Source organism: Chlamydotis macqueenii, chromosome 14, assembly GCF_036417535.1.
Source record: "Chlamydotis macqueenii isolate bChlMac1 chromosome 14, bChlMac1.mat, whole genome shotgun sequence".
Lineage (NCBI taxonomy): Eukaryota > Metazoa > Chordata > Aves > Otidiformes > Otididae > Chlamydotis > Chlamydotis macqueenii.
Genome location: NC_141569.1, coordinates 7736174 through 7808262, shown reverse-complemented (window position 1 = coordinate 7808262; position 72089 = coordinate 7736174). Strand labels below are relative to the sequence as shown.

The window sequence follows — 72089 nt, the reverse complement described above, 5'->3', positions numbered from 1 at the left end:
AAGAGAGCAACTGAATAGAGACTAAATTGGCCTTTTCTCCACTCTTTCATTACCACAAAGGGCTTAGTCCTTTGTAAAGGGGAAAATGCTATTCCTGTTTAGCGGCATCGTCAGACTCTTCAGGGAAAAATGGGGAAAAGACAGAACTCCCATCTAGCATTGCCTGTTAATATCTTTGTGAGGTTTGAATCAGTTTTGCATTCATTGTACAGATAGATAAATCAAGCCATGACTAAGTTAAATCAACTGTGTTAGAATTGCACAGTAGAACTAGGAATAAAACAATCCTGAACTCACACGTTTCCAACACTCAATGCAAGTCTGTAATAATGAAACAGATTGTACTGATCATCTTTCCCAGGTCACTTCTTGAAGGTGTTGAATTTCCATTATCTACTACTATGCATTTACGCAAAATCATCTTATATAACCCATCTTGTTCTGCCAAGAGTAGCAGTTGGGGAGCTAACCTAATGCTATCACTGCCATTTAAAGGTAGGTATTAGATATGGGCTGAGTTCCGATCACATTTCAGTCTGGTTTAAGCAATGTTTCAGTGTTTGAGCTTCTCAGTAAGTCAGAGCTACAGTTGGATACTCAGTCAAGACACTTCTTTCTGCTTCCAAAAAATCCCTGGAAGCCAATACAAGTGCATAAAGATTAATTGCTCTACAGAGATTTTGTGTTCAGTCTGGAACAAGAAAACAGGTCACTAATAGTTTGAGATCATACCCATAAGCATGTTTCTAGAGCTACAAACCTAAACAACCTTCCCTTAAGCCAGGAAAAGGATGATTTAAAGAAAGCTTTCAGCTCTCTGAGAAGCTTTGTATGACAAACAGAAGTTAATTTATCCTTTTGCTCATTTTATTTAAATGGACGGGGGAGGGGGTGGGCAGGAAATAGTCAGCAGTGACCAAGAGATAACTCCTGAACTTGTTTAACACATGAGCAGATGTAAGAGCTGCAGGTCTGTGCTTAAATTTTGCATATTGCTACAGCACTTAGGAGCTTAGGGAAAACCTTTAGTTTTCACCTGGACTCAATGGCAAGTCTAAGTCACAAACAAAGGAAAGACTAATGACTGAGGTGAAGAAATTCTAGGGAAAAAATGCTAACCTTGTCAAAGCTAACTATAGGGTGAAGAGTCACAAGTCTATAGATATCTTCAAAAACTGAAGAGAAGCTGGACTATTTGGAAAATTTCCCCATAAATTAGAGTTCTGTACTTCTGCTGGGTGTGTTGATATTGCAGAACAACTGTGGAGTTTGAGCTCAATCTCTACACGTCCTTCTGTAATCAGTGATTACTTTTGCAAATGTCATACTGATTAGTCAGATTCTCATTGCCAGAGTTGTGCATTTCTGTTTTGTGTAAACAATCAATGAACAAGAAGTCTTCTTCCAAGGGCATGACAGACAAATACATTATGTAATACCTTACATTGAAGAAGTGGAAAGAATAACATTTGGGACCCTCTAGATGCTCCAGCTAAAAATAAAGTATCATAAAAAATGACATTTGTTGTTGTGAAGAGGATAATCTAGATTTTAATTAAGTTAAGTAGCATACAATGGAAAGAAATTCATGATTTAGACACTCCTGTCCTCAACTGCTATAGGTCACTATGGCTCAGCAAATATACTGCACAGTAACCTAACCTTCAGTGTCAACCATGGAAGGTGGGCATTTTGAAAGACAAGACAATGAGCACCATACAAGCCTTTTGTATAGGTAACTTGGGGAGCAGGGAGGGAGGTAACATGTATTGCAGTAGTTTCTTTGTGAACCGTTAGCAATTAATTTACTCACTGAACTAAGAGGAGACAAAATGCTAATAAAATCTTCCCTTAGGCCACAACTTTTTTTTTTTTTTTAAGAAATTCTAATTCTATTTGCGTCATTTCTGAGCATTATGAAAATCTTCACCTTACTTTATTCACAAGAACCTATAGCAGAAGAGCTGCAATATGGCACTTGGGGTGAACATTCTTAGTTGACTTGTCTGCTCTTTTCTGCAAGGTTCATCTAACTTTGTGTTAAACTCGCCATAACCAGATCCATCTCAACAAGGACTTCAGACTCCTTTTAAAGACATTGTGGAGAAGTAAGTTTGTTCAAGAAGAAGGTTTGTTCTAGGTACAACTAAGCCCATTCTAGGGCAGTTGTCTGAAACAAGAGACAAAAATCACATCCTAGAAATAAAGTTTGTGAGGGAGTCTAGCTGACCAGCTCAGGTGTAGGCAACTGTTTGGTAGGGGGTTAAATTCAGATGAGGAAAAAATCCTAACCATTCAGTCTGCAGTTTTAGTCTTCTGCATGTCTGAAACAACAGCCTATGCAGGAAGTTATTGGACAGATCCAGAATGACGATTTTAATAACTCTTTTTGAATATTGAGGATTACCACCTTCCTTCATTCTTTGCCCTACTTATTCCTAATATCAGTGAAGAAGGCTTCCTTCTGCCTCAATAATTGTCTCTACTGTTGTAGCTTTAGCCATTAATACATATCTTATCATTTGTTTCTCCCAGGAATAAGCACATTTCTCCAAAGTATTTTTGTGTCTTTTAGGTATGACATGCTTCAGACTTGGTCACAAAATGGGGCCTTTCATTAATGGGTCCATCAGATGGATCACCAAGCAAAAGAGGAAGGGGAGAAATATCCTCTTGTATTAAGTGTTTTAACCTAATAGTCCCCTTCCACCTTAAGAATTAATCATGTTCTCCGAGTGAAGAGTAAAGAAAATTACCCCCTGTTCCTTTCAGAAGAATACCTTTTCCTTGTCTGGGCAACACTGTGCTTACCTAGGGCAGGCAGAAAAAACTAATTGAGTTTGGCCAATAAATTTAAGGAATTGACCTCAGATCTTTTACACTGTGTATTGTAAGCTACGGATACTCAATTTTATCTTCAGTATCATTCCTAGAAACACAATATAAAAATCATTAAAATCCTATAATTCTATGCATAAATTTATAAGATGATCCCTTGCAAGAGTAAAGAAAGAGAATCCTATCTTCACAGATAAGGTTCAGCACGATAGGCTATATTGATGTAAGTATTTGTTAATTTTTCAATTCTTGTAGCAAATAAAATGAACTATTATAATGAGTTAGATAAAAGATTGTATTATGATGACATGGCAAATTCCATTTTGTTTTTATGGTTTTCCTGTTAGACTATAGTTTACTAAGATTCATCAAGAGATTTGAAAGCTAAAGTTGATTCTCCACTATGATAGATCCTTATTTCTTCCTCCTCCCAACTCATTCCTTAGGTATGTCTTGCATTATTTTTTTTTCCTACATTGCCTCAGCAATCCCAGACAAGAAAACTAATTGCTTTGCTGTTTTTGAAATTGCTGTCAGCATTCCACTGTAGAGAAGCTGCTTTTATAAAGCAAACATATATGAGTTTCTGAGATAGAAAGGCTTCGATTGACATCAGAGGGCTTTAGAATTGCTTCTTACTGTTTACATACTTTTTAACAAGGCCAAATTCTCTTTGTAGAAATCATTAGTGCAAAATCCTTTCCCAGACTACATTCACTTCAGTCATTTCTGTTGCTGTTTATTCTGAAATGATTTAACATTCAAAGCGAATGAAGGTCTGCTGCAGTAAAAAGACAACTTCTTGCTGTGCCACCGCATGTAATAAATACAGAGCAGACAACATAACAGAATTATAGCAAGAGTGATTTGAACTGGAGTCATTTTTCTAATATGTTTAACACTGACCGCTACTGCTTGTTATGCTGATATAAGTAACAGACAGAGTTGTGGTATTTTTAATGTCTCGTTTCCTAGCTTTTTTTTTTGCAGAAGTCAGATCAATTTATCTGACCTTAGTCTCATAGTACAATAAAAAGCCAAAATGCTATGTCTAGTTAAGGAGGTAAATACATTTCCTAGTTAAAAACTATTCTTCTCTATGCATCTGTCTCTAGTGAGAATCTTTTCCTTATGATTTCCAGATCCATAAGGTAGGTTTGGGGCAGTGTAGTGTCAGACCTTACTCCAGCTTCCACAGTGGATTTGAGGCAACCCTGACTGACATGGTCTTGATAGCTGTTACAAACCAACAACTAAATCTTTCACCAAATCTCTTCACAGTGATCCTTTCTGGCAATGACAGGGCCAGCCAGTTAACCCTGAATATCATTGTGGAATAAGCCAACAATCCTAACACCCGTGCAGAACTTCACAAACTCAAGGCACAGGGTAATGGAGAAAGATTGCTTCCAAAAGCAATCTCATACCTTTTCCCTTTGTACAAGTACGCCTCCTTGGCAGCCATCAGCTACTGAATTAACAACAGACAAACTCTTCCCTCTCATACCAGGAGTAAATCTTATTATATGTGAAAAAACTAAAAATAAATAGAAACAAAAACATGTTGATCTTCTGCCATATGGGCTCTCTTGGGTTACTACTGAAGAATTCTCAAAACTAATCAAGCACCAGCCTGCAGATCAGTGCACTTAATTTTCAGTATTTGACAACCCTAGTGCTTAAGTTGTGAGCCAGCCTTAGAGCACAAACCATAGAAGTTGGATATACAAAGGTAAGCGGTAGCTGAGCGAGGCCATTTTCATCAGCATTCCTCTAGCACTAGCTTTAGTTACCTGGAGACAGCTTGCGTGGTCATACATAGCCCATTGTGGTGCTTATTGTAGCCATTAAAAAAAAAAAAAACAAACCAAAAAAACCCAAAAAAACCCCCCAAAACAACAGTGCTGTCATTTTTTTTTGGCTGGAAGGAAGGGTATTGCTTGCTGGGCAGGAAAATGTTATCAAATAGAAAAATAAGAGACCCTCAAACAACTTGGAATGGAGTATAAAAAAAATTCTTCCCTTTATTTATATTCACTTTCTTTAAATGAAACTAGGAAAACTGAAAAAAGGAATCTGACTCTGCCTGGAAATTTCAGTCTTCAATAAATGCTCATGTGAAAGACTGAGGAACAAAATTCCTCTGAACTGTTTTGAACATATTGAAATGCATCAGTTATTATTACTTCTCTGCTCTTTAAACCACTTTGTCAAAAGCAGCTGTCCTACACTTGATAAATTCCCCTTTAATCAGCAGGTGTCTCTCTCTATTTATGACTGAGAATAAAAAAAAAAATTTGGTTAATCAGTCAAAAGTGTATATAATCAAATAAAGAAAAACTCAAACTCCAAGAGACAGTGTCTGGAGGTGATTAATAATTAACATTCCCATTTTCAAAAGGAAGTTTTATTCTTAGAGGTGACTAATTTTCCAATTCAAGATTCCATCTTCTTTATCTGCTTTAATATCCTTTTAGAGCAATCAGAAATGCTTTTCCCAAAAATTCATAACTCTCAAATAAAACTCAAATGCATTTTAATAACAGCACTTGCTTTCCAGAGGTTAATGGGGAGATTGCTTGTTGTTTCCCTTGCTTTATGTACTTCAAGGGATATCAAGCTGTTACTGTACAGGATGAATACTGTACAGAAATGGATGAAATTAATTTTAAACACCTCAGAAACATATATTCTTGCTTGTCATAATGGCTTCCATCTTACAACAATACCCATAACAAAACATTTGCCATAATGCCATTCATAGTTTCCTCTGTTCCCTCTCATTCCAAGCAGAAACATTTGAGTATTGAGATTGGAGATTAAAGGTTTCAGTCCTGTTCTAATAAAGTAAGAAAAAGAATAGGTGAGGTAGGAAATACTTCATATGTAGTAAAGAAATCAACGAGCTGCAGTATTTTTTCCCCCACTGCAGAACAGAGTAACAGGACTGCTGTAAACTTTTCCCATCTAAAAAGAAGAATCCAGTTCTCATTTTCTAGTGGATCATGGTCAGTAGAAATTACCTGCAGTATTACTATCCAGAACTCTTTAACACTTGAAACTCTATGACTTAGTGGAAAACACAGCATAACCTTCAGCAGTAAACCTCTTTCAAAAAGAACTCATGTGCTTAGACTGCTAAGTGAATTTAAATACCTTCCTAACAGTGAGAGACGCAGAAATTTCGTGTACTGGTGTGAGCAGGCTTTAGCTACACGAGAATCCTCCAGCCCAGCTCTTCCAGACACCGCACACAAATACTGTCTCTGGCAGAGGGCTCTCTCAGGGGCTCTTACAAGCCCTTTGTTAAAATACTACCACCAAATTGAAGGTAGGATTGATTTCCCTGTCTCTGAAGGAGTGCACCCCTTTCTGGATACTGCTTAAATCATCCCTGCTTCAATTTTTCCCTGGGGCTTATGGAAAAGACTTCTAAAGAGAAAGTCTCTTGCTTTCAGAATTTATCAGGCTGCCCAAAGTGGCAGGTATTTTCAAAGCGATGTTCCCAAAAGAGGATAAGCTCCCTACAAGGTCTTTACTCTTTCGCTTTACCCAGCTCCACCAACTGAGCCCTGCACTGGAATATTAGCATGCACAGCATCCCTTTATGAAAAAGCATAAACATTTCCAGCAAGGGCACTCCATGCAAGTTTGTCTGCTAAGTGGCTTTGCCTTCTCCTTAAGATATGCTTAAAATAAAGCAGTTCTCAGCAAAATAGAGTCCATGTTATTCCTTTCCCTGTGGAGTGTATTCAAAGCCAGGACATTTTTAGACCCTCTCCATTAACTCCTATGAGTTCACACCCAGCCCCTCCACCTTTCCTTGGCGGGAAGATCTTACAGCAGGGCACGGTGACTGCCCTGTGCCTGCGCTTTAGCGGTGCGCTAACAGTGCATCACTGCAGAACCAGCTCCCTCCACTCCAAACGGGCTCTGTTCTCTGTAGGCAAAGGTAAATCCTGGGGAACAAATGCATGCTATTATTTCAAAATCAGTACAGAAGGTATCAGGGATCTAATGGTTGCACAGGACATTATAGATTAGGCTTCAATATTCCTGTTGGATGTTACATTTTACTGGAAAAAAATAGTGAGAGAAAATCTATTGGCTCCGCTGTTTAGTTTTTACCTGATAATTAGCAGTGTTAAAGTTCCAAAATAATTCTCAAAATCCTTTCAGATCTCTCTGGAAGGGTACAAAACCGCAGCTCACTCTGCTAACATATGAAGGGTTATTACAGTGGGTCCCCCCTTTCCTGCACTGAGAACAGGCTTTCTGACAATTGGTCCTAACAGCTCTGCAGCCAAGGCTCTGCTTGTGGTTAGAGAGAAATAAACCACTCCGACTTGTAGCTATGAATATTAAATAATCTAAGTACTATTTTTATTACTCAGTCTTCCTAGCTACAAATCAGATAGTCATATTAGTTTGCTTTGAATTAACCAAAGATATGAGAGCAACATATATGCACATATATTGCTAAATATACACACACCTGTGTAAGCACATCCTGCAAATCCATATCTACTTCAGAGAACAGGTACTAACAAACACTATTCTGAATATAATTTATTTTATGGACAACAGTTCATTTACAATTTCATTTAATGACACAATTGCATTTGAACTACTGAAATTTAATCCCAGCAGAAAGAACCATTTCTTACTTGGTCATACAGTATGGATTATATACTGTTAGATCTTAACTACAGTTTCAAATATTTAAAATCCTTTACACAATTCGTATGAATTTTATATTTGTCATTTATCTTTCACATCACATAGAGGATCTAACTCATTAAAAATATGTATTACATAAACAGGAGTTAATCAAAGAGAGAATATCCAGATTGATGCAATCCCAGGCACAAATACAGGCTGGGCAGAGAACGGATGGAGAGCAGCCCTGAGGAGAAGGACTTGGGAGTGCTGGTGGATGAGAAGCTCAACATGAGCAGGCAATGCGCCCTTGCGGCCCAGAAGGCCAACCGCATCCTGGGCTGCATCAAGAGGAGCATGGCCAGCAGGTCGAGGGAGGTGATTCTGCCCCTCTACTCTGCCCTGGTGAGACCCCACCTGGAGTACTGCGTCCAGTTCTGGAGCCCCCAACACAAGAAGGACATGGACCAGTTGGAGAAGGTCCAGAGGAGGGCCACAAAGATGATAAAAGGGCTGGAGCATCTCTCTTATGAGGCCAGGCTGAGAGAGTTGGGGCTGTTCAGCCTGGAGAAGAGGACGCTCCGGGGAGACCTGATAGCGGTCTTCCAGTACCTCAAAGGGGCCTACAAGAAAGATGGGGAAAGGCTGTTTAGTAGGGCCTGTTGCAATAGGACAAGGGGTAATGGTTTTAAAATAGAGGGGGGTAGATTTAGATTAGAAATTAGGAAAAATTTTTTTACGATGCGAGTTATAGAACACTGGAACAGGTTGCCCAGAAAGGTAGTGGAGGCCCTGTCTCTGGAAATGTTCAAGGCCAGGCTGGATGAGGCTCTGAGCAACCTGATCTAGTCAGGGATGTCCCTGCTCCTTGCAGGGGGGTTGGACTAGATGACCTTTGAAGGTCCCTTCCAACCCTAACCATTCTATGATTCTAAAATACTAAGTATCAGCTCCTCTGAGTTCACTGGAACTATTTATACACTTTAAATGAGTCACATGCTTCAGGCTGAAGGCCCCAGAAGAATATGGCTGTATTGATAGTTAATATGGAAGACTTCACTTTCATGCCCACTTCTGGCCCCAGCTCAGTCCTGGGGTAGGTGAGCGAGGTTCGTCAACCCTAAAGGATGGGTATCACCAAGCTGACTGCACAGACGTGAACGCAACTCAGCCACCAAGAAACACAGGAGCAGACCAGGGTTTTGTCCCCCACCTGCAGCGCATGGGGGGGGACAGCTGTCCAGCCAGCACAGCTAGAGTTACAGGAACAGCAGATGGAAAACATTAGAGATGCTGTAGGTATCTCCTACTTCACTCCTCATAGATGCTTAAACTTGATTACACTGAGCACAGAACAGGAATGAGACTAGCAGAGAAAAGAATAGAAGCTTAATGAAGTCTACCTTTTAAAACATCAACTGATATCTTTTTTTAAAGTGTTATAAATATAGACAATACAACCTCTGGCAAAGCCCCCAAATCTTCAAATCTATAGTTAGCTCAGCAAGTGAACAGGAGTAGAAGCTAAACTGAAAGTGATTGTATATATTTTAAGAGAACTAATAAATCATTCATTAGTGTACTCTATAATCACAGAATCAAGCAATAAGTATTTCACATCCAAATTGAACACTTCTACCTGGCCATTGACTAAAATTGGGAACCACTTAAAGACTTCTGTTTTGTTTTAATTACAGAAAGCCCAATTTCAATCTATTTATCGTATCATTTGCATCTCATCCTGAAAAATACATATGCATTTTGGCATTTTTTAATAGTGTGATTACATCAACAACACTAGTATCTGCAAGACTGTTTCTTATTTTGAATAATATTATTCTGGTACAAGAACAGATCCATTCTGGAAAGACTTACTCACATTTTACTGTATTTTAAGAACTTACTTCGATACTCACATTTAAGTAAAAATACAAGAAAAGAAGAAAGTATTTCCTCCCTTGACTATTCCTCATTGTGATTAACACACTTTTAAAATGCTTTATTTTTACTACAACCATGAACTCTTGCTTGGGACTCCAGCAAATCTATTATGTCACCATCCCTGGAATAAATGGCCTGCTAACAAACCTGCATGTCCTTACAAGCGATGGAGAGAGCTAGAAATCACTTTGGTGTCAAAATCCTCACTTATTTTTAACACTAGGAATATTATATGAAGAGTTGGGTAGTTAATATATAATTTAATTACATTTTACTAATTCTTAAGAAAGTTTAATTAAGGTAATCCAGAGAAAGAGAATTGTTTTAAACCAAATGACAACTTTTTGTTAAAACTTCTCAAAACCAAACTCTAACTTGATCAATATTTCCTACAAAGAGAATACATTAGCAGATGTGTGGGTTTGACTGTCTTAAAGGGTATTTTTACACCTAATATTGTTATACTGTTGTACTGTAAAGAAATCTTTATGTTAAAGAACATTCAATTGTAAGTTGAAAAAAAGACCAGTGCTTATACTCTATAAGGATAACGTATAGATGCAGGGTTGTCTTTTTATTATGTTAATGTACCTTTTACAATAACAGAGAATCTCAGAGACATTTAAAGGTTTACTCAACCAAAAATATGCATGAAAATTTTATTTGAGTTTATCATGTCTAACATAACATATAGTCTAAATAAAGAAACCATCTTGATACTCTGTTTAGAGCATGACCATAAGGAACTTTTGGTATTCGGTTGACACAGTCGCACCCAGACCAGCTACAATTTTTCAGTGTATTTAGGCGGTGTATACAAGTACTGCTCATTAGAAGGTCTAACAAGACTCAAAAATCAAAGTCCATTTTTAAGTAGATGTCCCTCTGAGTAGGGGATTCTTTTTCCAACATCTTTGTTGTCAATACCTGCTCCCCAAAATAGATTCAATTACGTTACAGTGCCCTCACACATGATCTTGGCCAACTTCATATTTGAAGCAGGTTAAAAATAAATCAACAAAATCTGTATGTCTTGAATATTAGTGAACATTTTTTCTCTTGCTTCCAGTTGTGTTGGTGACATAATTGGTTGGAAAATTTTCAAGACCTAGAGAGTCATGACGCTATATTATCAGTATCACCAGCAGCATCTCTCTGAGATCAGGCTAGTATGTCCCAGCATACTGCTAGAGGCATCTACCACCAGAAAACTTACGAGATCTGGACCTTACCTTTAGACATTGCATTTTTATTTATCTAGTCTTACCACATACCTAGAAAACCCAGTTTCCCTGTGAATATGTCTAAGCATGCCAGTTAAAAAGAAAAGCCCTATAGAGAGATTAATTTCTCACAAAAGCCTTGTCTTAACGCATTGCTCAAAGTTAGATATAGAAAGTGTCAGAAAAACAATCCTGAAGTTGATCTGGAACTGTATCTTTAACCTTACCCAACAAATCTCAGGATCTACCCACCACTGCCAAATTTCAAACAAGAAACATGGCCCTGGGGGACAAAACAATGAGCTGCTTGGAGGAAACACGTGCTCCCCTTAGACGCCTCAGGTTACAAGATTGGGAAGCTCTTAGATAGAGGACGCATATGTAGCACTTCTTCATTATTACAGTTTTTGCACCCCCAAGAGTGTTAATATTAAGAATATGCTTGCACTTCAGACCTCACCACAGTGTGAAATAGCTCTGAGTAGATGTGCTGCCTGGCCCTGCAAGCATGCGGCCTGGTGCAGGCCATGTCCTGTGCTCCAAAAATGTACCACGCTTGCAGTCATTGAAAGAGGGTGCTATGACACTTTAAAGCCATCATTGTAAAAAGGCAGCTGCAATCAGCCTTTGTGGCAGCTTCTTGGTCATCTGGCTGTCAGTAATATTTCACATATGTAGGTATGTATGTATACAGTATGTTGATAGTGATCAGCATGGGTGAGAGAAGTTTCCTTGCCATAATGTTCTTCAGCTACAAGAAATGTTGCAAGAATTGCTCAGTTTTGCTTTGAGAGCACTGATGCTTTTACAAGAAACTAGTTCTAAGCATCCTATCAGAACATACAATTCCAGATACAGATATGTCATGGCTTAGCCCCACTCAGCAGCTAAAGTACCGCAGTTGCTCACTTTCCCCTCACCAACCCCATGCAGTGGGACAGGGAGGAAAACGGGTCAAGAAAAGAAGACAAAACTCATGGGTTGAGATAAAAAAAGAATTAAAAGAATAACAGAAGAAAAGAAAACAGAGATGGAAAATAACCAAACCCCAATAAAAGAAAATACTGAAGCAGGTAACGTACAGTACCAGAGCTCACAATGGATCCTGGTGCCTAGCTTTTCTCCCAAATAGCAGAAACCTCCCCTCAGCCTCACTTACATACTGAGCAGGGGGTCCCATGGGATGGAGGGGCCCTGGGGCTCATTTGGGTAACCTGTCCCAGCTGGTGGCTCATCAGTAACCTATCCCAGCTGTGTCCCCAGCCACAGGGGCCACCAACTGCAGCTCCTCTCCCAGCTCAGGTGAAAATTAACTCTGTCCTAGCCAGAACCAGGACAATATACCACAAGGTTCAGCTTTACAGAGGTTTTATTCAGCTTTTCTAGAGGCAGCGAGTCAGTCTTGTCAAAGAATAAGATCAAACAGATGTCAAGTCCTTGTATTTTATCAAGGGCAGAGAGCTGACATTATTCCCCTCCTATTAAAATCTCATCCATATTATCTTCAGGGTGTAGTTCTTGTTCATCAACTTAATGAAAAATAACACCCTGAAGAAGCTTGGCAATCCATACAAGTTTTATATCTTGACATACAAATGGCAGTCAGTGACACAAATACACATTGACAGTCAGTACTACTATACTATATATGAAGGGCTTTTTCGTTGAACTTGGGAGAAATACAGTAGTCACAAGAAAAACTACGTCAAGAAAAACTACGGTAAACAAATTGTTTGGTTGTTTTCTAGATGTAAATGTGCAAGGAAAAGGAATAGAAATGAAATGTCATGTTTTCTATCAGTCCTGCCTACTGACTTTATTGGCAGGATCTCACGAGACAGGATGCAAATGTCAGCAGGTCTCCTGGTACTGATGGGAAGGTTAGTTATCTGTCTACCCATGCCTTGTGCTAGTCTGTCAGACATGGTAGGGCATCAAATCCCCCTTCATGCCCCTACTGAGAATAAATACTGTTGTATGCTACACTATGGAGTTTGATGGAATTATCAAGGAATAGAGAATACATGTGAATACTACGCTTGAAGGTCAGAGATAGAAAGGATGACAACTCACCCTTCAGAATTTTTTAAAGATTAGTTTTCATTGGTTTAAAGTTTCTTTACTGCATGGCAGTAAACCTGTGTTAAGACAAGTGGAAAGGATTTTGCCTTTTCTGCATTCCTATTTCTGATGGTTTAGCCCAAATCACCACACAGTTTCTCACTCACCCTCCCCCTCCCCAGTGGGATGGGGGAGAGAATTGGGAAGGAAGGAGAACTCGTGGGTTGAGATGAAGACAGTTTACTAAAATAACAAGGGAAGACTACAATAATAACAATATAAGGATACTAAAATATACAAAGCAAACAATATATGTTTTCTCACCACCCGATGTCCCAATGACCGATACAGCCCGTCCCGAGCAACTATCATGGGAAACAAAACCGAGCAGCAAGCAAAGGAGCAAAAGGGAGCCAGCAAGGTAGGGGGAACGATGCCAGCAAAACGAGGAGCAAAGATGGATGCCAGGAAGGCAGGTACCCACCCTGGCCAGCCCCCACTTATATACTGAGCATGACATTTATGGCATGGAATACTCTCTTTGGCCAGTTTGGATCAATTATTCTGTCTGTCTTTCTCCCAGCTTCCTGCGTCTGCAAATTAGCGAGACTTGGAGAGCAGGACAGTGTCCTTGGTCTCATTCACAACAAGTCATATCATCAGGGTGTTTATCAACATTCTTCACACACGAAATCCAAAACACACCAGCTACTGAGAGGAAAAATTAACTCCATCCCTGCCAAAAGCAGGACACTATTAATTGCCTATCCCCTGTCACTCTACTGGACAAACTCTTACATGGTTATAACAATGGAAGAATCCAGCATATTTCCCAGCAAATGTAAAGAGCTTCAACATAAATTTAATTTTGTTGTGGTTTTTTGTTGGTATTTTTGCTAATTTTTAATGAAGATAAACTGCAGTAATCTGAAATACCTGTTCAGTTTTGGATCCCTACTACTGCTTAATAGCTTCACTACCTACTACAAAGAACAGCTTCCAAATTACTGCATAAAAAACCTTCCAAAATATTTCTACTTTTGAGTGCCATAAAAGCATCCAATATTGTCATTTCATTCTTACCACAATACCATCATTACTATCAAACAAAAATATCTTACAGTAAACAAGTAATTGCTTATTACTCTTTATCAGGACAGCTCTGCCTGCATCTTAGCATTTTTATGTTAAATTTGGTAACAGATAATTCTGTGAGGAAGTGACATTTTGCAAACACATTTCACATCTCTCCACAGTAGCTTAAGACAGTTCTCACTTGAATTTCAACTTCAGTGTTTGCTATGTAACAGGTGAACTGACACAGTTCTCATAAGGTCTTCCTTGTTACACTGGCTGAGTCTTGTGCTCTGAAAGCTTTACCTTTCCAATTTCTTCCTCCCGTAAAAAACTAATGAGGTCCCTTCTGTACCGCTCCATATTGTCAGTCATTCTTCATTGCAGTGGTCCTTTAAATAGCTTTTCTGTCATGGAAGTTGCTCTAAAGGTGTTAACTTGGTGTACTGAAATAAATCCATGCATCCACCTTAATTACAAAACCTGTTTCTTTTTACAACCCTGTAAAATCCATTTGGGTGAATGGTACTCTAAGTTAAAATCTTATTGTAGCACACAAATTTTTTGAACTCATCTTTTTGTCTGATCATTGTCGGGAGCAGTATTGTTCCCTATCTAACAGTAATTATGTTTAGTGTACATCCTTTTTCTATTTTTGTATAATATTTTGAATACTTAAAACTTACACAAGAAATCAAACAAGCTAACAGTTGTGAAACTGTATAACCTGTGTTTCTTCACTAAAGATGACTTAAAACTAAGCTGCTAATCTTCAGCTTTTAACACATGCTATTTCACACTTTGCACTAGTAAATAAAATTACATCTAGTATATACACACACAATAAATATTTCTAGAGGTATAGCTGAAAAAATTTTATTGTAAAAACTCTTTGTGTCATATTACACGTGGAAATACCAACTTGAGTTTTGTGTCAGTCCAAGACTGTCACCATTGATATAAAGTTTGGTAAATATATTTGACCAAATATATTGGGGGCGGGGGGGGGGCAACCCTTATAGCAGTATCCAACACAGAACATCTGAGAAACCTTTACAAATCTCTTCTGTTTAAAAAGGCAGAGGAAAATACAATAGGCAGTCTCAATGAACTCAGTAGCATGTGCTTAAGAACAGATATTTTCATAACATTTGTAGACCAGTGCTTAAGAGATGCCTATTATCCATTCCTCAAGCTGTTGATGAGGGTTTGTTTTTGTTTTTTTTTCAAATAATCAAATTATTTTCTTCATATTTCTAACGAAATAAACAGAAGAAAAGAAAATGCAACCTTCCTCCTCCCAATACCCATCAAAACATGAGAGAATAACTCACAGTGGGTGGCATCCTAAGTCATACAAATAAATCATTAATTAGTTACATAAACTGTTTTCATAGAATCATGCAAATGCTAATAGAGGAAAAAAAGCTAGGTAATTCTTTAGCTTTCAAAAATGGCTTTGTATTTTATTCCTGATAAAGGCCTGCACTGTTCAAACTGTACTTAAAGCCCTTAATTCCGCTCTCAAATGTATGTCGATTCTCAGTACACACTAGACAACTGTGACAACTGTAGATACCAATTCTAGCTCTTTCTAGTCACACCATGTGACCTCACAGGATATTCACTATAATCCTATTTCTACAGTAGGACCTTTGGTCCTGCTTCGATAGGGAAAACTGAAAGGTCTGTTTCAGACAGGAAGCGGGAGTAAGATGCAGGATAGGCAACACAACTGTAAATTCCTTGACTGACTAGAGAGGATGAGCCAACAGTTCTGAGTATTGGACTTTGCTGGTTTAAATAATTATCAAGACAGTCAGTTCATAAAAGATACTTTGTTATTTAAAAAAAAAAATAAAAAAAAAAACCCCCACAAATTAAAGGAGTCTTGCCCAAACTCTGTGTGACTGATCTCAATTTTTCCTAATAATATACATTAAAATGTCAGCAGGGAAGGGAAAAATGAAACTGATGCTAGGACCATGTTGAAAATCTCATACAGTTAATACACGTATGACCATCAGTAGATCTGATGATGCAGACAACACTGACTATTCTACACAGCCAAGGCCTGTTCTTGCAGGGAAAAGGAAAGAAAAAAAAAACAAAAACAAAACCAAACACCCAAACAGAGCTTCATAGGATGCTGCTAGCAGGGAGGCAACATTCTAAATCAGGGAAACACCTGACTGGCATAACCACACAGAGGTGTATGCAGATCCACCCCCTAAAAGAATTTTGAGAGTTGGAGACATGGATATTGGCACACCTAGTATCGAAAATATCAGTCCCAAATACACAGCAAAAAGGAATGTAAATTAATACAAAATAAAATTTATGATTAAAATCTAGTTATCATAGGCTGGCTTCGCATTATCAAGTACCATAAACCAGTAGATGGAGATATCTAGAGCAAAACAGCTGATGCTGTAGATTAGCACCCAACCTTTATGCATTTTAAAAGTTAATTCTAGTCTGGCCCCATGAGCTGAATACCCATTAGCTACTAAGGCATACCAGATACACACCTGGAGACCATATTCTGATATTGTTTCATTTGTAATTATTTGAATTTCCATGTTCTGAGACTCCTCCCTAATGTGAGCCAAAATGTAGCAAATAGGAATAGCCAGATTTGTTTCAAAAGGCCACACAATATGAATAAAACACTAGCACAAATGCATCTTTTCAATAATGAGTTGCTAAATAAGGCTGTCTTTGACTCAAGTACTTTTCTATAGTGGATGTTGTTACTATGAGTAATTCATCAGTAACCTGATGAGTACTCATCAGGTCAAAAGAAGCAATCAAGAGTACAATCACTGCCTTAATTATCACATTTATGAATCTCTATAATGAATACCTTTCAGCAGTATCTAAGAAATTCCCAGATGCCTCACTGAATTCAGGATTAAGGTGACTCCTGACATATTCCCTTGGTAGGGTCTAATGGGTTTTTCCTACAGTACATGGTTGCCACATATGCATGAGCCACTGGGCCACACACATCTGGGAATATCCTCTCTTTGTTACCTTAAAGGTGGTCGATCTCTCATGGAAACAAGTCTTCAAGTTTGCTTTTGAAGAATATTCTTTTTTTTTTCCTCAGCATTTAGGTTGCAAGAATTTCTAAAATATGTGCAGTCCTACTATGCTACCCAGAAAATAAAAACCTTTGAGTTTTAATGGGAAAATCTGAACTACAATCTGTTGCCACTCTGTGTCTGCAACATTATATTCATGCAAAAGAAGTTTTAGCATTAGACAGTAGAAATTATTATGCTGGATGTATGTGTATTTCAAAACCAAGGGAAAATGCTTCAGTGGCTTAGTGACCAATATTTTTTTCTATATTATTCCATTTCAAAAACAATGGAAAGACAAAACAAGAAAAAGTTCATGGAAAAACTGTATATGGAGGGAGAAATGTGAAGAGTACATATTCTGTTCTTTGAACAAAAAAAATGATAGAAAAATATAACTTATTTTCAAAATTATTTCCATAATCGTCGTTGGCTGATTCTCCTAAACGACAGCAAAATTTACAGTCTTGACAGACCTTACTTTGTACAGCAGATATTTTAGCCTTCAGAAGACTTTTTCTTCTTCCTTCCATTTTGCTTCTCTGGGGGACATGGGGCGAGTCTAAGGCTGAGCCTTTTCTAGTTGCTCTCTGTGAAGGATCTAGCATTAGGAGGTTTCAAGAACTACAATTTTGTTGACTAGCCAGTTGTATTTACAGGCACATGCTAGTTTGTTGTCCCCACTTGTTTAGTTTGTATCACAGTCTTTAGAAAAGGACCTTCATTCTCTTTCTTTGTGATCCAAGGCAAAGTATACTTTGATATATTTTAGCTACTAGAGCAAATCACTATGCCTAATCAAAGAAAATAACAGCAGTTTTGCAGTCATAGGTCCATTGGTATCCTTCGCAGATGAGAGAAGTTCATGACACTGCTACAAAGTGATTAAGGATTTTGCTGCAGATTATCACAAAGACAAATGTCACATGCCAATTGCTTTACAATAGAGACTTCAGCCATTTCAACATTTAGGCCTCTCAGATTCTTGCTTGAATTATATATGTTAGGGAATAACACCACTTTTAGGTTTGCAATGAGGAAAGTATTTTCACTTTTGACAAATGATCTCATTTGATACCACTATGGTTGGGGTTTTTGTCCTGATAAAATGGAGGATATGGTCACAGCATCACACCTGGCTCAATATAAAAATACTGTGTTGGAAATTTTCCTTGAACACTCTGTATCTCTTGATCAGATACAAACAAGAAACTGTAAAAGAAAAAAAAAAAAAACCACAACAAAAACCAGCTCTCCAGAACGATTACAAAACAGCATCAATATTCTGTGGACATGACTTTACATTCCTTTATGATTTTTACATAACTAAGTTTAGTTAAATGTTTATTAGTGTTGTCCAGTAGAATGGGATATATCCCTATGAAAAAAAAAATGATTCATTCCATGTGAACGATCTCTTTTAAAAAAAGTAAACTGTGTCATCTTATCACTCTCTTGATTACAAATAATGTCTACATGAGATTTTAGGGATCTCATAATTCATTAAGTCACAACTGAAGATAGGTTAGATCAACCGTGCCTTTAATGACATTTACTTTAAATGCACAGCTGACTCCTCTGTTTGCTACCTTGCCACAAAATAAGAAAGTCAGACAACCTTGTTAATCTGTGAAATATTGCTAATAACAACATTTTTGTTCAGAGCCTGAGCACTCTCACTCCCTTCAGTACAAGTCACTGGTGGTAATCAAGAAGGTGCTTCCACAACCATGCCACTGAATTACTCTCAAAAACACAGAGCTCTTTTCCCCACAGCAAAGCTAACATAAGTGAAAAAGTTGTTTCCCTCTCAGTTACACCAATGACTGTTAGCCTGAATATTGTTCTCATCTCAACTGCTTTGCTCTTGATTGGTGCGGTAAAAAAGAGAACAGACTCAACACTTCTTTTTATGGAACCACTACCAATTGAAGAGCCTGTTTCCATGCAAACACATTTCATAATTTTCATAAGTAACAGTTTGAGCTCTAAAACAAAACCAAATTAATATTGGTACACAGAATTTCAAACAACTTAAAAGCGCAAACCAACATCCATGCTACAAAGATCAGGTAAACATGAACATTTTTATGAAAACAGCAAGTAAAGACTATGAATGCTAACTATGGCTTCCTGCTGATTGCCTTTCCACACATGACCTGAGCAAGCCTACAGCAAGCCTGTTCATAGCACTGGCTTAGTTTGTTTAAGCCAGGCAGTAGGCAGGGACCAGCTCTACAGCTGCTGCAACAGCCCAGCTGAACTCAGCACAGCTGCGCCAGTTTACACGTGCTGGTGAGCCAGTCCTTAGACCTGCAAAACCATTTATGCTATTCAACATGAAAAATTATTGGTTCCATTGTAAGGTATCAGTTGGATCGTCTTGGATTATACCTGCAGAAATGTATTGTTATAGCTCTCCTTTAGAATAAAGCACAGATACAGATTATGACACTGTTTCAATTCTAACTAATATTTACATTCCTTCATAATGTCCAGAAAATATTGATTTTCTTTTAATTGTTTGGGTTTCTGCCTCTTTAGCCCAGCAATTATTTCAGCTGCTTTTGAATGAAGACAAAAATTCCTAATATAATATAAAAACATATGCAAATTATTGTAATGCAGACTTGATGATCAAAGCTTGACATGCAAATATAACAATTGTGAGGTGTATTTCCATGAATGAAATAGGTAGAAGAAGAAATGTGGCTGAATTATTGTGTTACAATGAGCAAGAAAAAATTAAAAGCTCATCAAGCAGCTCTCTAGCCAACATCAAAATTTCAGTTCTGCCTGACTAACACTGGGAAGTCTGCAAGGAAATTCAAAACATATAAATCAGATTTTAATCTCTAACAGTAACACCAAGCAAGATAAACTGCAGAATAAATTGGGAAGAACCCACCTTAGAAGCAAGATGCACAGTAACGAGGAACCTTGGGCCAGAGGAAGGCTTGCATACTACCTACCCTGCTCTTATATTGCCTGTAAATGTCTGCCAGTAACACCTGGACCGCCAAATTGTCCCCAGCACAGCAGCTTTAGGGAAATTGCACAGGTTTTGTCTATGTCATTTTCCATAGGTATAAAACCAAACATAAATAATTTTTAAATGGAAGGCAATTGCAGAAGAAATGCATTAGTATATTTCAGATAAGGACTTCAAAAGAGGTGAGTGCAGAAGCCAAGTGTAAAACCATACCATTACAGCATCCTTTTGTTAATGATTGTCCCAGTGTATTCCTCATCTGTATTTGCTATGCCTGAACACATCTGGATTTTTTAGCACTATGCAGGTCACACAAAAATTAAATTTGAAAATCTGAATATCACTTAAGTGTTTGCTGTTTCTACAGCAGACTTCAAACTTCAGAACAGGCCAGTGCATGCAAGAGTGCTTTGACAGTGTACTGCGACTGAGCAGGTACATTTCCATCCAGTAATGTCAGCAGCCAGGAAGCACATGGTGTGTCCAACTGGAAGAGAAAATCATCTGAAGAGCCTCCTTGTCACCATCTCTTAGGAAGTGAGGAAGGCAGTGGAGTGGGAGGAAAGGGTGAATCACTGTGTGCTTCTCAAGGATGGTGGGGGCCAGCACCTGAGAAGCTAATGTGTGTGTTACCTCTGCTTTACAAACTTTGCTGTGGTTTCTAACCAGTATTTGTAAGGAAGCTTCAACTTAACGCTGCATTTACTGAAATCTACAGGAATTGTGGCTAATTGAACTTCACAGGTTGTCCAGGTAAAGGCACCAAGACAGGGAGAGAAATTAAACATGTCTAAGGTCACCTAAGAAGTCAGCAGGATATTTGCCTTCCAAAGCAGCAAAGCAGCAAAATTCAGGCCAGTGTGACACCTTTATATTTAAGAATATTTATGACTCATGGCATTAAGTGGATTCTTAAGTGTTTGGCTGAATAGGGATGGATTTAAACACATTTTAAGCACCTCTCTGAATTCAGGGTGAGATACTTTGACTCTTATATCTTTTAATTCAATCAAAGGCAAATATTTATAGTAGAACAATGGTGAACTGAATTTTTCCCTCCTGATATTTTTTCTTAATTTTAAAAAATATATTTTATTGTTTCTTACATCTGTAAATATTTATTTTAGTTCACTCACTTCCTTTTCATATTCACTTATTTTCTTTATCCACGAATAATAAGTAACAAGGGCTTATTAATGCACTAAGCATTGTATTGTTAGATAAATTTTTAAAATCAACAAAAGCATCAACCTTCAGAAACTTTGAATAATCTAAAAATTCTGGTTATATAGATTTTTATCCTATCCGATTTTAGGAAAAAACATCATTATGGATCAATACAGTTGCTTAAGAAAATATGAAATTACAGGTTAGCTCATTGGTCTGTAGGTATACAAACTGCCATTAAGTATATCAAACCACAAGTCATAATTCCAAGGTTTGAGTCCCAAACAAATCTTTCCTTCCAAATGCAGAGCAGAAAGGGAGCCACAAAATCTTTTTTTTGTTGTTTCTGAAGCGTAACTGAATGACACCCACAACAGTATGACAAGTGTACACTCCCCCCTTTTCGTGGGGAGAGCTTCCTAGCTGTAGAAGGTGTGCTGAATTTATATTGGAGGTGCTGGGAAAGCTCCAGGAGGTTGCAAGTTTCTGGTCAAGACTTCACCTTATCAGCAGCAGTGAGTTAGAGCATAGGAGATGTACACATATGGCGTTTGTATTCCACTATATATAAATCCAGCTGTCACAGGAAAAGCCTCCTGGAAAAGATCATGTCAATGATCACCACTGGATTTACCAGGCTCTTGTAATCCCCACAAACTCTCAATTGTGACCTTTGTTCTTTTTGGTAGTTTTCATTAATTCCACAGTGATTTTTTTAGTAAACAGATTATTACCCCATTCTTCCTTTCTGACCAGGCAAGACATTCTATTATTATCCAGGAAAGAATCCTTCATTTCCAGTTTTACAGGTTTAATCTCGTGGTAATGTTTGGCAACAGTGTGGCAAGGCATAATAATTTATTGTCTCTGTGAATTAGAAAGTCTGAGAAACTTGCAAGTAATTGAGTTTTCCATTAGAAATACTGTATTTGGAGACTTTAAAAACAAGAGACAATCATCATATCTAAGTTGCTGGGCATCAGCTATTTTACATCTTTATTCCATTTTTAATAGATAATAGGTTCAAAGAAGCATCACTTTCAGTTTTGAACACAGATCTAGAAAGAACATTCATGTGTCTTTAATGGGCATTGTGTCTCAGATTGACTCTTTGAAAACAGTACAACTTGTTTTCATGAAGATTCTAATTTGTATTTCCCTGGAAGTTCTGGTTCTACTTTTTTTTTTTTTTTTTTTTTTTTTTTTTAAGAGGAAAGAGGCAATGGGTAGAACCTAACCATAAAATGCAAGAGGTATAATAAGAGTGAACTTTTTTTAATATCATCACTTGCCTTTTAAAAAAAACACTAGCTGACGATTCTATGTCCTGTTTTCTTAACTGTGGCTCTAAATTAAAGGAAAAAAAAAAAGTTAAGCAACTGTATTTTTTTGTGTCTACCAAAGGGTCAATAGCTACTTTTCAATATATTTTTGAAACACTTTAAATTAGAAATCAAATTCAAATAACATATTTAACAAAATATTTCCATTTAATCACATGAGTAGGACTTGTAAATAACAGAGTTCAAAGCTTTGGAGCAGATGGTCTTTCTGTTTTAATTCTTTATCTGATCTGCTGTTTGCCAGTAAATCTCTGAGTTTCATTTGCTTTATTCAAATCCCTTGGCTATTCAGGACACATTGTGTCAAAGCATTCTGCTGTGGAATTTTAGTTGTTTTATATATGCTCCCAAACTAAAAGAAAAAATATGTATATTTTGTACACACAAAGAACACGCCAAAAAACACAGCACCGAAAAAAAACCTAATTCTCCCCTAGTGACTTACATAAATACTCTGTATACGTGTTATGTGTATGTGTACAGAGAGAGGATGTAGGCACTTCAGGAATAGGCAGTATTTCAAAAAGTGTTTACTAGAAATTCAAAAGCAAATATAGTTCTAACTACTTTAAAAATCTTTCTCTATGTCCATTTTAATCCATCATTTAATATATTTATTTTATATGATTCAATTAGTTTAACTTCATCGCTACTAATCGCTGGCGCTAACATCAAGGTTCAAAGCGTGGCACACAGTAGCTGTGCCAAGTTCATTTTGGCTGAGTGTTTAGATTTAATAATAGTGTTTTTAAAGGATTTAGCTCTACACTGCCTTGTAACATGAATGACTTAGCATCTTTCGGAAAACTTTACAGAATCATAAACCTTGCTTGAAAAAAAAACAGATCTTCTTAACATCTTCATTTTCCAAATGTGACTGTAAAACCATGTGGTGAGATGCACATCACCTAAAACTGAATCACTTGGAGACATTAAGTTGAAACGCATCTTCCATTTCTCATGTGAACAATTCATTCAGGAATGAAGTGCTACGACCCTAAAACTCACTGATAGTATACACATTCCTATATAAAGCTTGAGATTTTAAAAGATATCCTCTTAAGCTGGGTGCTTGAAACCCACCGAGAGAGGTTTGATAAACGCATTACCCTCAGTGGTGTTTGGATTAGGTCAGTGGACTTTGGATGGGAAAAGGAAAAAGTAAGAATTACAAGATGTGTATCTCTCACTTAGCACTTGTTCTTCGAAAAAGCAACAAATTATATTTGTCTTTAAAAGACTAGATTATTTCTTTTATAGTTTTTTATTCCTTAAAAGTCAATTATTTTGTTACCACAATCCATCATAAAACAGCCTATTTGTTTGATTACATCCAATTATTTCCAGCGTTTACTATGGAATGGCATGATAACTGTGATAACAGCCCTTGAAGAGAAACGGGAAATCTGGGTTACGTGTGAGCACTGATGGACAGGAATCTCAGCCATGGAGGAAAAATAGTTTTGTCCTACTTTCTCAGCAGATGAGAATTAGAGAGAGAATGAGCAACTTCCAATTTTAGCTCAATATTTTTACCCAGGGAGAACTCAGAAAAACATATTATCCTTTGGCAAGCAGCAGTTGTGTCCATGGAAGCAAAGACCATCCTGTGTGACCCTTGACACTTTACTAAAATGAAAATGGTTGCCACTATTTATATATTAATTGAAATAAGTCAAGAAGAAAAAAATAGGATGCAAGAGTGTGTCTCATTGGCTCTGTAACTACCTGAGCTGCCCACTTGCTCAGATTTTAGTGCACTGAGGTACCTGAACCTCCAGCCATTCAACCATTCGCTTTTCAGCCCATCTCTCTGGCTAGCTACCTATCACAGACACACATATACAGCAAATGTACTTATAATGTCTCTGATCATGAGAAATTTAGGGGAAAATGAAATACTGGAGCTATGTCAAATATTTTATTTATTTTTCCAAACAAATATTATTCACTTAGAAAAAATAGTTTTAAGATCATTGCAGATAATATAATTAACTCCCTAGTGACAGGGCAAGGAATCTCTGTGATTTTACAGCCACACATTGCCCATGTACTTTAATAAAAGTCCCTTGTGGTTTTTTTTTTTTTTGTACACTCAGCTGAGGACCTCAACTTACTTGTTGCTTAAACAAAACTCTCTCATGCTTCAGTACAAGGATAAAAATATAGTAAACTATGTTCCCTAAGAGAAAATGAAGGTGGAAACATTGCAAGTTTGGAAAAGACCTCTAGCCACTAAGAGTGTGTTTACATGCTAGTGATTTGAAAAGTCACTATAATTCCCTTGGGAAGTCAGTAGGTTTATCTGTTCCCTATTTTTCTGTGCACTGCTAACAACCTTGGATCAAAATGAGATGAACTACACTGGAAATATCAGGAAATTAAGCAAAAAGTCCACTGCAAGTCTTTAAAATAACCTGTGGCTATTTAATGCTGATCACAATGACTGGGTGAACTTGGTGCACTAGGGGACTTCAACAAACAAAATTTCTATTTTCCTTCTGCTTAGGGAAATCATTGCAGCGCTTAGACTGCTGTAAGTCAGGCACTTATCCAAAATGACTGCCACCTTGGAAGTGACTGCCAGCATCAGCTATGAATGTCATTGGTTTGTTGGGTCACATCAAATCCTTCTCACGCTGTTACAAACAAATCATGTATTTCATGAGGTTGTGTCGAATGTGCAATATTTGATTTGAAAATCTGGATAAAGCTTGCAACAGATAGTTTAACTGTAACATAGGGTACCAATTCATGTTATCTCTGACAAAATATTTGGACTTTGGCCTCCCTTGGAGTAGCATCATAGGAAGGAACAGAAATTGGATCAGGCATTGAGAAGGGAAGAGGGAAAGTAGACACTGTTTGAAGTCCAGTAGGTGCTTATGAGGTAAGGATTTTTTCCAGCCCATGGATGCTGGTAGTGCTTTGTAAGTAACAGATACTGGTGACTGAGGAGGTCATTTTATCTTTGCACTAAACCCAGATAAGCCAGCTGACCATGCTGTGTCTGTGGCAGTCAGCAGTGCCTGACATTTGTGCAGAAGGCGTGGAGCTGGTGAAAGGTGCCTGGAGCTAAAGGGATGGTGGGCAGGTGAGCGGCTGCGTACCCGACACCTCTCCCTACCTGATGCGTCCAACTTTCTCCTCGTTTCTCCGCAGAAGTATCAGCACACGCCGAGCTCGCTCACACCTGAGGAGAGGACGGCCGCTGGTAGGGGGGTGAGGGGCTGTACTGACGTTCACTTCAAGCAGAACTGTTTCCCTCGGCCACCACAGGTGGGCCAGAGCCGGGCCGTCACGCGTGTCCCGAGGGGGCAGCTGGGAGCACCCGTCCCGCCGCGGGCTCCGGCGGGGCTTTGCCACCCCCCTGCAGCGGGGGCAGGGGCCGGGAACCCCCCGGCACGGCCCTCGGCAGAGCCCTGCGGCCGCTGCGGGCAAGCGTGGCACCCACGGACAAAAGGCGTGGGAAAGCAGGGGAGAACCCGCCGGTCCGGGAGCCGACTTCCTACGGGTCTCGCCCAAAACGCGTGTTACCTGCCTTTAATTAGGCTTGCACAGCATCTCTGTTCCCGACTGGCTACGTCCATAGGCTGCCGCCCGGGCTCTATAGGTACGTACAGCCTACGGGCACACACGCCTGCTGCTGCATCTCTCCGTGCCTCGCTCGCCTTCGTTCATATTTATGCCGCGATTAAATATTCGATCAGAGATCGAACTCTAACGCAGATGGGTGAGGTTTTTAACGTTCGACCCTTAAACCGGAGTGTTTTGTGAACTGCGAGTGTCCGAAGGTTCCCCGCGCAGCCTCCCCCCAGCCGTGCAGCCTCCCCCCAAATAATAATAACGCTGCGGATTGTGGAAGGATTTGAGTCTGCAGCCAGAGAGAAAGGGATTAGGGCGAGAGCACTGGAAGTTAAATTGTGCTGCATATAAAAAAAATGGGCGGATTGGTCTCTAGATGAGAGCTTGGTACCACCTTCCTTTCTAAAATAAAATCTCTCTGGCATGAAGTCACAGCCTATTTCACATCCGGTTTACCCTGGGACGTATTACTACTGTCTTGGTAAAGAGAAAGCTTTTGTTGTACCGCGGCGGCCGGAATCTCGGGAAGAGAAATTTGGGTGCTAAAGGCGGAGGAGCGGAGCAGCGGCGGCGATGGCCGAGGCGGAGTGAACGGGGGAGCCGGAGCCGCGCAGCCTCCGCGCCGCGCGGGCGGGAGGGCACCCCCGGCAGAGCCGGGCAGCGCCGCCGCGGACTCGCGCCCGAGGGGCTCCGGTAAGGGCGGCTGCTCGCTCGCACCCGCGCGCACACCCGCGCACACACACACACACACCCTCGCACACCGCCGGACGCTCCCGGCTGCGGGCACCGCGTCCAGGCGCGCAGCCGGCTCCTCTCCCCTCGCTCCGCAGGTACCGGCGGGTCGGTGAGAATTTTTTTCCCTATTCCTCCAGCTTGAAAATCCGCAGCGATCGATGGGCATTTGAATTAATCTTATTTATTTATTTTTGTAGCGTGGACTGATTTCCACCAGTCGCTTGGAAAAGGTTTTCAGGTTTGGGGGCTGCTTTTTTTTTTTCTTTTTTCTTTTTTTTTTTTTTTTCCGCGGGAGGCGGTGGGAGGGGTGGCGTTCTCAGGGTGAGGGGGAAATACAAAGTTGAAATGCCGGGAGAAAAACAAGTCTCGATTTGCGCCTCGGAGATGGGCAAATGTCTCGCCGGGGGTCAAAAATGCATCAAGATGCCCCTTCTTTACCCCCTCCTTTTTTTTATTTTTTATTTTTTTTTTTTTCCCCCCTCTCCAGTGGGCGCTGCTGAAATTCTCCCAGAAGCGTGGCTCTTTCTCCCATTTTGAATGGGAAAACCAGAGCTGGTTTCACAGGCGGTGCGGGCTGGGGGAGGTCAGGGTCTGGGGGCTGCTGGCAGTTAACGCTCCTTGAAAAGCTTTGTTAACATTTGCTTTGTCCAGCTGCAAGAAACTTTCCTTCTCCAGGATTTCTAGTGCCTGTATGGGTTTATTGAAGAGGGAGGTAGTGTTGGGAGGGGGTGCAGACGTGGAGCTCAACAGATCAAGATAGTTCAGAATAATTCACTTGGCGTTCTTTATCCCGAGGAGCCTTTTGCAAAGGCGGAAGTTGGCAGGACCGGGAGAAAGCAATTTTTGAGGCCACAGATGTTGCCTTTGCCTCTGTAAGGGGGCTGAGCACAGGGCAAGTTAAGATGCAGTCTGGTCCCTGAAGATCTTTAGCCACGCTCTCCTGCCACATCCAGCTCCTTCCTACCCAGTTAGATCAGCTCAGCCCCACTCAATGCTCATCTACCTATCGTTCGGCTATAAACGCATTAATTATATCTCATTGCTTACATACCACTATGTAATCATCTTTTATCAATTTAAATTGTCCCTGAGAGTGTGCAGTACATTGGGGTAGCTTTATTTAAAGTATAACAACATTGCCAGATGCAGTGCTTCATTCTGTCAGGCATTTAAAAAAAAAAAAAACTCTCCAATTCACTGTTGGGGAAAAACACAGGCTTCGTATTTTGTTGACCTTATTTAATGTAATGAATACTAAAAAGCAATTGGATTCCAGCAGACAGTGTATAGATATGTAAGGGACATGCAGCAGCTCCTGGGCAATCATTTGAATGTGGAACACCCATTCCACAAATATTGGCTAACTTTGTATTTTAAGGTTTATTACAAAGTGAAAGAAACCTTCTGAGTTCTGTTACTGTTTACTCAAAGGCAAACTGAGAGTAACTCACTGAAGTCTGGAGAGAGGAGAGGAGACATTCGGAGAGAAGGAGAAGGCTACTAATGCAGAAACATTTCCTAGCAGCAATCAGAGGCTGGCAGAGGTTTAAGAGAAGGTGGCTAGGTTGTTAGCACATGGTTTGATTATGAATTATTTCCTTTAGCCTAACAAAAAAGTTAGTGTGCATATGTAGCAGCAGACCACAGAGTCAGAATCTGACCTTTTAACCTCTTCTCTGATGCTAATATTTCAGAGAAGATGACAAACCATAATATCTGTAGAAGAAAGTTGCTTCCATCACCTCAAAGTAAAGCAGTGGCAGTGGCCGCTCTCCGCATTCACACTACCACACACTGACATCTTCCAGGAGGTTTGGAACTACTCAGGCTGGTTCAAGTCAAACAAAAAACAATTACACTTGGTTATCTGGAAATGTTGTGGAGGTGCCTTGTCACAGTTTCAATGCAGGAGGAAATGGAGTAAGAATTGCCACAGAGTTTGGGGACAGCAGCTTTAACTCAGAACTGTTTTTGTTAAAGTTCAAGAACAATGCAAACAAGAATACACCTTTGCGGTAAAATAAATCCCACCCTAAGCCTCTGTGTCTAAAAGTACGAAGTAAACAGGAGAACAGCCAAGGCCATGCCCCCTTATTGCAAATGACATGAGCTATAGTGTTGTGAGGTCATTGCCTGACATCAAATTATTCTGCAAAAGTCTCCAAAATCAGACATTTTTTTCCACAGTACCTGTTTTAATGTAGGGGATGCTGAGATTATTTTCTTTCTAGTTTCAGAGCCCACCATGAAGAGACTCCTGGTGCTCTGTGACTGCCTCTGGGCCTGGAGCCTCCTCCTGAATGCACTGACTGAAAGAAGGTGGGGAGATATTTTTAAATGCACCAACATATTTTAGGAACCTTTAATTTAATATAGCAGCATAAGACAAATACTGCATGGGCTGCACTACTACTGAGTGTATCGGGGGAAGTTAATCCCTGTTCAAATCCCAGCTAAATCTAAGAGAAGACTGAAAGAAAGCTACAATTTGCTTGCATAACATAATTTTTTCAATATTGTGAAGGAAAAAAAGCAAAAGCTTTCTGAAACAAATTGAAACTAAACTACCTCTTAAACACCTGTGCAATCCTTTCTACTCTTATATAATGACTGCTCAGAAATAAAAGTTTCTTTAGAGGGGGAAAAAAAAAGTGTAATTAAGTTTTTTTTAATTTCAGTTAAGTGTTATTTAGTAACTTTATTGTCCATGAAAGCAGAGGCAAAACTTTATCTTCTTGGTTGGTCAGGATTGTGTCCTAACTTAGTAGCTGTTTTTGCAAACCCAAAGTAGACCGTCCTGGTGAAGGGAGACTGCTTGCATGAAGAAGAATTTGTAAGCTCAAACCCCATAACAGGTTATGTTTGAAAGACCATGCTGCCCTGAATGTTTGTGAAATAGATGTTGAGGTCATAATCTAAAAATAGTGTTAGTATTAAAAACAATTTGTAATCATACAACACCTCACCTAACAACTAGTAGGTTAACTAAAGACCATAAACCAGTCTGGACTGTACTTGAAGTACTGTGCATTTCAAAATTTAGTAAAAGTGTTTAAGAACACTGACAGATACATTTCTGTATTTCAAAAATTATTGCTGTCCTGTCAATAGTGCTACCTAAAGACCAAAAAGCAGTAGAAATTTCATACTGTCAATAGTGATCCCTAAAAGATGCGTTTGTGCCTTGATCTCCATAGTGTCTCCTCATACATTCGCAGCTCTAGATAAACTTACCCTCTAGCTACCTTTAAGATTTTAAATAGAGTGGAGTGGGCAAAGGTTCATCTGCACAAGTGTTTCCTCTGAAAAAAAAAAATAATAAAAGCGAGTGATTCATGTTACAATTGCTATATTGAATAAACATGACATTTTAGAAGAAATACCTCTATTTTGATAATATATTAAGAAAGGTGAAATTTAGTGTTCATGAAGTACTTCATCTGGCCTAGCTAGAGAATTTTGTGAAAACATGTTTATTATATAGATATGTTTACATATATATGTACATATATTTACTATATTTGTAACGTGTGCATGTGCATTCTTAAAGTGAGAATTAAAACGCATTGGACTAGTGTTTAAAAATTACATAGTGTGTCACTATTATAATGACCTGTAGATGGAGTTAGTGCACAGTTTTTTATTATACTGTGGTTTAATATGGAAACAGAATCGCATACAGTCACTTTTTCCTCAAAACGTACACACCTTACATGAAATATGTTTCTAAAGCCATTTTGTCACAGTAACTTCCCTTGCCTTTTTTTTTTTCTGAGTGCTCTTAATGCTTTATGATAAAAGCCAAACAATTAATGAGATAGTGTCTGTCATACAGAAAGACACAGTCTTTCCATATCATTCTTCTTGTCATAAAAAAACAGCATTAGGACTATTTTAATATGTGTGTTTTGAATGAAAAATTACAATGCCTCTGGAGTTACAGTATGCTTTACAGATACACAAATGTTCACATTCTTCCTGTTGTGACCATCTGTCAGTTAAAACCAGCCTTAACGGTGCTTTTTACCTCTGATAAAATGGTGGAAGAACAGGTAAGGGTACCGACAAATGCGACACCAGAATGGAAGCGGTGTATTGTATTGCATCCTTCCCGACTGCACTGCCACTAGTCCACCCTTCTGATGCCTCTTCTGCAAACATACTTATTTATCTACCACTAAAATTTCTGAAGTGTTTTTATATCCTTCTGCCACCTTAATCCTGATGACCTTCTGCTATCCTTGAGATATATATGTACAGCAGCTTGTTTACTGACAAAGAGTGTTAATATAAAATTTAATCCAGTGAAAAATCCTGTGTTGCAATTCTACAGAAGGTGTATAAAGAATGATCTTTTGAAAGATAATGCTCACTGAAGACAGGAGGAGAACTTGTTATTTGGTAACATACAGGAAATGTAAAAGAAAAATTATTATTGTCTGTGACTTAAAATGCAAGTGTAGGTATGAAAAAGGAATCAACCTATTTTTTATTAAGTGAAATTGTATGATACAGCTAGAGGAAATTAATAGTGTTTTTTAAAACTGTTAAAGGATTTTGTCTTCTTCATTAGAAACAGTGATTTAGACACGTTAAAAAACCCTGAAAACTGTTCTCTACAAAGTGACATCCTATTGAAATAAAACAAAGTTGGTAAAACTTCTGTGAACATCAGTTCTGAAACTCATTTAAATTTGTAGAGGTATTTATTCAAACCTGTACTGCAAAGTAACTTAGAAGCATTTCGAGAGTACCTATATTCAGGATATCTTTCCTCCTTCTCTCTGTATTTGATGCAAGTGGAATATACGTGTGGGATACACAAAGGATGTTTGACTGATGCAGCTTACAGAAAATAGTTTTGTAGGTATCTCAGTAGAACCAGATCATCTAATGTCACACTATATTCCTCCTAAGAGGGTCTTTGCGGGTTAGGGCAGGAACAACTGGCAGAGAGAGCGCTGAGACCCGCACATCGCTGTAGCTGTATGGATAACAAGCTACCCAACAGAAGAAACATTTCTGTGACTAGATGAAATTCTAACAAAAGTTTTTGACACTGAGCTGTTTATCCAGTGCAGTAGCAAGGTATGCGATAAATGTGATGTTTTGCAAAGCAGGTTTTTTTACTTTTAGTCATGATGACTACACATGTTTATAATGGAAGTCTTCCCAGCAATGAATGAAAAAAAAAAAAAAAGGATACTGGGTTTGGCTCTAAGAACACTGTAATCTACGATTAAGGGAATCATCTATGACAAGGTATTTGGTAAAGGTTTCAGATTTAAGGAAAAGATTGATTCTGCTGTCATCTACAGCAGACAGAAACCACTGAGCCCAAGGATTTAATTCTGATTTGTATTGATGGATGTAAGATTCTGGTAGCTGAGTTCAAAGACTTTAATTTAACCCTTGTTCAAGCAACATTTCAGGACCTTTGGCTGAGTTAGATGAGGGATTATCTGTATGTATTATACTATCTGTATATGTATTATATAGATTAGGGATCTGTAAGTGAAGCTTTATAGACATGAGAGATTTCCATATCAACAGATGGTTACGTTAGACACTTGTAAGGAAAAGTTGACGGTATTCCTCCAAATCTAATTGCTGAAGGAAAATGGGAAATAAAATAAAGCAAAATTATATAGTGATCTATGAAAATGCACACTCATTTGATTTACTTCTATATTCATAAAGAAGATATATCTTTTTGTTTTATCTTTGGTTTAACATTTATTTTCAGTAGTTAAATGTCAGTGTTCTGAGTTATTATATCTTTCTTTGTATGCAAATCCTTTTTAACTCTTATGAATTAAAGACGTTATCCTTTGCTGACAAATGAGCCTTTTACCGAGGAACACACGTATTAGAACATGATAAACATTAATGAATAACGAGATAAACATTAAGGAACTGACATTCTATTTGCTCACCATTTATAGACAGGTACTGATTTTTCTACAATTTTACAAAAAAAGAAAAAAAGTACAATTTAAGAAGAAAATGTTTAGGTGAGAAAACCCTATCAAGCATGACAATCTTGTTCTATGGAGGAGATTTTGTGGCCATAAAGCAGTATAAGCAAGATTAAACAGATTTGGGAATTACTGTTTTGTAAGGTTATTGGTGGATTACTCTTTTTCAGTGTTAACCGTTCTGTATTTCAGCTACGGACAAACCTCGTCACAAGATGAACTTAAAGACAACACCACAGTATTTACCAGAATATTGGATCGTCTGCTGGATGGATATGATAACCGCTTGAGACCAGGACTGGGAGGTGTGTTGTATTATAATTTTCAAAGTTATCTGTTAGATAAAAACCAGTTACAACAATGTTATTTTTTCCATGATATACTTGTTTTAATTCTCTTTAGATATAAACATTAAATAATACTGATATGTAATATCTTTTTTTTTTTTAAATGCAATGCTTTCTGTCTTTCGTATACTGTTTTCTCACACTTATACCCAAAAGGAGAAGATGGTTCGCAATTCAAGAAGACCTTTGAATACTTATTAAAACTTTAATACATGAAGAATAAGAGATAACAAAATGTGGCCCGTGACCTGACAAATGACAAGTTTATGAATCAGCCCTAAACAGCACATCTGTGTGATATGACTGTCTTCATGAGAGGATTTAGTTTTGAAAGTAGAAGGATCAATCAACTTCAGTCATAAAAGTCTCAGAGAAGTTTGTAAGATTTTTTTTTTCTAGTTAGGTATGTCAGGATTTGTTTCTGTAAAGCTTAGTAAAAATGTCTTTCTTCTGCTTTTGATGCTGAAGCCATAAAAAGGTACAAAACCACATAGCAATTACATCTTTATAAAAACATTGTTACAAAGCCTAGGCTTTATCAGCATCCTTACATTCACTCTTTGAGTTGTTCTACTGTGACACGATCCCAAATTAGGGTCTTAAAAGCTCGTTGATCACAAACACAAAAGTTATAAACATACAGGCACAAATCTGTTCTTTCCAGTGCATGGAAAGTTTGGTTTTACTTCTTTCAGATGCCTTTTTTTTTTTTTTTTTTTTTTTTGAATCATCAGGTAAAACAAAACAAAGAAACCTACGCCACAAAGTATAGTCAACCTGTTTTCATATAACAGCTCTCAAAGGAACAGCATAATAAGAAGAATAAGGTATTATGTTAAGAATTCTTATACCATCTTCTGTAGAAGGTAATTAAGAATAAGCTTATTATGTGGTTTGAGGCTACCATCTTGCAACAGTTCTTGAATTGTGAGCCAAATTCTTCAATGGTTTGACTTCACTGACTTCAAGAAATGGCTAAAGACAAAATTCTGTTTATAAAGTGTTAATTAACATGTTTAGAATGGCTTGTGGTCAGTAATTTTTTGTGTGGATTTTCAGATAATACACAACAAAATAAGAATTGCTTTTTACTTTTACCTACCAGTACTTTCACCTGCTTACTCGTAAACCCTTAGACTAGTGTAGAAATAAATGCTCGTTAATCTTTGATTGCTGCAACTGTACAGTTCGGCCAGTTACTATATCACAGTAAATAAACACAGCAGAGAAAGCAATGAATAAATGAAACTCTGTAAACTATGTAGAGGCTGGTACATGTCTTCAGGAAAAATCTGAGCATATAATGATTTGTTATATGAGTTTTGTGGCTATTATGATTTGATTAACAGTTACTAGAAGAAAAACAAAGGGAGATGCAGGGAAAGGATTTTCTCTCACTTTCTGTATTGCAATTTAGAGAACTAAGCACATTAGTATAGAGTCTTATATATATGTGAGTTCATGTTTTTGAGGCCAGACTTCACAGCTGTACTGCGAGAACAAGTCTGCATACCTCATGAAAAGATCATCCAGTCCAGTTCAGATTTACTCCTGAAAGAGAGATTGTTTAATGTAACTGCTTCTATAGGAGGAAATGAGTCTCTTAATAAACTTTAATAGCCATTTGCATCACTGTTAAAAAGGAAAATGAGTGGAGCACGGGAAATATGGAGTGCGGGGAAGGCAGGATTACAGTAGTTTCTCTAACCAAGAGTTAGAGTAGTTTAAATAATCTTTGCTTCCCTCCTTTTTCAAGTTGTGTTGTATGTTCCTGCCTGTACCTTGCCTTACAAGGCAAGGTACCTTGCATGTTCCTTGCCTGAACCTTGACTATCACAATTTCCCTGTTGCTCAGTGCATTATAGTTTCATGATGTTAGTTCAGCAGAGTAAATTTATCTGTTATATTTGTCAGCTTTGAATACTAGAACTTAGACTACCAGGCTTTTTAAAAAACCCACATCTGATTAAATTGTGAGTAGTAAATTAATGTTTAAATTCAAATATAGTAAGAAGTAGCTTTACTCTTTTGACTGTTGTATAATGCTTTATTCAAAAGATATAAATCATAAATTTCAAAAACCAGGGACAAATATCTCGGCCAATGTTTTAAATTCTTATACCAATTTATAATAAAGGGTTTGCCCAGAAATTTTGAAATTCACTTCTGCAAAATCTTCTTACTGAAGTATCTAAATATGATCTAAGAACCTCAAGATGACTCAGTTTTGACACATTTGATTTAGACAATTCTTATAAAAGGGAAATGTATTCCAAAATGTTCTATGCATAACAGTATCCAGTCAGAAATCTAAATCAATATACCACATATAGCATGGTTTTTGGAGTTGGAAGTTCAATAACCTTCCATTATAGCATGATCTGTTGCTGGCAATTTAAAAATGTATATGAAAACAGTGATTTTATTTTTCTTCCCAACTTCAGTGATGACTTCTTACTGAGTATTTTAATCAGAACATGATTTTTATCTACTCTAGATAAAAAGTTAAGAAAGCTACCAATATAACAGTATTTTAAGATATATAGAATTAGGTCTAAAACTCACTCATTCCATATTAACTCTGATGTAGCTATCAGAGAATTTAAGAGACTCTCAAACATGTATGTTATGTTGATAAATTTTATGCTGTTAGGCACAATGTAAATCTTTGTACCACTGATTACACTATACCACTCTTCCAATTATACAAAATCGTCTATCCTGTTCTTTCTATGCCTTCTGAGAAACAGTAGATGAAATAAAATATTGCGTGGTACACTTACTTTCTTCTACAGGAAGCAAAATATTGTAGAAAACTCCCAATTTATCCCTGTACAACCTCTGCTTCTGTAGTGTAGTCTTTCAAATATATACACCTACAGAAAACATAGTTCTGTGCATGAACAGAATAAAAAAAGATAAAAGGTGGAGCATTAAGATAACGAAAAATTTAGAGGTGGTGAATTTTAAATCCATCTTTCAGCATGCATGGAATCAGTGCTAGATCAATGTTAAATCCTCCTCCCTTTCCTTTTTTTAGATATTCTTTTTGAGGTATCACTTCAAAAGAAAAATCTAAAAAACACATTTGCTCCAGAAAGAGTGTGAGAATGAAAATTATTATTTGTTAGATAACCCAGTAAGGCCATATCTGAAATTAAGTTAATAACTCTGAGCATTTTGCTGTTAAACAAAGATGGAATTATTTCTCATTAACAAGAATATAAAAAAAAATTGAGTAGGTGACCCACGAAGAAAAATTACAGTGATTGCATATGCTCATTATTTTAAAAATGGCATCATAGCTAAAATTAATCTGATTTTTCTTTAAAAGAAACATGCAGCACTATGTTATGTGTTGGCACATTTGCACCTCTTATCAATAATTATTGATATAAATTATGTTATTTAGATGTTTACCTCCTTCATATGTGGGCATAGTCACTTAGTCAGACATTGCTTGGAAATAGCATCTGTTATACCCATCCATAAACATGGACAAAATAACTATGTTTACAGTTATTTGTACCTGGAAAGTAAAACTTTCAAAATGAATGTAAAAACATTCTGAATCACGCTAGAGGACACCTATTAACTCTGTGAGAGGATAATAATTTACAAAAAGCAAGGAGGAGAAATTGCAGAGTAACATATTGAAGCTGAAAAAGAGCAAACCATGTTAGACATTAAGGGAAAACATAAATAGTGAAGTCATTTAGGTAATAGCGTAATTTTCGGTGGCAGCTATCTGGATCCTAGAAGTAGAGGTGATCAAAAGTAGGCTAAATAATAAAGATGCTGTTCTCTTTTCAAATACACAATCCTGAACAAAATAAAAGATCAGATAGTGCTGGAAAGGAAACAAATGAAGAGGAAAATTCACCTCAATGTTTGATGACCTCTCCTAGTAAACCACTGTATCTACAGGAGTTAAAAAAATCGAAAGGCAACAAAAAATGGTGGAAAAAAAATAAGTTCCTTAGATAAATGGATATGCCATTACCTTTTGTTCTTGGTGATCTTTATGTGGGGAATAGAGATGAGCCCTGGGATGACACTGTGGAGAGAGGGCAGACTTACACATGACAGTTGTTTGTACCTGGCACTGAGGTTCATTAACATGAAATCAGATGCAGCTGCATATTTTTTTTTTGAGACTATCACCATTGCAGTGCACACATCCCCTCTGTAAAACTAGTAGGATATCACATGGTCTGTGATCTTTTAACTTAGAATAATTGTAAATGTGTTTTATCCCTTTGAGAGGGAGAGGCTGTTCAATACAGAACTAAGAAGAACAAAACTGGGTTTGATTAGACAGACCAGAATCTTTCTAAATGAAATTTGCTTTTATAGTTAGGTTGAATGCTCATTAGATCATCCTAAGTAGATTATCAATATTACTCTAGTACTGAACAGAACTATACTTGTTTTATGCTATTAGTAAAAGGTATTTGTTGGTCTCTCCTGTGTGATGTTTATCAAAATTGAGTGTGACTGTCCTTAAGTGAAGTGTCAGTCCCTTTCAGGCAATTCATTACTTCCAAAAAGTGCTTATATTTAAAGTGATGGAAAATAAACCTGACAGTATTATGTTAATTAAGTTTTAAAATTCAGTTTTATGGGAACATTATCTATACGTGTATGATAAATTTACCCTCTTGGTGATTGAGGTCCCAGTGGAAATTGTTGGATTTGAACTCATTTGAGCCAACTTGAAGTTTAGGGAAAATATGAGTTTGCTCTGTATATGTAACAAAAATTTAGTTAAACATAAATGTTTTACTCTAAATGAAAAGAGAGTCTTATACTGGACCTCTACACATAATTCTGTAAGTACAGAAGGACTAGATGTTGTACTTAAGTCTAAAACAACTGAAAGGGCTGATTTGGGTCTTTTTCCACTCTAGCCACCACAATGATGTAAAGACAACTGTAACAATCCGTAGAAGACTCTGGGAAAATGTATTTAATAAAACAGTAGGGAGTTAGGGAGGATACAAGCAGCTTTGAGGTCTCGATTGGCATGGGAAGAGCTGCCATGACACCGCACAGCTCTCGATGAACCTTCACAGCAGTGCAGACTGGGTAATTACAGGACAGCTTGCTGTTCTCCCTTTTGGTCTCTACTTTTACAAAAGCAGCAGCACTAAATCCTTATGAGTGTATTTGTTGTGTTTTTTTCAATCAAAATACTTCACAAGATGCAGTAAGGATGATTAGTTTACATGACCTTTTTTAGTAATAGTAGCATACGCTATACAAGCATCTAAATTCCTTTCATTCAAAACCACAGGAAAAGTCTTCTCCATTTTGATAATTATAGCACACACTTAAACAAGACATGCAGGAGCAGCAAGTGCATTACCAAAAAAGACAGAATTACTTTAAACCACCAAAAATATGCAATTCAAATAAGTCTTGTGCTCAAATACCTGCAGGTCAGAAAGGGAAATAGTTAATTTATAGTTTCCTATGATAAATAGGCTTATTTCCTGCTGTCTAAATAAATCTGTATTTCTTATTTTGTTTTCAATTTGTAATCCAATCACAATTCTAGCAATAACAAGCTCCCTGGGAGCTTAAATAAAAATATTTATTGTTATTAATTTTGAGAGTTTACGTTTGACTAGCATCATTAGCAAAACACAGTAGTTGTAAACAGTAAAATTACAGTAGTTGACATTGACTGGTGCTTTCATAGCTATATGTGGATCAATTGCCTGAGGCCGTTTTCCAGAGCATCTCGGTGTAGTATTCAGTTGCTGTTTTTCTGATCAGTAACTACATGGATCCTATGGTTGCCTTATAGCAGAACCAGCAAGTCATTAATAATTTCTTTTTTTTTTTTTTTTTTAAATGGAATTGTTACACGTTCTACAGATATTCTTGTATTACTTAGTCCTGGTTCATGAGATAGGTGTTATAGTCAAGAGATACAGTTAACTGGTCTTTACAACTGATGGATTTATCCTCAGAAGTCTGATCAGTTCCTGACCTGAGCTTGTTTTGTTCAGTGACAGTATTTTCTCCAGTTCTTAGGGACATCATGAAGATTTTGAATATAGCTCAGGAATTGAGGTTCCTGAAAAATGCATTCTGAGAATTTGAAGCACAATTTAAGCCTTCCCATGGTAATCAAACTGCAAACTGAACGCGGTTAACCTTGATTCTAAATATATATCCCAACAGTATGAGTAAACACATGTCCTGTGCAGGAGTGACTCACAGCTTCTGAAGCTCTTAACAAAGCACAGTTGAATCATCTAATTAGTAAAACAGTAAACAAAAATTGCAAAACTTCCATATGGCTTTGGAAAGGCTAGTCTTTTTCTGTGTGTTCATTGCTCTTGAAAATGAGGTATATATCAAAGAAAAAATAAATAATTTTGTGGTGTGTACAGTGGTTTTATCTCGATTTGAAGAGACTTGGGATTAGATGCTCTGCAAAAGTGCAATCAGCATGAAGATAACACAACCTCTTGTGAGTTCACAATCTGAATTTTCTATTATTATTTATGACTTACGTGCCACTTGAATTATCTTCAATGTTATATAGAAATGAAAGGCATCATTCATTTCTCCACTCCCTTGGAAATCTTCCATCTTACTGCCAAAGCCTTTAGTTTCCATTTTGTGTCCTCAGAGTGATTTCCTTAAGCCTTAACCTCTCTACTATGACCCAAATGTCTCCCAGAACTAGAATTCAGAATACCAGTACATGATACGCTGTCAATTCAAAGAGTGTATTGCGTTTGTGCCAGGTGAATGAGTTAGCTATGTTATGTTAAACAGAGGCTCCCTCAGAGCTGGGACTCTGAGTTTACACCACTAAGGGATGAACCCATTGCACCTGAAGAACTTCTAGCATCTCCTGTCTCCTAATGACACCAGTGGAAGTGCCTCAATGGAAAGGAGATGGAGAGATGGGGAAGCAGCATGAAAGATCTTTTAAAGAGTCATTTGAGTTTCACTTTTCAATATGTAAAAGGCTAATAGGTTTCATGATGATATTAGTTTCTCAGTCTTAAACAAAGGTGATTCAGTAGCTGGAATTTAAAGAATCCATTCAGCAATGTATTACTGGACCTTGTGAAATCTCCATCCTCTTTTTCTGCCAGCTGTTTCGTACAAGACCACAGTCTCTTTAACTGTCTTTTTTTTTTTGTGAAAGCGATGGGCTGAAGGAGAGAGTACTTTTCTTCCAACCCCAGTAATTTCTGGACAACCATATGCTTCTTCCAGTAATAGAAAACTAAATTCTCACTGTGAACTTCTTTGAGTCCAGAGCCAGCTAGATGTCAAGAAAATACTTAAATTTCTTTAAGTCAGTTTTAAAGCTTGTAAGCAATGTTAACGTCACACATTAATTTCACTGGACAGCCAATGACGAAATTTCACCTATCCAATGCATTTGCCAGTAGTCGCTGTAGTTTGTACCCATCTCAGTCACAGACATAAAGAATGAAAAGAATATTATCAGGCAATTCAGCCACATTATGGTATTTTACTTTCTGTGATTATAATACATTGGAAATTTCATCCCTTAACTTTTTAAATGAGTCCTGGAGATTACTTTTGCTACCACCTAATTTTTTCATTAACTTGCTAACAGAATACAAGTATCATTCAGTGCATTACTGGAATGACAGTAGAATCAGATCTTGATTATTGCTGTCTCACAAAAGGAAATATTTTCTTGTCTATATATTAAATTGCTTACATTTATATATATTTAGAACATGTACACTTTTTTGAATGAAAGGGAAAAACCTGTACGTGGCATTGCAGAACACTGATTCTCATTAGAACTTTTGCATCAGACACAGAAATGTATATTGCTGCTGGCTGCTTAACCTTGATGCCTTCTTTCACTTCTCTTCTGTCAGACCTTTCTTGTCAGGTAGAGCAAATAATATTTAAACAGTCCTAAGTCTTTTGAAATCAGAGGGTTGTATTAATTAGTTTTTAAATTTAATTATTTTACAATATTTAGATACCATTATACAGATAGCTACATATATACGTTGCCTAGTCTTAAAAAACTTTTGCCTGCTGTATGACTTTTGCTTACTATACATGTACTTTTCTGTTAGCCTCTTCTCTTTAGGCCTACTTTTAATATTCCAAATTTTTCATTTTTTTTAAAGTTATTTGAGAAATGTATCACTCCTTCCACATTTGAAATGTCAACCAAAAACCCCATGCTGGTTTTATAGCACTATAGTATATGTATTCAGACTTACATCACCATAAATTCTGAAAGCTGATGGGGTTAGCTCCACCCAGCGCCATTTGGATTTATGCTTCCAGGTGGTGTTACTCTGCAGGTGTATTTAAATCAACAGAGTCATTTTGATATATGCCATCCTGGGTGAATATTTTGTGATGGGTGGCCTAGAAAATACCAATACGTTCAGAAGTGACTGATACTGTGTACATGTGTGGAGGGGGAGCAGAGGAAGAGGGGAGTTTGAGCTTGTGCGTTTCTCCAAGTGACTTCACACTGAATCTGCAGAAGCCAGAACTTTGGTTCATTCTGGAGATCAACACCATTTTAGGTGTCTCAGACTCAGCATTTGTGACCACAAAAACTGTTAATTTATCTGAAGGGCCCAAGGCCACTGTGCCAGGGAGCAAATTTTCATCCTTGAAATCACAGAGATGTCTAGCTTTATAGTATAGCATGTAGATATAATCTGTGTTATGTACATGTTACAGATTTCTGAATTATTTTTTTTGTTCTAATCTATCACTGAGGCTTATAAAACAAATTTGGTATTTTAAAGGAAATTGAATGTTAGTGCCCATATAAATTTAAAAAGAAATCTAAACCATTTACAAACTATAACATCTACACATAAGTAAAAAATTGTAGTAGAGAAGTTTAGCTGATATTTATTTGGAAAAAGTTTTAACTCCTTTTTGTTTATTGGAATTAAGGGTAACGCAGTGATTTCTAACTCATGCCAATAAAATATCTTTATGTTTTTATACATCATAATGTATTCTCTCTCTCTCTTTTTCTTCCGTGTTCCTGTGTCTTAATACAAAATACGTAATTCATAAGCCCAGGTTTACTTATTAGAGACGTTCATTCAGCTTGCCCAGAAATACTGAGTACCCAGTGAGACTTTTGAGTACTGTGTAAAATATCCAGTGCTGTTTATGTTGTCAGACAAGAAGATCTATTAGTCAGAATGAAAAGATTTACACAGCAACAGAACCATGGCTGCTGCACTGTGGCATCACAAGCCATGTCTCAAAAAAGTCCTATGGAAACACTGTAATAAAAAAAAATTGTTGCTGACAATATTGACTGTGAAATTACATAAATTATCAGGACTGTATTGTAGACCAATTTTAGAATGGTTAATCAAAGCCAATAATTTTTCTATTTATTGTGAGAATTGGTGGTGGTTAGATCTAAATGAAGATTGTTGATAGACACTCACTGTCCTAATTTCCTGCTTCATCAGAGCGTGTAACTGAAGTGAAGACTGACATCTTTGTCACCAGTTTTGGGCCTGTGTCAGACCATGATATGGTAAGTGATGGCCTATATTTCTACAGCATTCATCTTCTCTTGTCTTTTTAATTTGGAGAATGAAAGACCTATGCAATAACTTATTTACTCCTTTTAAGGCTGGGGTTTTTTTAAACCCTTGATTCCAAAATGCTGTCAGCTTTTATGTGTAACTGTTCCTGCTAGCTGTGACTGCATTTAAATGCCCTGAAATTAGCAGCCTCAGTGACTTTAACAATGTGTTTTAACAGACCTTATATTTGCTACATAATCTATTATGAAGTGCATTGGGGTTTGGATTCGTATTCTTCTGACAATGATCGCTCAGGTCCTTCCTGGCACATCACTGATCCAATTTGCCGAGAAAGGTCATCATCTTAAAATGCAATTAACACTTATGCCCAGAGTGTGACATCCATACAGTCTAACCTGTATTTTTATATTAAAAGCTACTGATCAATGGTAAGTGACTTCCCTAGATCTTGGCGGCTGAAAGAAAAGATAAGATTAATGAGAGAGTTAATGTCACTTCTTTATGGAATGAATATTAAAATCAAATTGCTAGATAACTGCAGGGGATGGAGACATTTAGCAAACTGAATGAGGATGTTGTGAGCCCTGGTCTTAAGAGGTGTTAAAAACTGTGTAAAAATAAGGATAAGGTACTTTAAATTTTGCATATAAATGAAGTTTTCACATGTAGGTTGCTATTGACAGGGAAAGGCTGGTTGCAGTTGCTAGTATCTATCTGCTGGATCCTGTGTTAGGATGAATGCTAGAAACATCCTCATTAATTTAAATTAAGAAAAGAAAACAGTTCAACCTTGTAGCTGGCTACATTTAGCTAAATACATTCACCAAAAGGAAGATGAAAAAAAAAGAGAAAAAAAATCACAGGAAAGGAAACAAGTTCCATTTTTTAACACAAAATTATCAATTGTTTAATTTGAGACAGGTGTCTTGTTAATTTCCCGAAAATTAACATAATTTAAAGTACTGGGCTGGACATAGATACTTGTTGGAGATGAACAAGTGTGATGGATATATGTAGATAAATCTGTTTTATATTTATATTTATTAGAGTTGTTTTCTGTACATCAGCTGGCTCAACTGTTGTTTGCTATGTTGAGTCAGATTTGCTAGAAAACTCCAGTAACAAATAGCAATCTCATAAACAAACATACAGGGATGCTTTCCTGCATTTAGACATAAATTCAGAGTAACTGATAGGCCTGCTGAATTACTTGGGACTATACAATGTTTGGACTTCAGCATCTACTTACACTTTTTAGTTTTGGGTGATTTAATTATTAAGTAGAAGGTAAAGCTAATTTGACATTCCTAGGACAAACTGATATTTGTATGGGATTTGGGTTTTAAGGAAGAATAAAATACTGTTTGAAAAAAAAAAAAATACTGACTTCAGGTATCAACAGGCACAGCTGAATTTCTATAGCATAAGCGATAGCTACCAAAAAAAAAAAAAAAATCTTAAAAATAATTTAAAACCTATACCACATTGGCTTTTGATTTTCACTTAGTTAAACAGGAGGAAGAATTCATCAGTCTCTCAGTAAAGTGTATAACCAAGAAACACACAGGCAAGCATTCATATGTTTTGAAAACTAAGGAATTACAGAAACTTACTTAGTGTAAAACTCCTACTCACCTCCCCTGAAAAGTAATATGTGCGCAGCCTACTCATGCTGACTCGTTTGCTTAAGAAAATAAGTGTGAAATCAGAGACGGAGAGAGAAAGACAAAATGAAGAGCTTACCAGAATATGAAGTTTATATTAATTTCAGTATACATTTAGTGCAATGTACTCTGTGCATACTACAGGTTGGTTGTAGACACCATCATTTGAAGGCTACCCCAAATTTGCTCCAGTGAGCAGATTTACAGTAAATATAGACTGGATTGTAGGCTTTACTGACAGGGATGCCTCCCAAGCAGCTGTATGGCACACTGAGGGAAGGACGCGCTGCTGTCTGAGCCTGGGGCTGGTGGCTGGGAACTGGCAATGAGCTGTTGCAGCTGATGCCACTCGTTATGAAACCACAGCTACAGTGAGACATCAGCATACCTACGCCATCTGTATGCAGGAATCCAAGGAAGCAGTTACATAGATAGTAGGCTGATATATCAGGGAGTACATGGTGTTCCTACCCACTCTCAATACACTCTTTTTAAGAGGAGCATAGACATAACCTGTTATTCTATAAAGAAAACGTCTTGGCTTGTTCTTAAACTTGTGAATAAAGATGAACAGGAGAAAAACACTTTTTAAAATAAAAATATCTTTTTTTTGGAACAACTTCATAGGTTTCCAGGCGTACTTGCTCAGATGGTGGATTGAACTAATCAACATATAGCTGGCTATTCTCACAGGACTGTCATTTTTGTGAATTCTAAAATGTATATTACCTGGAATAAGACATTTTAAAATTAATTTTTTTTATTAAAGACCGATTTTTTTTTTTTTTCTGGTAAACCTTCATTCCTACTGCTTCGGTACTGTAAGCTCTTCAGGAATGAATTTCTATCTTACTACCTTCCTGTACAGCAGCTCATCTGATGTAGACCACAGTGTTGTCTACCCTGCGAGTAAACACTCTCTGCGGAGAGGTATCAGACGAGTAAATTAGAGAACACTTAAGTTGAAGTGTTATAAATACTCAATACCATACAACTTATTGCTAAAGTGCAGATAGGAATCTTCTTTCTTCATCTGTGCACTAAGGAATGAAGTCTCCACTGTGGAGAACTTATTACAAATTTCATCTTACTCATATGTTTGCATGTAGTCCAGTGCTATTTTCTCCACTGGTTTGGAGAAAATCCTTCTGTTCCCCCTTGTTCTGTATGACATTGTCCTGTAGAAGAAAGCCCTAATCAGAGTATTAGATGACTTGATCTTACAGATCAGCTGTCTGTCAAGATTCATTTGAGGAGAATTATTGTACATGTTAAAGTGGGTAGTAAAGGCTAAAGAGTGGAGAAATCTCAGCCAAAATTAATTCATCCTACATGGTGCAGTGGCCTGGGATACAGAAGGATTCAGTCTGTGCCAGGCATGACCTGTCAGCTACTTTTTAATTTAGTTTTACCTTGTGATGTCAGGTCCGTTATCAAATCTCTCAGACCCCTTGCTCTTTTCCAGCATAAGAACCTTTGTCTTTGTGTAAAGTGAAGAATCAGACTCCATTCTCTCAGCCTGTACCACCTCCCACTCACCTCCTCCTTTGCAGTTGAAAGAGATAAAAAGGGAATGGCTTACACACAGGCTGAAATGATGTCACCTTCTGGGCATGTCTTTTACCTTTCTCATGTGTGTAGGAGGAAATTTTCTTTGGAGCTAGTAAAATATAGAGAAAATCCAATATTTTAATGCTATCTACTGCCTTTTTAAACCTCCTTCTCTCCTGCTGCACACCTGGGACATGCTCTTGCACACAGTACAACCTAAGGCCCTGACCCAGCAAAATTCTGAAGCAAATAGTTGGCTGCAAGTACACAGCTGCTGGCACTGGAGCTGAACAAATCCAGGCTCCAGCAACTCACTGAGCACGTTATTAAAAAAAATGGAAATACAATTAAGTATGCACCCAAATAATTCACAGGTCTGGAATGTAAATAAATAAATAAATGAACACCAAGCAAGCCCAAAGTAAGAACACTGGAACATGGAACTGCAACATTTCCATGTTCACAATAAATTTGTTCAGGCATTTCATGCTCTAAAACCAGGGAAAACACATCACCAGTAAGAATCACCATTCTTACTTGCTGATAGTTGCACAAAGAATAAACAGCTCACAACTGCTTATGTTGTATGTTAAAAGAAAAATCACAAGCCAAGGGAGTGTGCCACAGAGAGATGCTGCTTACTAATTCCAGAATATTTCTCTTTACTCACATATTCCTTGGGGCAGCTCTTTCCCTTACAGCTGTGTGTGCCTTCACACACAGGAATTTCCTTTATTTCAGGATTTGCCATCTCCATTGGCAGGAGACCTCAGCAAAGGTTTAGTTTCTCAGCCAAAAGACTATCATTCAGTGTGATTTTAAACAGTGTTGTATAGCTACTTTCAATGTTTATTACAATATCATAGGATAATTCCATACTGAACTTTCATGTTAGAGTGGAATTTTTCCCTGGGAAAATATTGTACTGTAATACATCCACAGGAGTTTTTCACATTTTCACCTGAAATGCATCTATATTTTCTGTATAATACTTTTCTTAATTTCACCCTGTGCCTCTTAACTTTATTCCTGCTGCCTGGTAACAAATAATTCTTTCATTTCATAGTAAGTGTTGGCTATTTTGATTCTCCCCATGTACACCGAGTCAGCCACTGCATCTCTTCCCCATTGGCCCAGTTCTTGCATAACTAAACTATAATTCTTGGTGAAAAGTGGTTCGCGGTTTGTGCTCTCTGTAGTCCAATGATTTGGCCCAATGGGCCATTCCACATCTTATAAATCTCATAAATCTGCAAATTTTTTGCAGGTTGACTACGTGTTTGTGCTAATGAGACAGAACAAAAGGCTCTAGTAAGACTCTGTCTCACCAGGCTTGTTTTATTCTAAGATACATGTTGTTCTTGTGCTACACATACTGGCTACATATCCACAACTTCAAATTACAGTTTCATGGAAGGTGAAAGAAAAGTGAGAAAAGGGTGAATTATTTTGTTTCCACTATATTGTATCTCAGATTCTTGTCTAACTTCTGATATATTATTCTCCCTAAACTTTATTCTGTTGAACACAGTAATAATATTGTAACCATTTAATAACCAGCTTCAGGTACAATGTAAGTAATACGGAGTACAAATGTTCTGATAATTACCGATTTCATGAATAGTTACATTGCTTCTAAGGAATAGTAAGAATGTACTTTTCAAGTTCTCATATTGCAACATACAGCATCATGTTTCCTTTTTTTTTCCCTGAATTAACGTAGGAGTACACTATAGATGTATTTTTCCGCCAAAGCTGGAAAGATGAGAGATTAAAATTCAAAGGACCTATGACTGTTCTTCGGTTAAATAATTTAATGGCCAGCAAAATTTGGACACCTGATACCTTTTTCCACAATGGAAAGAAGTCAGTGGCTCATAACATGACGATGCCAAATAAACTATTACGAATTACAGAGGATGGGACACTGCTATACACAATGAGGTGAGCCCTAAAGTATTTTTATCCTTGGTTTAGTTTGACAATTTAACTTGTTAAAGCATTGTATTTTCCAAACAGGAAACAAGTTCCTTTTTGAGCATAATTTGTTTCCCACTTACTAATTATTTTCACAATAGGCCATGGAATGATGGACAAACCGAGGCATTTGCTGTGTTTATTTTTTTCTCCTCCTGCTGTGCTATCTTTACATTCCGTGGATGTGTTTTAACGCTTGAATTTTAAAAAGTAGCTATAGTATTAGGAATCCATCAGTTTGCAAAGGACCTTAATTTGGGGTTGCTTTCAAGGATTCCATCAGCAAAGTATAATAAAGCCTGAAATTTTAGTATAATCAAGACTACTAGATTTTGTACAAGAGTCTTTAATCTTTGGATCCTATAGAAAGCAGATTCTAAGAACTAGCAGATGCACACAGAATTCATTGCCCTTTCTTCATATTTCTTGTGCTCGGAAATATAGAACATGATGGTCTAAAAATAGACATTTCTCATTCAATTCATAACAAGAACAACAATTCACTAAAGCATATGAAAAATAAAGAGAAAAAAGTTGTGCTGGCACTACTCTTAATGGAAACATATTATTCTTTTCATGAATGACTGAACTTTAGCTGTCCAGTTGTTGGCAAAGGAGTTAAATCCTTTTGAAATAACGATGGATGCACAGTCATGGAAACATTCTGGATTAAAAGACTGCAAATTAAACAGTGGAAAAAAAATGGTAAATTGTCTCTACAGAGCTACACATCCCCTGTGTGATTCTGTTGACTTAAAGTCAAGTTGGATAGCATGTGAACACTGAGTTTTCTTTTCACAATTTTAAAGATTTTTTTTTTAAAAGCAATACAAGTACTTGGAAAAAAAAAATAGTCTCCAGACTTTTGGGAGCCTGTCAAATATGTTCATTTTATTTTGCAACATCTTTCAAGACTGCCTAGGCTAGGGTAGTTATGTAAAGTCCAGGTCAATTTCTCTTGTCTTCCTAAATGCTTGGCTGTTAAGGATTTAATCCACAAGAACACAATCTTGGCAGCACATTGTTCACAAATGTCTCTTTTTTTGACCATAACCATTTCTATCTGCTCACCTTTGCAAGTGCCCTAATGCAATCTTCTGCCTAGTATTCAAGTATTATTGTTCATTCCTTGCTGTTGTGTGGTATGTGGCTGTTTCTAGTTTATTTAATCTATCTTATTGAGAAATATATTTGCACCCAAGCTGATGGCAACAAAATTATTTCAGCAAATGTCTGAGCATCCAGAGTGGGCCAATTTAACAATGGCACCAAGGAAGCCATTTCAGTTTCTAATAGATTTTAATTCTCATGCCACGTTAGAAGTCTGAGCGTGTCTCTGCTGTACAGTGAAACGCAGTAGTGGGGCAGAGCCAGTTGCATAGCTCTGTCTACATGTGCCTGTCAGCACCCCCAGCCAGACAATTCGGGTCCCGTTCTGCTAATTAATCACATAAGAGATATTATGCTATACTTATCTATGTGTCTTAATAGAAGTCTATTTGCTATTTCTATGAAACTAGAATAAATGTGTCCTTTTACTCATTAATCCATTATAGATTGACTGTGAGAGCAGAATGCCCAATGCATTTAGAAGACTTTCCTATGGATGCACATGCTTGCCCTTTGAAATTTGGAAGCTGTAAGTTTGTTTTAAATCGAGGTTTCTCGCTTTTTAGGCCACTTTACAAAAGTATTTGCAGCTGAGAAAACCTCAAGGTTATAGTCTTGTGTATTTTTTTCACTTTTATGCAGGGTTGTATTTTGGTTGTGAAAGATATTTAATATAATGAACCTCCTCTATGTGTTTTAAATGTCCTCCAATGCAATGCCTGGACATTCAGAAAAGAAAAATGACAGTGCTCTAAACACCTAGAAAAGAAGTTTGTCATGTAGAAAATGTTGTTAATCTTATAGTTACTTTATTTTGTTAAGACCTAAAATCAGTGTTAGAGAAAAGCAATACAGACCCTGGATAACTGAACTGGTTTAGGTACATGCAATTCCCATACTATAGTCTTGGCATGTTTAGAACTAAATTTAGCCTAAAATTATAAAATAACCATATTACAGCCATGCAATATTTCTGGAAGTGAAAAATCTCGCAGATCTCCAAATAGAGTCCTACACTTGCAGCATTTGTAGCCTCAGATTAGAGAACATACTGGACAAAATGTAATGTAATTAAAATCAGTGTAATAACTGACAAAGCTTTCTGGAAGTTGAGAATTTCTCCCCAAACTTCAGTTTGAGTAGCAACCAACCTGACACTGATACTTTCAAACTTAGCTAAATATAATATTTTTAAAAAGTAAATATAGCTCCCCTTCAACACTTTAACTAAGAAAAAAAAGTGAAGAGCTGTTTAGCTCTGTTTCAAAACAAACAAGGAAGACAAAATGTGTGGAAGATGTAATAGTGTAAAAATTGTTTCCTCAATGGCTATTTTTTTTTTCTAGTAGAAATGGGTCGTTTTACTGATAATGGGTACATAGTGGCTTGATCTATTTTATAAGTCAGCAAACACAACACCCAGTTCATTCTTCAGATGGTACCAGGCAGGGTGATAATTTACTTTGAGCTGAATAGATCTATGTTTACCATGAGAAAGGACTGATGTTTTGCCTTCAAAGAGCCACTAACCTCCTAGATAAGATTTAGAGAACAAAAAGCTCATACAAACTCATAACTGACAAGAATAGTTTACTCTTTGACTGTTAAGTGTTCTTACAGCACTTCCAATAAATCTTTCCAAATCTCCTGTGAAACGGAAGGGGGTGGGGGGAAGCCTTACTCCAGCTAATAATAGGGCGAATAGCTGCAGTGGGTTCTTGATTAATAACGGGAGATCTGTGCTGCTGAGATCCCAGTTAGATCAGGAGTGGTCCCAGGACTGAACCTCTTTTGAAAGTGTTTATGTGGACTGTGTGCTCAATCCGGGAGGTGGGAAGATGGCTAATCATGCATAAAACCCGCTAATGCACAGTTAAACCATCAACAGTTTTTGAACAAGTGTGAGCCACTAGATCGAATTTTTGTAGAGTTGATAAGACACCTGTCGACGCATCCACTCATCACTGAGCCACAGCCTGAACACCAGACACTCCCTAGTCTGAAGAATAGTTCTCATTTTTTTTCCTACATCGAGTTCTTTCTGGACCACTGTGTCACAGATTAGTGTACTCTTGATTCACAAAATGCATGGCTTTCTGGATTACTGAGGATCTTGCCTTGATTAAATGATTAAGAGATGCAGAAATTGTGAATGAAAAGAGATAGATAATATGGATTTGAGTACAACTCCAGAACCACACCACAACATAAAATAAGATGGCAAAAAGACATCCAAATACATCTGCATATCTTATGTATCTAAATTGGTTTCCTTTTTATCATGCAAAAAAACCTTCTATTATCATAATATACATAATTTCCTTAAATTAACAACAGAAAAAAAACGCCCACCATGATATTACTTACAATAAAATCAGAGGCAATCACCTGCATTCTAAGCTCAGAGAGCAGGCATGGTCTGTCATATTTTACAGGCTACTTTCATTAGGTTTTTGGTTTGGACACTAACTGGCTATCATCCCAGCTGTCCTAAACTGGACCTAGCAAAACAAGTAACTCCAAATTCTGTGAAGAGCCATGAGACAAAAGCAAGGAATTTTCAGGGAAACTTTGCATTCCATTGAACTAAATTTGCATTACATAAAATTTGTATTACATTGAACTAAATTCAGGTGATATAAGGAAAAAAAACTTTTGCAATGAGGGTGGTGGAGCACTGGCACAGGTTGCCCAAAGAAGTGGTGGATGCCCCATCCCTGGAAATATTCAAGGCCAAGTTGGACTGAGCTCTGAGCAACCTCATCCGGTTGGAGATGTCCCTGTTCCTTGCAGGGGGGTTGGACTGGATGGCCTTTTCAGATCCCTTCCAACCCAAACCACTCTATGATTCTATCTTCTAATCTAGGATCACCCTGTAGAGGAGTTCCTTCTGTAACATGGTTTTACTGCAAATGGTGCCTGTCCAGAACAGGGCCTTGAAACTGGACCTCTCCCCTCCTTCTCATCAGATTATATGTCATAATTATCAGATTATAGAATATTTGTCTCAATATTTAGTTATTGATGTAAATAAAAATATCTCCCACATGACAAATAGCTGGACTCAAGCGAGATAAGAAAATTATACTCACTGTTGTACACTAACAGTTTTTATATTTAGTTACCACTTTTTCAGTAGGAATCAGATTTAAATACATTTGGGACATTTTTGCCAAACAACTAAAGCAATTCATTATAATAATCTTAACGGACTGTAAAATTTACTGACATTTAATTGTCATGAAAGCCATGCTTTAAGTGCAGACTACAATATTACACTTAGTAGCTCCCCAAGGTAGTGTTTGCCTAGCTCTGTTTGGTTTGGATTAAATTGAATAAGAGGTTTTCCATGTCCTCCAGTGTTACTCATCGTTTGTTATAGCTGGATTCAGAAAAGCCTCATACTGAAGGAGTCGCACGTCTCCTATGGACTCTGCCCGTACTGTAGAGGCCGATAAATGTTTGACCCAGCTCCAAGGCTGAAGTGATTTGCCAGAATAACAGCTTAAGCTAGAGTTTATTCCAATGTAAATTCAATGTGACAAATGCTAAAGAGATTCTGGAACAACAAAAAGCCATATGTTGGCAAAACAAAATCAGAAAGGCAAATGCTCTCCTCAACTCTTACCACGAAAATCTGATTGTCAGTTTAAAACTAAGGCCACCCTGGAAAGCAGCTGTGAGAGCAAAATGCTGTGTTGCTACTTATGCAATATCTGAATTGGGAGCTGAGGGTGGAAGCTGAACAGAGACTGAATCTGGCAGTTACAGGGCAGGGCAAGCTCACGTCCACCACTGATGACTGTACTTTCCCCCAACCCAATCCAGTGGTTCTCAGCAGCTCAGGAAATCAGTCCTTTCTCTTCCAAACTACTCTCATGCTCCAGAACAAGTAAAATGCTTGAAAATTAATATTATTATTGCCACTCTTTCTTTATGTAACTGGATTATCAAGTCAATACTTGTACTTACTGTGGCCATTATTTTTAAGGTCAGAATTATTAAGATGTAGATTTGCATTTGCCATTGATTCCAAAAAGCCATGTATATGTTACAGACCTTCACAATATGTCGTCTGAGGGTAAAAGCACTCTTGTCCTTCAATAATGTAGGATCAAATGCCGTACAATGAATTTATCAGCACACTCCATCCAACACCACCTCTTCAATTACTGTTATCTCTTACATTGATAAGATAAAATTACTAACTTACAAATGAGGTCAAGCGAATCAGATTGCTCCTTTTCCTTTCTTGCTTGCCAGTCCTGAAAAAAGGGAAAATCTCGGCCTGTAGGTAGGAGTCTGGTGTCATTTTAGATGCCATAAGATGTCCCATCTGGCTTCCAGCTGCCTTTGGTGGGCGCAAGCTTTATGTAGGTTCTGATCACACATTCAGTCCCATACACATCTTGGATACTCTTAGGTGTGAAGAATGACACTAGATGCCTCTAGGTAGACAACTAACTCCCACACTCACTGCTCAGAGCCAGAGCTGTCAGACTCCAGACTATGGAAAACGACAGAAGAATTTTACAACAGAACTAAGATTAAATATATTTTTATATAGTTTGATTTCTGATAACATAAGTAACAGACTAATAACAGCACAAAATAGCTGGATAGTATATGTAGTATGCTACTGAATTATCTGTGTAACACATTAGACTACTCAGGTTTGGAGACCCCACAGTGTTTCTCTTTTGCTTTGTTCAAGACTCAAATAAATGTGATCTTGAGTATGAGCATTTGCCAGAAATAACCAAAGCTTAAAAAAAAAAAAAAAAATGTGATGTAAAACCCACTCAAGCCTAGTCAGCCTCAGAAATGTCTGCTGTGCCTGTTATACAGCAAGGACAGTGCAAGGAGGGGATAACCAAATGGAGAGCTCTAGCCAGGCCAATGATGAGGTGGTCACTGAAGCCACTCTGGGAAGGACTTATTTTCTTACAGTGGCCCAGACAACACCAAACTATGACAAATTGAAAAGACTGGGGCAGTCAAAGCAGTTAAAAGTTAGAAAACGAGGTGGAAGTCCTTGCATGCCCATAAAATCCCACATCTCACTCTCGCTTCCGGTTATCCAGATTTTACATAGGTAGGAATGGTTTAAGGGAGAGAAACTTTTTCATACTGTTGTGGACCAGCCTTAATCCAGCTCTACAGCACATATTTAGCTAATCATTGTATATTTCCCACAGATACAAAGTTTTAGTAAGCTAGTTGTGGGTTTCTACAGATAATTAAAGAGAATGTAATATTCAAACTGCTGCTCAAAACATTATTCTGATAAAGTCATGTGGCAATAGAAGGTGCAAAGCTGAAATACTATGTATTTCTTTTAAATCAGATGCTTATACCAGAGCAGAGGTTGTATATGAATGGACACGGGAACCAGCAAGGTCAGTGGTTGTGGCTGAAGATGGCTCTCGATTGAACCAGTATGATCTGCTTGGACAAACTGTGGACTCTGGAATTGTTCAGTCCAGTACAGGTCTGTGAATAAGTTTTTTTTGGAAGGGTTATATTTAACTGCCAAAATAAAATTTAAAGCAGGAGAAAAAATACAAAGACCAAAGAGTGAGAGGGGTAAATTGCAATGTATGAGCTTCAGATTAGGAAAACATGACTCTGAAAAGATAACATACCCTGGGATTGTTTTCCTACTTCAACTGGAGGTTAAAATATTTTAACAATTAAAAAGCTTCTACAGTGACAGATCTAACCAGAAAAAAACCCCGTAATTTACATTATAAAGAAGCATTCCTTATATCCTTATTGTATTATCTGCTTACTATACAAGCTTAAAAAAATAATACAAGAACGTGAATCCTCAAAGATCATATTCCTGGAGGCAGTGAAGTAAATTGCTAAAAGCAAGCATACAGCTTCTCAAGGAGGTATTTAAAGAGAAAAAAAAATGTCATCAAATTTAAAACCATCTGAAACATCAAAACAGGATTCAGGTGTCTGAATGCTAGCACCAGCTTTAACTCCAAAACTATTAATGAGATACACAAATGTAGCTGACATATACAATAGTACATGCTTGTAACTTGAAGCTGGCTAAAAATCTCTTCTTTGTCATTTTCCAGTGTTTGTTTCAAGATGTAGGTGTTTTTTGTTTTAAATAATTTGGAAGGGGCACAAAGACGTAAATACAGTAATAAACTGAGCATGGGGCATGAAGAAGAGCTCAGTGTTGATGAGACTGACTATTCAATGGATCAAAAGTAGCAGTGCCTTAGAAGTAGTGCTGTTGCTTTGGATGCACTCAATTTTGTAACTCAACTAGAGAAGTACGGTTATACCTGCATTAACCAAACTTTCTAATATGTCATTCATAAAGTCAACGAACATTTAAGGAAAAGTGAGTCAATGTAAGGTGAACAATAATTCATGCCTTTTTTTTTTTTTATTTAGCTTACCAAAATATATTCATATGCTGTATTAAGCCAAAAAAATTCCTCACGGCCAGAAGTTTGTAGTGGACCAATATTCAGGTTACTGGTTGGAAGCTTTTGTTCAGTTGATGTAATCATAAAAGAAGTGAATGGGATAGTGGTAATAAGGACTTTGCATAAGAAAAATATCAACATAACTGCTCCCATAGATTCGCTGCGTCCATTATTGGGCACTGAGGCATGCACCGGACAAGTAAAAAGAAAAGGGGAGAACTCTTGCTCTGGCCACAGCTAGAAATGTTGCTATTGACTTTTGTGGAGCCAATAATTCACCCTAGCTGCCCTTTGCTGAAAGGTCAAATAGGATTTGTGAGGAACTGCAAGGATCTCAAGCTCTTTGCTCTTCCTGTTCTGAAGCTACTCACTCCGAGAGACCTTGGCAACCTACGTGCCGCCCTTTTGCACTCATCGGCAATTCTCTGCTTGCTGGATGTACTAGAAGGGCAGCAGGATAATCAGAAGAAACTCATAAGCTTGAAACATATCTAAACCAAACAGATGATACCAGATACAGTTCACGGTAATTAGATAGTAACATGAGAAGCACCTTGTAAATTGTTAAGAAAGGCAGATAAGAAATTTTTAAACAGAACTGAAGGCAAACATAAGTAGTGTAAAAATACTTCATGCATTTCCATGAAGAAACAAATAAATATTTGTTTTGTCCACAATATTTCATAAGTTTCCTTTTTCTACCTGAAGAAACTCTTTAACATGCCTATCTATAAAGTTAAATACAGTATAATTAATAATTGCTGAAATAAAGATGCTATTGCTTAGATGCAGAAAAACATTACAAAGAAGTAAATATAGAGGTTATAAAAAATAAAAATAATCCCATTAAAGAATCCTTCTAGTACCAAACTTGCAATCCTCTTTAGTTACTATCTGATAAGAATATATAGTGGTGAAGAAAAACATTTATTGCTTGCAAATTCAATATGTCAAGGAAAAATTCTTCTCAATTTGCTCTGGAAAAGAAAATACTTTACCTTCCCCAAAATAATGATGGGGATCACCTACTCAGGTAGGTGGGCCTTGTCTCAATATAATCTTCCAGCACATCTTTGCCCTCTGATCATCTTTGTTTTAAGATACAACGTATGTAGTGAAAATTTTGAAATCTCTCCTTAGTTTCAGAGTTGCAAATGATGACTAATCTGATAAAAAGAATTGAAGACAACCTTCACTTAAGAGTTCTCAGCACCTTCAGTAGGCAAGAAAATGAAGCTCTCACGCAGCTGATTCTGTGGGTCACTGAAGGAATCTACAACATCTTGGGCCATTTTAAGATTATATTTATAGTTGTCTGAAATTCTAGATATGTATTTTCCAGGAATTTGGGCAGGCCATCTGCTATCCTTATTTCTGGATCTAGATTACTACAAATACTGGGGTTTTTTTAATGATAAGAGAATCTTGAAAGACTAAAACTTTTTAATAGTATAGTTATTAATATGTACTAGCAATGGAATGGGCAGGTACTACAGCCTCAAAAATAGTATTCAGTAAATAAAATAATAATTATTGTTACTGCTGTTTTGCTTAAGCAGAGAGTCATCCATTGTTTACTTGTATATAAAATTTTTGTCACTCCAACTACTGACTCATATTGACTCAGAAAGAGTTTGATTTATACTATGGTATATTTTTTCTGATGTTCTGTAAATCTCCTGAGAGCATGCTGTTCTTAAGAGTTTTTCTGTTGGGTTACATGGCATTATTAAGTGAGAAATACTTTGTTTTAAATTAATAACAAGGAAAGCCTTACTTCCTTCCTACAGTGATAGAAAAAAAAGTGTTATTATAGCTAAAACTCTGTCCGCACCTCAAACCTTATGTCTGATGTGATGCACCTAAAATTAGTTATCACCTGATAAACTGAGTTTATTACAATTAGTTTACACTGAGTAATAGGTTTGATGTAACTTTACTGAATCATCAATTTATTGAAGAAGGTAAGATATTTTCATCTAAGGACACAGGTTAGTTTATACCACCCGAGCACTTGACTCAATTATATTGATATACTACAGAATTAAGTGCTGCTTGAAAACTGCATCTACAGAAGCGTTGAGCACATGCACAAACTTTTCCAGACCACTAGAAGTATTCAAATGTGGACAATCATTCAAAACACTGAGTTAACAGAGATGAAGGAGTTGGATGAGCACTTCATATTGTGTGCTTTATACTGTATAATACATAGAAACTAATTTAAACTTCATGGAATAAGAAAAATGAAAATAAAATTTATCTGCTCAACACAGTTATTTGTAGAAGACTTGAGGAATTCCAGGAAAGCCAAAAAGAAATACCTTTCTTTCTAACTTTTTTTGGGTAAGAGAATAAGAGATAAGAGGATGTAAGATGCACAAGCTACAACTTGTGCTATAACTTGCAAAAGCCTAGTCATCAGACACTATGAATATAGGAAATATTTTACTCAAAAGATATTTGAAAACTTACATTATAGGGGATTTTATGACTAAATTACAAATCTTTGAAAACGGAATTACAGAGGAATTGCTGGAATATTAGACAATGATCAGCTATCATGAATGTGGCTATGCTTTTCAATTAAAAAAAAAAAGGCATAAAATGTGGGAAGCTAAAGATTCAGTCAATAACTGGAGTACTTTCATGTCCTGCAGTTATTTCAATAAATCTCAAAGATCTACTATCTTCTAACAAATGACTGAAGTCCGTTGGTACTTTGGAGACTTAAAAACATGTTTTTGCCTTATAAATGAACTAATCGCCTTATTCTAGGCCTATGATTTGCCTGCTTCAGTCCTCATGGCATTACCTTCAGCTGACTTGTAGCTCAGACCTGCTGCAATACTTAACAGATGAGACTAATCCCTGTCTTTTTAATTGCCTTTATGCTTTGAATCTTGTTCTCATTTTCCAGAGGTTAAAAATACTTTGATAATTTAAGCAGCTAAATAAAGCTTCAGAGTACAGTGGTGTGTTCACTTTGTATTCTTAGCTTGCCATCTACAATCACAGAGTTAATTCTGACATACCGTTGTGAGCATTCTATATCTGATTGCATTAAAATAGCTTCCCACGTCATATTTTAGCAGATAAAATTAAAGTATTGACTCTTCTAGCCGAGGCTGGCACCCTTCATAAGATCATAATCTGTGGTACAGAGGAAAAGAAGGTTGTTTCAGTGAAAGTTAAAGATGGGCAAAATTCAAGTAATAATGCCCACTATACTACTTCTACCAGCCCTATTTTTGAAAGAAAATTTTCCTTGTATATCCTTTGATTTACCTCCCAATTATAATTATTTTCCCCTTTTGCTACTCTCTTTTATATTGAAACATACCATGCCATCACATCTTATTTTTAAGCTTTCACCAGGGTTATACATAGAGCACGACTGTTCAAATGAATGTTCTTCTAGACTCTGAATTAAAGAAAAGGGCATTTGACATGCTCAGTGCATAAGCAGTCAATGTCTAGGCATAGTTTTTCAATCCAATTTAAGCTTTACCATACAAGAGCAACTTTCTCTTTCCAATTGTCTACATTTTAAAATAGAATAACAGTAACTTCAAGTGTCCTCTCTAATCTAGACAGAGGTTTCCATTCAGTTACATGCCCACTTGTTTCTTTCCTAAGATAATATTTCTTGCATAAAAAGAAGAATCTATCTACTAAAAAAATAAATAAAAGTCACAACAACATGTTTTCCAAACCTTTGAAAATATATTGTTTTTTCAAAATCCATTTTCAGCTATGTAAATAATGATCTGAAGGCATTATTTTGTGTGCTCTGGCAGAAAAGGTTTATGGAGTTATATAAATACTTCAGATTCCTTGCAACTGCAATTAGAATACCCAGCTTGTCTGTTTTTGTAGCACCCAAAAAGTTAGTGCTAATGAAAATATTCTGTGTTATTCTTGCATCATCCATATATTCCAGGATAGAATAATCATTTAGTAAAGCACTGAATTAGCAGTACTTAATCTTCAGAGTACATAAAGCACAGACAGTGGTAATGCAGACACAATCACATCAACAATTATTTCTTAAGCCTGGCCCGGCTGAAACACTTCTGAGTGCCTGTCTTGATTCAGTCTTTGTATGATGTTTACATGTGTACATTATGGTGGGTTTGCATCTTCTAATGGAATAAGACCTTTCACAAGAAGCCTAAACAGCCACCAGTTAATGCAGACTTTCATTCACCACTCAGCAGAGATGAAAAGATGCAAATTTAATTAGCATTTCCCAGAACTGTCTAGTTTTGTATTATTAGTGGAACTTCAAAATCTGCCTTACTAAATATTTTCTTCAGAGCTGACCCAATTTTTTTTTTTTTGTAACAGAGGTGAATGTAATGAAAAAATACTTCCTATAAAGCCCTCTAATTTGTATATTTATAAAAGCTTTAATGTTCCTGTTTTTCTTGTTTTTAGGGGAGTACGTTGTTATGACTACACATTTTCATTTGAAGAGAAAGATTGGTTACTTTGTCATCCAGACTTATCTGCCATGCATCATGACAGTGATACTGTCACAGGTGTCCTTCTGGCTTAACAGAGAATCTGTTCCAGCAAGAACTGTATTTGGTAAGCAAGACCTATAGACTGCTTGGCAATCATAAGCCAAATAGGTTTAAAAAATTTTACGGTAAAACTAGCTATGCGTAACATGATACCTGAGAGCAGCACGAGCCTGGACATACTGCATTATGGAGCAGTTAATATGTTTCATTGTGAAGATGTAGCAGAAACTGATTTAAGGTCCAAAGCTTTTAAACTGATTGTAAAAAGAGACCTGAAAATACCTTAAAGCAATCTATTATGGTTCGATTTTTCCAAAATAATAAGTGTGTGAATAAAACATTTCTGACAATTGCAATGACATTTCATGGTAGGGATTGTCAAAAAGGCTTTAATCAAAGGGTGTTGGTCATTTGATGTCCTTAGGCCCTTTGAAAATTCTTATCTTAAAAATCTTTTCAGTCCCTTTTGCAGGCTGCTGCTAAAGGTCTGCTGTTGAAATCAGTGACAATTTATTGTGCTTACTGCATTTGCTGAGTGCATCTGTTCATGAATGTAAGAAGGCAATCTAAAGGACTCCAGGTTTATACAGTTGGTCTTTAGTGCTTTAACCACTGGTTCCAAATGCCTATCTTAAAATTAGAAGCAAAAGACTAGCATATTCTTTGGAGTTATTAATCCAAGTCAAGTATATAATTAAAAAGAAAAAAAAAAAAAGATGTAACAAGTCTTCAGTTAGGGAAAACAGAACCTGAGATTGCTGACATGTGACCTAGTCGTTTTTGCTATGTTTACACTGGATACCTGAACACCTCTGGCTGAAGGAGGTGGAAGAATACACAGCTGAGTTGGCTTTTACACTCATTTCTCTGCCTCAGGGCACTGCTGGGCAGGACATGATGGGCCCTCCTGCCTCACCGAAGAGAATTTACCTGTTTACACTGAACACAGCAAAGCTGGAGAGTCACAAGGCCTTATGCTGAGAAACTGAAAACTCTGAAGCCCTTGTTGAACAAGAGCTATTTTATTCACCTTCTCTGACACTCTCCACAGCTGTGCTTTAGTTTCCCTGTGCCTCTGGAAATCAATCACAGCTTGCATAGCCTTAGACCTCATGAACTAAGTAGAGGCTTTCTGTTGACATACAGAAGTGCATTTATAGAATAATGGTTTAGAGCACAGTATAATTAAAATTTTTTTACATAATGATGTTTAGATTAAAATTCAGAACTACTTTTAGATGTTAATCATCAACTTCACTGAGAATTAACCTGGGAATTATGGGCCTCTGTAGTCAAAACTATTGACATTTTAACTACTTTTTACCCCTTATTTTTTGCACATGCCACTAAAAAAAAGAATGCCAGATCATCAGTTTGAAATACTGCACTTCATTGTCCCTAGATGGAGAAAAGAATTTCCTAGGCTCACAATCAATAACATAAAATACCGTACCACGTTCAGGCTGCTGTCTTCACAGGCTCAAGAACTCACACATTTCTGAATGTTTCCCTTTCAGAAGACAGTTATTTAGTAAACAGTCTTGTGTTTACTCCATCATTATGTATCAAGATAGCTTTTTCATTTCTTAATGGCAGTGAAACAATGTTTAAAAAAATTTTGCATTAATGTATATGCATAAGGAAGCACAACTTACATTGCTTAGTCCTCTTAGTACCACAGATAGTAACAATGACAAATCCTGATTTGCTACTATGCAAGAGAAACATAAGCTCACTAGTAATGAGTCAAAGACAAGATTAGGTTGTCTCTCAGGGAAAAGCAATTGCTTCCTCGTTAAGCACTAATAATTCAAGCTCTTTACACCAGCACACAAACACATTGTTCATTATTGGGCCTATTTTAGACCACTGCACGTTTTCACTAACACTCAGTGCAGGGAAGATGAATTCACAAGACACATTCAATACATGACACTGCAGTTGTCAAGGTAACTTGTGGACATGTGATTTGATGTAAATGTCTAGCCTGCACTTGTAGATTTCCACCCCCCTGCCCCAAGCAGCTGCAAGGAAAGCGAGTTCAATACAGTCCTGCTTACCCACTGTGGCCAGTTAAGGGAAAAGGTTCATCAGCAGTGAGAAGCTCTGATACCAGCAAAGCAAATTACATTATCTTTGTTCTTACACAAATTCTACTTTCAGGGCATCAGTGAATTAAGGGAACAGAAATCTAAAATCATCAATTCAAATAAAAGTAATATCACATAAAGCTTAGTGCATTTGAGTATACATTTGAAGGAACATATACCAAATAAGCGGAATGAAAACAACAAGTGTTTTAGTTTTCTATCTGAATATCTTAAAACTGTTGCAAAAAAGAAAAAAAAATGCTAAATCATTACATCTGTAGGACAATTCGCAGGACAACAACAAGGAACATAAACAATGATTCTCCCAGTACCACAACGAATAGAGTAGTATCCAGCCCAGAACTCAAAATATTATTTTCATTCTAACATTAAAAAATATTTGTTTACTACAAGAATGTCAAAGAATAAAGGTATAAAAGATGTTTTGAAGATCGGGCAACTTCCACAAAACTTGAAATCTGATATCCTGAATTAGCAACTGAATTTGAGTGGGGAAGTTTGTAAGAATTTGGGGTGAAGACAAGGCTTTCCCATCCATTGTAACAGTTGAGAAATGAAGCACAAACTATAGCTGCTGATCTAAAGACACTAAACCTGCTTGCTTTGCAGGAGTGACAACTGTCCTGACAATGACTACTCTCAGCATCAGTGCGAGAAATTCGCTCCCCAAGGTGGCCTATGCCACTGCCATGGATTGGTTTATAGCCGTCTGCTATGCCTTTGTGTTCTCAGCACTCATCGAATTTGCAACAGTGAATTACTTCACAAAGAGAGGCTATGCGTGGGATGGCAAAAGCGTTGTTCCTGAAAAGGTAACACCACGTAATATCTAGCTCAACAGGTCATACTGTATCATGCTTGCTCACTACATGGGGTTTTTTTTAGCCTGTTAGAAATTCTTATTATTTAGAATAGTAAGTAATTATTCCAAGAGAGTTTCCTCATGTGTTCACACACAGCATTTCTACATATAAATAATTACTTAGACATTGACTGCCTGAATACTACTTTGGACATACTGCATGATACTTAATGCTATTGACAATTTAAAATTTTACTGAGAGTTTGACTTGTGTGACTAAGCAGAAAGATAGATGTGATTTTTTTTTTTTTTTAAGGGAAGGCAATTAATTTTCTAGTATTCAAGTAAGAAAAAATTTGGATGCCTTAGTATAAATGTAGGAAAAAAAATCTTGTGTTTGACAGTTTCCAAAGTATATTGCTCCCCAACACGAACTTCAGGAAGACTGCTCTGTGATCATGACTGAATAAATCACCATAGGCCTTTTTCTTTCCTTTCTTTTGCCTCCTATCATTTCCCTATTTTTTAAAAATAGAAATATTATTTTTACTTCTTAATCTTAGTGATCAGACCCAGTCTGTAAATCACAGGTGCATCAAGACATTGTTGAGAACATTTAGAGGATGAAAGAAAACGTTTCTCACTTCCTATGAGTTCTCATGTCAGCTGCTTCTGTGAGGAAGCTCATTTAGTTGGGTTGTTTTGGTTTTTTTTTTTCCTAAAGATCTTGAAAGAGACATTTAACTTGCCTAATTGATTATTATGAACATTCACAGACTAAAGATTCAGCAGAATAAATATTTGGAGGAGCAGATGTTACTGATTGGTACGCAAATACATGTGTTTAATTCAGAAGTGTATGCCTATATACATTTTTTATGTTGTTGTTGCTATTTTAACTGCATAAGTTAGTGTGAGGAAACAGAAATAAAATTAGGACATTTACACAATGACAACTACTATAGAAGTACTGTAGAACAAATGAGTGAAGTAACAAAACAAGCTTACAGTAATAAACTGCATGACTGATGGTGAATACTGAGTTTTCAGTTACTGATGATACTTTAATTGAAAATAATTTGTCTGATCTTAGTTGTGCTCCTGTCTTCATGATATCTATTGTAAAAAATGGGCTGTATTAATAGAAAAAAATCTTTAAATGTTAAATATTGCCTTGCTAATATAACCTACCTTGTAACATAGTTACTATAATCAGCCATTTTATGTTTCAAAGAAAATTAGGTTTGCAGAAAAAAATCCAACATACCAATACAAATGCAATATTCAAACACTGTTTAAAACATTGAAAGATTTATGGGTTTGCGTTCCTCAGCAGATAAGGGTCTTTATGTGTCATTTGATAAGTCAGCAAAGACATACTGGTACCTGGTAGAGTGCATTATCTGCAGAAGTGAGGAAAAGCAAGCAAGGCAAACTAACAGTGAACAGAGCATCACAGCTTAATAAAATTTAGAGCTCTAATTAGCTATCATATTGCATTTTCATAAAGTTGAATTTGACACAAAATATTAAGACCCTGACTGGTGTCAGGGCTTTCTGTGGATTAGATTCCTCATGCAGTTAAACCTACAGAAAGGGTTTGCTCCAAGACGTCTGTGAAGCAGTTCCTTGCCTGCTCTATTTATTGCTACTCTCTAGAGTATCTGACCAAGAAAAAAACGGGACTGGCTTCACATTCAGCAAGCATGTTAGCAGCCTTGCTGCTCAGGAGCAAAAGAACGGACAGATAAACATCTCTGACATGGCCCTTCTTCTGAGTATTTTTCCTCAACCTTTTTGGTTCCTCCTATTTAGCAGAAATATTCTAAGACAACTTGAAGCTTTTTCTTAGCCTCAAGCTACGCTGAATATTATTGTCATGAAATAAAGAGCATCTACATCATGTGAATACCTTTTCTCACTGAGCAGCAGAAATTTAACATTTCAGCTTTCATTTCCTTCCTGTGTGGGGCTCCAAGTCATCCTTCGACATGCTGCTCCCCACTTGCCCTGATGCTTTCACAGCTTCCTTCATGTTCCCAAGTGTCCTGCAGGAGCCTAACTGCTCCCTGACACGTTCACCTCCTGGACAAGAATGTTTTACCAAAACCACACTACTGGGTGGTCTATATAGCTATCAATCTAGCATTGATCTGCCATAAAAAGGACTGTGACTACTTGAAAAAATATTGCTTCCAAGGGACAGCTGCTTCTGGAAATAGAGAATTGTTTGCTATCTTGTGAAATGACATAATAGCTCACATTCTCTTTAACCTTATAGCCATATCTTTTTTTTTTTTCTTCTTCTTCTAAGAGGATAAAACAGATAACATTTGCCCATTCTTTTTGTGGCAAATATTACCTGATGATTTTATAAGTGCTTGGGATTTTTTTTTTTTTTTTGTATCTCTTCTTTTTTTTTTTCTCTTCTCATAATCAGAGGAACTTGGAGCAAAGTGATGCTTTTCTTTACAACCCCTTAATGACTCACTTGCTCTCTCTCCTATGTTTATCCTTGAGCAGTGGCTGAAGGAAGGGTTGGGACTATCTGCCACAGGAATGGTGGAATTCCAACTAGTATCCTGAATGTCAAAATTTAAATGTTTTCCTACAAGTAGATCCTAGAAGTAGAATACTAGAAAAGATCAGGACCCAGGGGGAAAATCTAGATATTCTTCCTGATCAATAAGTTGTTCTTCACTAAAAGATTTCAGTGCGTTCTTGCTTTAGCAATATAGGTACATGAATGCAAAAATCATACAACTATTTAAGTCCTTGTATATTAAATGCCATTTCAGCCATTACGATCCAATTGTAACATTCAAACAAGAACATTAAGTTCCTATGCCATAATGCATATGTTTTTGGTGGAAACCATAGTGAATAGAATACTAGCAACTTTACATTTTATTAAATAATCCACTCCCTTAGTGCATGGTCACATGATATTTTTATTGAATGTTTTTATGTACGAGCTGTGTTAGAAAGCATTATATAACATTATTTGTCTTAATATTGAAAGCTACATTAAGAAATTCAGTGTCTTTTAAAGTTTTGTTCTGTTCAAGAAGCACAGTTGATTAAGGGAATATTTAATTATGAGTGGTTTGTCACTGCTGATTACTGTTAAAGGTAATTTTGTCATTCAGTGAGCCTCACTATCAGCATAAGTCGTCATTACAGTTTATCCATCCTCTAATTTGGTTTAACTAATACAAGTAATGCAGAGGAATGATTTTGTCTTTTTCTTCACCTAAATATATTGCTTGAGTCATGTATCCAGACACTATTTTCTTACAGCTTGTTACAATTTATGGTATAAATTTCATTAACTGCAAAATTTTATGGTGCTTTTTCATAATCACATCTGTTGAGAAGACAGTGCGAGTAAAACATTTTATTTTTTTCTTCAGCCAAAGAAAGTGAAGGATCCTCTCATTAAGAAAAACAACACATACACAGCAGCAGCTACGAGCTACACCCCTAATATTGCAAGGGACCCTGGGCTGGCAACCATTGCTAAAAGTGCAACCATTGAGCCCAAAGAAGTTAAGCCAGAAGCAAAACCTGCAGAACCCAAGAAAACTTTTAACAGCGTCAGTAAAATAGATCGACTATCAAGAATAGCCTTCCCATTGCTTTTTGGAATCTTTAACTTAGTCTACTGGGCTACCTATTTAAACCGGGAGCCCCAGTTAAAAGCTCCAACTCCACATCAATAACCTCATTTATTCTTATAGTTCTGTTTTGTCCTTTGCTCTGGGAATTGCTTCCCGTTTTCACGTACAGTAATTCCCATTTGCTTCATTGCCTCTGTCTTAAAGAAAATAAAGGTTTCTTCATTTAACAAAAAGTAAAATATATCTCTATATTTAAAAAAAACCCCCACAACTATGTAAGTGAGAGAACAATATAAGTGATATACTTTGAAAAAGTGATTCTGATAAATGGGAAAGAGTTGTAGAGTAATGAAAAAAAAATAAGGAAACCATTTGTAGATAGCTTAGTACTGAATGTCCCCAAAAGGTATTGTATATGTACATGAAAAAGATATTTTTATTCAAAGGATTGTGGGGAGTGGAAAAGTATTCTTAATGACATTCCTGATGCACATACTATACCATACTGTTTATTCAACCACTGTTTATAATCTAATCAAAGATGTAAAGTTTTCCATTTGCTGAATCCCATAAAGATATGTTATTTTCTTAATCCCTTTTCTCTTATATACGCCAAACCACCTGACTTAGAATGCTAAATGGTCTTTAAAGAAAAAGGAAGTCTGCTTACTCTGGGTACAGTTTGTCCCTGTACAGCACATAAGATCTAATGGTAACAGATGCTTTCATCTGCTGTCTTACTACAGTTCGTTCAAGGCATTAAGTTGTCACTAGACTAAATTTAAAACCAGTTGCGCAATCAAGTGCAGATCCCAAGTTCCCTCAATTACCTGTGTAATTCAAACAATTCCTGGATGCTTTACAGACAGCTTTTTCTCATCGCTATGTTTTAGAGAGTTAAAAACAAACCAAAACAAACTAACAATTTTTGCAAGCTCTAGATATGTTGAATGTATTATTTTATAAAACGATACATTAAAAAGAAGCTTTAGACTGAGATTTATGGATAGCAGAAAGACAAAATATAGTATTTAAATAATATATGTAAATATGCAGCATGAGATTGTACATTTTTTTACTTTTTTAAAGTTGTGTTCTTAAAACATTGTGTAGGATTCACCTCTTAGCTCTTAATATGTTGTTAAATGCTCAATAAAACATATTTAGAGCCTGAATTAAAAAAAAAATCAGTGGTACTGGAAAGCCTCAAAAAATAAATACGCAGAAAGGCCTTGGAATTAATTCCATTTGTAAAGTGGTTAAGTGTACAGTAGCTTGCAATTTGACAATGTCATCCAATGTATACTATTAGATTAAGGACTGGTCTGCTCAGGTCATGCATAAATACTAGAGTATGGGATTATATTTGGTAGGTATAATGTTGAAATATTTGTTAAGACAGAAGTTCATCTGTATATTACTGCTATATTTGCCGATACATAACTGTTACAATAAGTGATGTAATATATGTAGCATTAAATACAAAAAAGTCATACATAAAAGAATGTACAGGAAAATAGATTTTATTGAGTAAACTTACTACATTTCATTTTTAATGTAGCAATATATTTGTAGGAACAATATGTAAGGGCTTTAAATAAAAGATGTCCATTTTGCAGGTATTGTGCTCCCTTTAAAAAAAATTCTAGTCAGTATCATTACTGCTGATACTTCGAAATAAAATTTCAAATAAATATTTTTCAGAGAGATGGGAAGAATGGTGGATAGTTGCAAGCATCAATTAAAAAGATGTAATATATGGTATTGAATGAATTTTAAAACAGTGCTACATGAGCCTCTAGAGAAACAGCTACTGAAAGTCAAATTCCGTAGGCAATGTTTTCTAAACTCTTTCACAATAAATCAAAAAGTTGACATTCTCTATCTACAAAAGGAAATAGTTAACGTTTTATTTACAGAAGATTTTTTTTTAAATAATGCTTCATTGTCTAACATTTAGTTCTGTCTAACCTTGATAAGTTATCTGATTGGAGCTTATTAAAAGGGGATGTTTCATCTTCTGGTATCATGTGTAGATACATGTATAGAAAAAATAAACTATGGCTCTTTAACTTCTGTGTACTTGTTTATCTTGTTATTTTTGGCGTTAAACTAGTGTGTTCATTTAGGGCATTTTATCTTTCCAGCAATTCATAGCTACCTTTTGGTCTGCATTTTGCACATTAGATGTGAATATTACTTAAATAGTCTGCTTTTTGCTATGCAATGATTGCATTATATCACCTCTTAGTTAGTCTATGCCAATAGTATTATACTGTATAAACTTGATTGCACAGTTTATCAAAGACAAGGTATTCTCTATGTAGCTTTTTTACAATGCTTTGCTAAACCATGTAATAATAGTAAGTCTTCCTTGAAAATAATGATACACTCTTATAGAGCACAGTTTCTGTTTACTCCTGGGATAATTTTAAAAAGATGACATTGAATGTTTATTGCACTTCAGTGCAATGTGATGTGGCAATAAAACCTAAATCTAATAGAGGTTGTTTATGGCAGAAGCATGTATTGCTTTACAGAGTTTAGCAAAAGCTCTTTATTTTATGTCAGACTGTAATTCTATTATAATAATAAAGCTAAAAATGTTAAATAATGAAAGTGAATGTTTTACTTTGGTTTTCTTTAGTTACTGTCTTTTATGACACGTTGCTTGATAAACTGCTATTCATTCAAAGACTTAGTTTCTGTGGATTTGGTAATGAATGCAGTTTTAATAGATTTAATTTTCTGTCCAGTGTTTTACAGGGACAAATATAACAACAGGAATGCTTCCAAAATCTGATTTGACGTTCAAAACAGATAGTTCAGTTTGTATAATGTATATCCAGTAAAGTAATTAGTTGAATCAGATGAACAATTGTTAAGGTTTAGTACTACAACAATGACCATGATATAGGGTAGGAACAGAATAAAATGCATTGCCGCCCAGATAAATTGGCAGATAAACCAGAGAGTGAGTAAAATTGTGTATTTATGTTAGATTGCACTGTTTGAAGAAACACACAGATCTAAGAAAGACTGTTAGAAGAGAACCTCATGCTGTACAAAATAATATTATTTCACTCATTTAATGAGTTGTGGGGATGGCATTCAAACAAGCATATGTATAGCTCGAAAACTTGGTTTCTCAACTCTTTGTCCTTTCCCACATAGAAAATACAGAGAGAGGAGAAGTCATTCCAGTGCATGAAGCCATCAAAGTTTCTTGGAACAGTTCCTGGAGAGCAAGGCTCATGCTCTCCTGTAGGGGGAGAAAACCAATTGCTGACATATAGTTTTAGAGGATCCCAAACAGGAAAAGCTGATCTAAGTGTATATAACAATATTCACAGTGTTCTTAAGCATGAGTCCTACAGAAGGATTCTTCAAAATGGAAGATATTAACCTATTAACCTATTCTGCTTTCCTCTACTTTAAATGAGAATTGTGCAGTCTGAATCCCTGTTCCTCACCTCCTCCTACTAACTCCACAAAGATGAATCCCTGTGGAAACCACACAGGATTTTCTGGAGGAGTATGGTAAAGAAAGTGGTGAGTGACACTGTTTGAACAACCACCTCCTATGTTCACATGCCAGATACAGAGCATACATGGGGATTCTCACATCTCCTTTGTCACAGCTCAGACATTTTTAGGGAGCATTTTACTCAAGGGAAATGAGTGGAAATGTCTACATGCAACAGGATTTGACTCACAGAAAAATATATAGCACTATTCAGCTTCACAGAGTGAAAGAAAGCCTCATCAGGTGACAGGTTCACAGTCACCAGACAGTCCAGCCTGACAGAGCATTGCTGTGTTTGCTCTGATATGACATCAGTAGGGGAAACTCCTCCAGTTTTTCTTGGGTCATCCCTAGAAGCTACAGCAGGACTTTCTTAATGACCATGAGCTTTTTTTTACACCACCACCATCTTTCTTAATGATACTCTCTCTCTTGGACTGACTGTGTGAGACCTGAAAATACTGATTTCCTTTTCTCTCAATCCCCTTCTATTTTTCACCAATATAGTAAATAACAAAAGCTTACGAAACATCCTAATGGCTAGAAAATAGGGCACACATGCTTCAGGGAGCAAATAATAAGAGAACCTCTTTCAGCCTGTGCTTTATGACTGAATGACTGTCCAAAGAAATTAGTGGGACTGGGGAAAGTCAAACTTTTTCTTAGAGGCTGTAAAAACATCAGTCATACTTTAAAAGGTAAAATCTCAAGATCTCTTCTGACTTTTTATAGCAGAGCCACAGAAGAAAAAAAAATCCTCCTGCTATGCTTAAATAAACATGTGTTTGCAGTCTTAGCACGTGAATTTTGCAAGTGAAGTGTATTATCAGTTTGTCAAGCTGTTGCTGTCATGTTACATCTGATTACAAACTACGTTAAATACAAGAAGAGAGGTAAAAGCCCTGAAATGACATGTTTCTATAGGCTGGCTCACTCTGGCTGTAGGCGTGTCCAAACAGGCAAGATTACTTCACAGCTGCTGATAAACTTATTTGATTAAACTGCTTTAGGGCATTTGAAGATGCTCTAAGTAGACTTTGCACTTGCAGCACAGCTATTGCATGCATTTCACCCAAAGCCTAGAGACATTTCCCCTCAAAAACCTGCAGACAGACTGACCAAAGGACACTGCTTTTCCGAATGGGCTGTCAAGGGAGAAATTTGCTGAACTTTCTCCAATCAAGGACATTTGAATGCAAATATTTCTTTCCGAGTGTCCTCATATATGAAGTATTTAATTAACCTCAAGTTGTACAAGCCTAAGGACCTGAATCAGGCCTAAGATGCTAAATTTGTTTAGAAGTGGTTTGCTAATGGCTGCCTAGAATGCATGGGGTAGTTTTACACATAAGCATCATCTGCTTAATACTAAGTAACTGAAGTGCCCCATAGGAAAGAAGTAATTTAGCTGCTATGGCATTACTGCAATTTTCTTTAAAAGCACCACATACTTAGATGTCCTAGTCCATGACTGTCTGTAGCAGAAGAGCCACAACAAACTTGCAAGCTTCTATGGATTGCTCTCCATTGTAGTGATATTCAACACATTCACTGCAAGGATATGAAAAATTACCAAAATAAAACATTAAAAAGAAGAAAAATATTTCTGGTCACCTAAAACAAGCAAGTGTTGTAAGGCTACAACAGAAAGATCTTTCTCTTAAATTAATTTACTTTTTAATGAAATACTGTACAAAACAGAAAAGTGGACTTCAGTCAAGAATCTTTTAAACGAAGGGGCCTTTTGAATAAGAGAAAAAGCCAATAGAGGCCACAGTAAAAATCTCTGGACATTGTTAGGACCTGCTGCAGGGACATAAGAAAGAAGAATAACATTTTTGAATTAAACTTAATCAACTAACTTAAGAGGCCATCTCCTTTTTGGGCAAAATGGTTAATTTCAATACATTCTGGAAGCATTTTAGATAGGGTTTTTGCTTTGATTTTTTTTTTGTGCCACAAAAACCCATGAAATTCAACTTCCGTTTTCTGAAAGTTTCTTTCAGTTTTTTCTTTTCAGTTTCTTTCAGTTTTCGCCTGCCTGAGAGGCCATGGCAGGCATGAAGAGGTAAATGATAGAGTTGTCAAAGGTAATGGTGCATATCTCGGGAAATATCAGCATGGGAATGTTAGATCAAACATTAGTTTTCATATA

General features: G+C 36.9%; 1 protein-coding gene across 4 annotated transcripts; it reads left to right on the top strand.

The window, feature by feature from the left end:
• The first annotated feature begins 25895 nt into the window (after positions 1-25895).
• On the top strand, positions 25896-68484 carry GABRA1 (gamma-aminobutyric acid type A receptor subunit alpha1). 4 transcript variants are annotated; one of them, XM_086758571.1, is made up of 11 exons: positions 26755-26799; positions 26902-26942; positions 28936-29023; positions 32875-32987; positions 42509-42576; positions 47528-47748; positions 49338-49420; positions 54239-54382; positions 59787-59939; positions 62596-62798; positions 66202-68484. In XM_086758571.1, the coding sequence occupies exons 3-11, from the start codon at positions 28950-28952 to the stop codon at positions 66508-66510; spliced, it is 1368 nt and encodes a 455-aa protein (XP_086614697.1). In that variant the 5' UTR covers positions 26755-26799; positions 26902-26942; positions 28936-28949; the 3' UTR covers positions 66511-68484. The 4 variants fall into 4 exon arrangements, with proteins under 4 accessions (XP_086614698.1, XP_086614699.1, XP_086614696.1 ...); XM_086758572.1 differs by lacking the exons at positions 26755-26799; positions 26902-26942 and adding an exon at positions 25896-25997; XM_086758573.1 differs by lacking the exons at positions 26755-26799; positions 26902-26942 and adding an exon at positions 26393-26450.
• Positions 68485-72089: the final 3605 nt, after the last annotated feature.

Coding starts and splice junctions, on each gene's coding strand:
- GABRA1 (XM_086758573.1), top strand. CDS start 26,393: ATGAAGTCACAGCCTATTTCACATCCGGTTTACCCTGGGACGTATTAC. Junction 32,988..42,508: donor CTTGAGACCAGGACTGGGAG/GTGTGTTGTATT, acceptor CTGCTTCATCAG/AGCGTGTAACTGAAGTGAAG. Junction 47,749..49,337: donor ACACTGCTATACACAATGAG/GTGAGCCCTAAA, acceptor AATCCATTATAG/ATTGACTGTGAGAGCAGAAT.